General features: G+C 38.0%; 2 long non-coding RNA genes across 2 annotated transcripts; one reads left to right on the top strand and one right to left on the bottom strand.

Annotated features, from left to right (window-relative positions):
* Positions 1–29798: 29798 nt before the first annotated feature.
* Positions 29799–45299, bottom strand: LOC131835357 (uncharacterized). The gene is made up of 3 exons (XR_009355148.1): positions 45228–45299; positions 31866–31913; positions 29799–30317 (listed from the first exon to the last, which is right to left on the bottom strand). It is a non-coding gene; the product is annotated as an uncharacterized LOC131835357 (long non-coding RNA).
* A 1059-nt stretch (positions 45300–46358) lies between these two features.
* Positions 46359–53827, top strand: LOC131836583 (uncharacterized). Its single transcript, XR_009355686.1, has 3 exons — positions 46359–46541; positions 51548–51788; positions 53701–53827. It is a non-coding gene; the product is annotated as an uncharacterized LOC131836583 (long non-coding RNA).
* Positions 53828–72089: the final 18262 nt, after the last annotated feature.

Genomic DNA, 72089 nt, shown 5'->3' with positions numbered 1-72089 from the left:
AGTCACCAGAGAAGGAGTCTTGAAGATGTATAGAAAGTAAAGTATAACTGATGAAAAAGATTCCAGAAGATGCTGAAAGGGGATGAGGCTAAGAACACTGACAGACAATTGTTAGGTGGAAAATAAATGTGAGGAAGCTCAAGTCAGATGTCCTTGATTTTCCTGGTAAAGAAATAGTGAGAGTATAGCAGTCTCTCAGGGGACTTAAGGAAAATTGGAAAGTTTAGAACTGCTACTATGAAGAATATGATATGCCATCAACTGGACATGAATACAATGTTATCCAGTTAACCCTGAACACCCAACTGAGATGCCATAATAGGGATCTGTGGGGAAGCCAAGCACTGCCTCCAATAATAACCCATTTTCCAGAATGGTGAAAGGGCATGTGGAGATGATAGACTTGTGAAGTAAAGATAGAAATGGGTAAGAAGTACAGGTTTTGGAACTGGAGGGTCTACTGAGGACAAGGAGCGGCTTCATGCGCATGAGGTAGATTATCAGAAAGGCATTCAAGGAGTATAAGATCCTAGAGGTGGCAGAGAGAAGAGGGCCAAGAATCAAGCCTTGAAAAATGTGCAAAGGGACCGGAAGAAGGGAAGCTAGTAAAGAAGAGAGAATAGCCAGAGAGAGACAGAAAAACAGAACATAACCATGTTATGGAAATCAAAAAGGAAGAAAATTTCAAATAGAAAGAAGATTTATAACATATACTTATACATAATAACTCTAATGAATATGTAATGCCAGATAATAATGATTATTAAATGCTAGTTATGAGCTAAGCACAGTGCTAACAGTTTTATAGACATTGTCCTACTAAATTTTCTCAGCAACCTAAAGAGGCAAGTATTATTATCATGGACACTTTACAGCTGAGGAAAATGAGACATAGCTGTGCAAAACCACTTATCCAAGGTCATACTACATGAGCTCCTAACTCTGACCCTGACCAGCTTTCTACTTTAATAACCAAACATTATGTCAGAAGCAGTTTCTATATTATTATAATCACTATGCAAATATACTATCATGCACATGGTTGATCTCTAGTACATTTCAGGCAATTAACATAGAATTCAAGAAGGACTGAGACCAAGAAGTTATCATTGGATTTGTGCATTAGGAGATGGCAGAGCAGATAGGTACAATGTGCAGAGCACACTCCTAGGAGAAAGGACTGGGAAGAAAACAAGGAAACACAAAAGGCAGGGTCAGGGTCTTGGGGATTGGAGTTTGGCATAAATGGGTTCAAATCCAGGCTGAGTCACTTCATTGTGTGATATTGGACAAGTTATTCCATATTAACTAAGCTTTATTTTCCTTAAATGGAAAAGGATAATAGTACCTACCTTACAGGGTTGTTCTGAGAATCAAACACAATCTCTATAAAGAGTTTTGTTCAGGTCTTGGCTCATAGTACTCATTCAAAAATGTTTTTATTGCTCAAATTGCATGGTTGATTGTACTGTAATCTGCCAAGTTTCTTTGTAAACTTGTCTTCTACATAGGCATTCATGATGCAGTCGTATTTGGGGGATCCTCTTACTACCGCTCTGCTCTCTGGTTTCTTGAATTAATGTCGTCTATTTCAGAACACATTTGTATATTCCAGTTCTTTTTCTCAGACAAGAATTTGTGAGACTGTACAACAAAGTCTGTTATCCACTCTAGGTAGGGAATAATGTGTCCTGAAAAACCAAATAGTTGGCTTTTTAGTGCGCTATTATATGTACCATATGTGGACAATCATTTATATAATTGGCACATAATAATATAAAATAATATAACACATTACCTAAAACTGCCCTCCTCATAATGTAAACACTCTTTAGTGATTAAAAAAGTCAACGTGGGATTTTTATGGTCTTCATTATCTACACACCATCATTATCAGCACTTATTTTCATCTTCGTATAGATAAGCAGAATACCTGTTACCCTCCTTGTAACAGAGCATTTGACCTCTATTAATATAAATATGTATAATCAACACTTAATGTGCATTGTATTTAAAAAGACCAAGTTCCAAGAACACCAAAATTATGACAGGGAGATCAACTAATGCACATTCAGGATCAATATTTGGGATTAAGGAAACACCCAGAGTCACCAAAAACTTTTGGAGTTCAGCATCAACCTTCTAGGTTGTTCCTCCAGATCAGAGAAGTATGAATTCAGCTAGGCATGATGAAAACAAAGGACAGCCTAAAAATTAAGCACATCTGTTATGCTCATTGATATATCAGAATTTCACTTTGAGAACTAGAGGCTGTTTTAGATAAACTCCATTGGAAAACAGTGTGGAGATTCCTTAAGAAATTAAAAATAGAGCTTCTCTATGACCCTGCAATTGCGCTCCTGGGTATTTACTCCAAAGATACAGATGTAGTGAGAAGAAGGGCCATCGGTACCCCGATGTTCATAGCAGCAATGGCCATAGTTGCCAAACTGTGGAAAGAGCTGAGATGCCCTTCAAAGGACAAATGGATAAAAGAAGATATGGTCCATATATACAATGGAGTATTATGCCTCCATCAGAAAGGATGAATACCCAACTTTTGTATCAATGTGGATGGTACTGGAGGAGATTATGCTGAGTAAAATAAGTCAAGCAGAGAGAGTCAATTATCATATGGTTTCACTTACTTGTGGAGCATAACAAGTAACATGGAGGACATTGGGAGATGGAGAGAAGTGAGTTGGGGAAAATTGGAGGGGGAGACAAACCATGAGAGACTGTGGACTCTGAGAAACAAACTGAGGGTTTTAGAGGCGGGTGTGGGAGGTTGGGTGAGCCTGGTGGTGGGTATTAAGGAGGGCACATATTGCATGGAGCACTGGGTATGGTGCATGAACAATGAATTCTGGAACACTGAAAAGAAATAAAATAAAATAAAATAAAATAAAATAAAATTTTTTTAAAAAGAAAAACAATCTTATTTAAGGACCTCTAAACAGACCACCAAATTCTGTCCTCAGATTCTTAAGCAAAACTGGGTCTGAAATCAATATAGGCACTGTTAGAAAGGATTTGAGGATTGAATCAGAGAATAGGATTTGGCTCCTAGGACACAAACCATGCTACTAATCCCGGAGAAAGGATTTGCCTGTTTAAAGGATTATAAATTTTTGAAAAGCAGATTCTGTTGATAATACTTTTCATTTCCTGCAAATCAAATTACTGAAAGATATTTTTATTGTGCATAGAATTGGACAATGTTTTCATTGTTTTTGTTTTAATTTCTTTTGTATAAAAGGGTACAAAATTTCAAAATAATTAGATATGAAATTTCATAGCCCCAAATGGTGACACATTTGAAGACCCAAACAAATAAATTTTAAATAAAACTTACCAGGAAACTAGAAGACCATCACATCTAAAAGAAAGTCCCTTGATTTCTAGCACTGACATTTATGAGAGTATGGAAATATCTATAGTTCTACATGATGATAGCACAGTGAGATCTGGACAAGGACGGACAAACCCAGCAGGCTTATTTGGTGTCCTATCTCCCATCCTGCCCTCTTCCCACCCTTTTACTGTAGTGAAACGAAAGGCTGTGAATAACATTGAAAGATAGTGTTTTAGTAAAAAGAAAGCTCACTGGTTCTTGAACTTCCTTAACAGAACTGGCCCTCCAGAAACTATTCGTTAGACTCAAAAGAGAAAGCAAGCAAGCAAGCAAAACATCTGAGGTCATATAACACTTTGGTCTCCAATATTCTCAGTGCCTCCCTCTGTGCACAGACCTCGCTTTGACGTTACTACAGCCATAGGCCTAGAAAATCCACTCACTGGAGACCATGTCTAATTCTTTGTTCTAAAAGGCACCCGGATGGTTTTCTTCAGAGATATTCTCAAGAGCAACAGCATATTTTATTTATACCAGTTCAGCATAGGACCATCCCTATAATATAGCAGTAAAAATATGGTCCTGTGGGATTTTTCTTATTCTGAATTTCCTGCTATCGTTCAGACAAAGGGTCCACCATTTCTGAGAAAGTAAAGGCGCGATGGGTGTGGGGAAGGAGACTGCCTGAAGTCACAGCATAATGCTATTAGCCTGAGTTCTCCCATGACGGAGCCTTCACTGGGAAAGACAATTGCATGCCAAAGGATGATAACCTCATGAGGCAGTAACTTTCTGAGAACTCCTTAGTATTACTATGCCCAGGTTATTAATTTGATTGCTTTTCAGAAAAGTAGCCACACTTCAGGGGTCCTCTCAGAACTTAGTCAACCCTTCCAAAGTTTGCCCATCTTTAACAAGCTGGGCCTTTTCAACAATTATCTAACCACATGATTTCCTTAATTCTTAGCCAGTTGCACAATGACAAAGATAAATGAGGCTTTTTCCAGTTGCTTCTAAAATAAGTTTAAGGCTAAATTAAAATGAATGGAAATACTTTTTGCCTGGGTTAAGGGTAGAGGGAAGAAACTTTATGTGTTGGATTTGCTGACACCTGCTAATATGTATGTACACTGTGTATCCCATGTTGAGGACATACAAGTGACAGAGATGGAATAATGAACTCTGGAACCCAAAACTCCTAAAGTGGTGAAATGCCACCAAATTCATTCAGTTTCAGCAGGAGCTAGAAAACTCCAAATTCCAAAGATAGACTTAGTTATAAAAGAAATCTTTGGGGATTCTAATACCATCACTTGTTCAATGAAATATGACAACTATGTTATTTCTAAAAACAAGGGTTGAAATAATGTTGGAATATCTCCAATCTATTAATTTATGTGCTCCTCCAGCTCTCATTTGTAGTAGAAATAAAATGGGTGATGGGAGAGCTTGAGAGTCTGAGAACAGCAAAGATTTAATGACTGCAGAGGAAAAACATCTTACTCAAAATTACACAAAAAGTGGGATCTTCATATCGTAAAAATTGGTACCTAACAGAAAAAGACAGTTCTCTCCTTGTTAAACTAATATCTCACCATGTATCATTAAATCTTATTTGAGATAACTTATAGTTACTAGATACTGTTTGATGAAATGATACTAGGCATTAAAGACAAAGAAACAAAAAACTTGACTTCTTATTCTGTCCCAGGGCCTCATAATCTAGTGGAGGGAAATAGCTCACACAGATCTAAGAACACGCAAGCTCTCAGAGATGACCATTCTGAATAAAATCACACAACAGAGGGACAAAGTCCCTGAAGGCAAGTGAAAATCAATAAGAACAACTAAGGTCAGTCAGGGATAACTTTTCAAAGGAAATTTGAGGTTTGGATAACCAAATTTGAGAGGATAACATGGCTGGATGGATAGGAGAAGGAAAGATATTTCAGCAAAAATGAATACCTTGAAGCACAATCCATTTTATTGTTCTTTTTCTTCAAACTTATGCAGCCCAATCTTCTCCTCCCTAACATAAAAGAAAAGTAGATATCACTTCTATGGTTAAGTTAATTAAGGGCTGATTCAAAAACTACTGAACAACCAAAGACAGAGAGAATGGCAAGAGAACAGTAAGAGAGATGGAGACATAGTAACAAAGACAGTGCCTCCCCTCACACTCCCCTCTTTCCACACCCTGGAAAGAGAAGTAAGGAGGGATAGTACTGAGGGGCCAGGAACAGATCCCTCTGTCCTTGTGCACAGAAAAACAAAAACAAACAAACAAACAAACAGAAAACCTTATAATTTAAAAGAGCAACTAGCATATAAAAGAGACAACCCTAAAACACTGCTAAGTAGCAGAGGAGCTGTAGGAAAGTTCTCCAGGTCAGAGGGACTGGAGAACAACAAGGTTAATATTCCCACCCACCCTTGGAAGCCTGGACAGGAGTGCAGGTCAGTACCGTTTTCTGGGTGGGCTTGTAACTTTAGCAAGCCCAGAGTCCACAGGTCCACACCAGCCCTAGATACAGTGGGACACAGAGAAAAGCTGTGGTTTAGAGGGGCTGAGGAACTGTGGGAATGCTCTCACTCCCTCCACTTCAAGGGTTCCAAGCAGGACAGAGTTCATGGTGAGCTTGGGACCTCAGCAAGTGCAAAGTCCACAAGCCCACACCAGCCACCCCGTGGTGCTGAGGAACAGAAAACAATTGTGAGGTTTTTTTCGCCTTTTATATTCTTTAATTGGTACTGTTTTATTTTACTTTTTAAAAAACTTTTTAGAACTTGCCTTTTTTAAAATTTTTTGTTCTGTTCTTTCCTTCTTTTTTAAAATTCTTTTTTCTCTTCTCTCTTTTCTTCTTTTATATTGTTTTTCTTTTTTATTTTACTATCTTTTTTTTCTTTATTCTATCTGTAAAAAGCCACAGTTCCCAAAAGAGTAACTAGCATACACTGTCACTGTCCATCCAGCCAGCTACAAAAGTCACCAACCACACAGTCTACATAGAGGCCACTATACGCAAGTCCACTCCTTCAACTTTAGAAGTACTAGTTTCTTCTGATCCATAGAAACAAACACAGAAAGTCAAGCAAAATATTAAGATAGAGGAATATGTTCCAAAAGGAAGAACAAGACAAGACCTCACTAAAAGAAGTAAATGAAACAGAGATAAGCAATGTGCCTGACAAAGAATTTAAAGTAGTGATTGTAAAGATAATCTGGACTAGAGAAAAGAATGGAAGAACTCAGTGATACCTTCAATAACAAGATAGAAAACATTAAAAAGAACCAATCAGAGTTGAGGAATACAAAACTGAAATAAAAAACCCACTAGAGGAAATCAACAGTAGATTAGAGGATGCAGAAGAACATATCAGTGACCTGGAAAACAGGGTAATGGAAAGGAAACAGCTGAACACCAAAAAGAGAAAGAATTTTTAAAAATTAGGGCAAATTAAAAGATCTTTTGGACAACATCAAACAAACAAAGACACATTAAAGGGGATCCCAAAAGAAGAGAAAGAAAAAAGTGTAGAAAACTTATTTGAAGAAATAATAACTAAAAACTTCCCTAACCTAAGGAAATAGACAGCCATGTCCAAGAAGCACAAAGTTCCAAACAAAATGAACCCAAGGAGTTCCATACCACAACATGTAATAATTAAAATGTCAAAGAGTAAAGATAAAGAGAGACTCCTAAAAACAGCAAGAAACAAAAAGTTATCTATAAGGGAAAAATATGTAAGATGATCAGCTGGTTTTTCAGCAGAAAATTTGCAGTCCAGAAGTGGCATGATATATTCAAAATGCTGAAAGGAAAAAAATCTACAACCAAGAACACTAACTGGTAAGATTTCCATTCAGATTTGAAAGAGAGATAAAGAGCTTCCAAAACAGAAAAGAAAGGAATTTATCACCACTAAACCAGCCTTAAGAATAATGTTAAAGAGACCTCTTCAAGTAGAAAAGAAATGGAAATTAATAATAATTAGACATAGGAAAAATATTAATAAAAAGATGTAAAATATGACAACATATACATAAAATGTGGAGAAAGAGTAAAAAAAGAAGAGAAAAAGAAAAAGAAAAAGAAAAAAAAAGATTTTTCTTTTTCCTTTTTTTAGAAAGGTTTTTTTTTTTTAAGATTTTATTTATTTATTTGACAGAGATCACAAGTAGGCAGAGAGGCAGGCAGATAGAGAGGGGGAAGCAGGCTCCCCGCTGAGCAGAGAGCCCAATGCAGGGCTCAATCCCAGGACCTTGAGATCATGACCTGAGCCAAAGGCAGAGATTTTAACCCACTGAGCCACCCAGGTGCCCCAATTTATCTTTTTCTTTTTTTTAAAGAATGTATTTGAAACTAAATGACCAACAAATTAAAACAGATTGCTATCTACTTGAGATGTTGTATATGAATCTCATGGTAACCACAAACCCAAAACTGAGATAGATACACAAAAAATAGAGAAAGAAAGCCAAACAAAACACTATATACACTCATTAATTACAAAGAAAGAGAGCAAGAGAAGAAGAAGGGAACAAAAAAATGACAAAAAAGGCCAGAAGGCATTTTTTTAATGGCAATAAGTGTGTACTTATCAATAATTATTTTATGTGAAAATGGCCTAAATGCTTCAATCAGAAGACATAGAATGGTGGAATAGATTAAACAAACAAAAAACAAAAAACAAGACCCATCTATATGCTCCCTATAAGAGACTAACTTCAGACCTAAAGATCATATGAAATGCAAGTGAAATAATGGAAAAATATTCACTATACAAATGGTACAACTGGGAGTGGGGAAAAAAGTCAGGGTAGAAATATTTATATCAGACAAAATAGACCTCAAAACAAAAACTGTAAAAGAGACAAAAAAGAGCATTGCATAATGATAAAGGAATCAATACAACAAGAGGCCAGAACAATAATAAATATCTATGTACCAACACAACCAACACTGGAGCACCAAAATATACAAAGCAGATATTAACAGACATAAAGAGAGAAACTGATGGTAATGCAATAATAGGAGGGCACACTCCACTTACATCAACTGATAGATCATCTGGATAGAAAAACAATAGTCAAACAGTGGCTTTGAATGGCACATTGGACCTGATGGACATAACAGATATACAAAACATTCCATCCAAAAACAACATAATACACATTCTTTTCAAGTGCACATGGAACATTCTCCAGAATATATCACATATTAGACCATAAAACAAGCCTCATTAAATTTAGGAAGATTGAAATCAAATCATGCATCTTTTCTGACCACAATAGTATGAAACTAGAAATGGATCACAAGAAAAAAATCTAGAAAACCCACAAACATCTGGAGACTAAACAACATGATACTAAAAAACCAAAGGGTCAATGAAGCAATCAAAGAAGAAATTAAAAAATACATGGAGACAAATGAAAATGAAAGCACAATTGTCCAAAATCTCTGGAACACAGTGAAAGCAGTTCTAAGAGGGAAGTTTATAGCAATACAGGCCTACCTCAAGAAACAAGAAAAAACTCTAACAACTTAACCATATACTTAAAGGAACTATAAAAAGGAGAACAAACAAAACCTAAGATGAAAAGAAGAAAGGAAATAATAAAGTTTGGAGCAGAAATAAATGACAAGAAAGAAAGAGAGAAAGAGAGGGAGGTATTAGGGGGGAGGGAGAGATAGAGGAAGGAAGGAAGGAAGGAAAGGAAAGGAAAAAAAAAATCAATGAAACCAAGAGTTGGTTCTTTTAAAAGATAAACAAAATTGACAAACCCCTAGCCAGACTCATCCAGAAAAAATGAGAAAGGATCCAAATAAATAAAATCAGAAATGAGAGAGAAGAAGTAAAAATTGACACTACAGAAATGCAAAAGACACAAGAGAATATCATGAAAAATTATATGGCAACAAACTGAACAACCTAGAAGAAATGGATAAGTTCCTAAAAATATACAGTATTCCAAAACTGAACCAGAAAGAAATGGAAAATCTGAATTGGCTGATTGCAAGTAATGAAACTGAACTCAGTAATCAAAAACTACCAAGAAGTAAAAGTCCAGGACTAGATGGATTCACAAGTAAATTCTACTAGACATTTAACAAAGAGTTAATATCTATGCTTCTCAAAATATTCTAAAAAATGGAAGAAAAAGAAGAAGAAAAACTTCCAAATACATTCTACAAGGTTAGCATTACCCTAATACCAAAACCACACAAAGACACCACATAAAAAGAAAACTATAGGTCAATATCCTTGCAAAATCCTCAATGAAATATTAACAAACTACATACAACAATACATTAAAAAGACCATTTACCATGATCATGTGGGATTCACTTCTAGGATGCAAGTGTAGTTCAATATTTGCAAATCAATCAACATTGTACAGCACATCAACAAAACAAAGGATAAAAATCATATGATCATCTCAACAGATACAGAAAAAGAATTGACAAGATTCAACATCCCTTCATGACAAAAATTCTCAACAAAGTGGGGTTAGAAGGAACATAACACAATAAACCCCACATATTTAAAAAAAAAAAAAAAAAAAAAAAAAAAAAAAAAACCTCAGAGCTAACATTATCCTCAAATGGTGAAAAACTGAGAATTTTCTCTAAGATCAAGAACAAGACAAGGATGTCTATCCTTGCCACTTTTATTCAACATATTACTAGAAGTCCACAGCAATCAAACAACAAAAAGAAATAAGAGGCATCCATATTGGGAAAAAAGAAGTTAAACTGTCAATATTTGTAGATAACATGGTACCACACATAGAAAATTGTAAAGATTCCACAAAAAAACCTCCTAGAAGTAATAAATGAATTCAGTAAAATGGCAGGATACAAAATTAAATCAAGAGCTTTTCTATGCACTAACAGTGCACTAATAGTAAGTTGCAGAAAAAGAAATTAAAAAAACAACACTTTATAATTGCACCAAAAAGAATAAAATACCTGGGAATAACCAAAAAGCAAAAGACCTGTACTCTGAAAACCATAACACACTGATGAATGAAATTGAAGATGATACAAATGGGAAGATTTTCCATGTTCATGAATTGGAAGGATTAATACTGTCAAAATATCCATATTATCCAAATCAATCTACATATTCAATGCAATTTCTATCAAAATACCAACATTTTTCACAAAACTAGAATAAACAATCCTAAAACTTGTATGGAACCCACAGAAGATCCTGAATAGCAAAGGCGTCCTAAGAAAGAAGAATGAAGCTGGAGGTCTCAGAATTCCAGATTTCAAGGTATACTACAAAGCTGTAAAAATCAAAATAGTATTGTACTGGCATAAAAATAGACCCACAGATTAAGAGAACAGGATAGAGACCTCAGAAGTAAACCCATATGTACATGGTCAGCTAATCTATGACAAAGGAGACAAGAATACACAATGGGGAAAAGATAATATTTTCAATAAATGGTGCTGGGAAAACTGGACAGCTACCTATAAAAGAATGAATCTGGACTGCTTTCTAACACCATACACAGAAATAAATCAAAATAGTTACAGACCTAAATGTGAGACCCAAAACCATAAAAATCCTAGAAGAATACATAGGCAGTAATTTCTCGGACAGCAGTCATAGCAACATTTATCAAGATATGTCTTCTAAAGCAAGGAAACAAAAGCAAAAATAAACTATTGGCATTGACTACATCAAAATAAAAAGCTTTTGAACAGGGATGCCTGGTTTGCTCACTTGATAGAGCATATGATTCTTGATCTTGGGGTCATGAGTTCAAGCCCCACATTGGGCATAGAGCTCACACACACACACACAGAGCTTTTGCATAATAAGGAAATTAACAACAAAAGAAAAAGACAACCTACTGATTAGAAGATATTTGCAAATGAATACCCAATAAAGGGTAAGTATCAAAATATTTAAAGAACTTATACACCTCAATACCAAAAAAAAACAATCTGATTAAGAAATGGGCAGAGGACCTGAATAGATATTTTTCCAAAGAAGACATACAGTTAGCCAACAGAAACATGAAGAGATACTCAACATCACTAATCATCAGGGAAATGCAAATCAAAACCACAATGAGATGCCTATTAGAATGGCTAAAATCAAGGAGAAACAATAAGAGTTAGCAAAAGGAACCCTTATGCACAATTAGTGGGAATGTAAATTGGTACAGCCCTGTGGAAAACAATATGGAGGTTCCTGGAAAAATTAAAAGTAGAAATGTCATATGATCCAATAATTCTACCATTAGATATTTACCCAGGGAAAACAAAAACACCAACTGGAGAAGATATATGCACCCCTATGTTTAGTGCAACATCATTTACAATAACAAAGACATGGAAGCAACATAAGTATCCATCAATAGATAAATGGATAAGGACACTGTGCTATAGAAACACAATGGAATATTACACAGTCAAAAAAAAGGAATAGACTGTTCCCTTTGGGACAACATAGATGGACCTAGAGGGTGTTATACTAAGTGAAATAAGTCAGACTGAGAAAGACAAATACCATAAGATTCTACTCATAAATGGACTTTAAAAATAAACAAAAAGCAGAATCAGAACCAAAAATACAGAAAACTAATGGTTACCAGAGGGGAGGCAGTGGGGTTGGGCCAAATGGGTGAATGAGAGAGGGAGATAGAGACCTCCAGTTATGGAATGAGTAAATCATGGAAATAAAAAGGAGAGTATAATGGATATAGTCAATTATATTGTAATACGATATAATGGGACAGATGATAGCTATACTTGTGGTGAACATAACACGATGTATAAACACCAAACCTCTTAAGATTTACACTTGAAACTAATGTAATATTGTGTGTCAACCATACTCAAATTTTAAAAATAATAATAAAAAATAAAGACCATGTTGTTTGTTAGATACTGCAAAGCATTTTTGTTGTTGTTGCTAGCAACAAGCAAATCAAATCAGGTCAAACTCTCCAAACTCAATTCACACTCTTTTATAATGGTAAGAAGATAGACATGGGTTTCGGAGTGGTGGGGAGGTAATCATTCTCTTTTTTTATTATCTCATCTTTCTTTGATCTCTAGAAAGTGCTTTAAATACTCATCATGATGATTTTTTCAATAAACTCTTTATACATCAAAACACCCCACAAGTCAAAAAATCTTCAGATTGCTGATCCACCTTCAATTAAGACTAATCCCTCTGGCTTTCTTCTTAACCAATTGCTTAAAATTCAATCAGTTACTTCCATAAATGCTCATATTCAATTTGATGTTCCTTTAAAATCTTTTTTTTAAAATTTTTAAAATTATTTTATTTGACAGATCACAAGCAGGCAGAGAGAGAGGAGAAAGCAGACTCCCCGCCGAGCAGAGAACCCGATGTGGGGCTCGATCCCAGGACCCTGGGATCATGACCCAAGCCGAAGGCAGAGGCTTCAACCCACTGAGCCACTCCGAGACTACAGATTAATAATGAATACCATGTATTGAGCACTTTACACTCTCCGGGCCCTGGCCTAAGCACCTTACATTCGTTAATTCATTTAATCCTTTATAGCAACACTAAACAGTCTTTCCAAATTCCCAATAGATATTAATCTTTAGGAAACAAGAAATCAGAATTCCCAGAAATTTTTGTGAATTCCTGATGTCATTAATTATTCTATATTTTAATGGTATTTACCAAGAAAAAGTTTTTAGTAGTGGTTTCTGTTTTATTTTTCTTTGTCTTAGTAGTTTTGACAAACTTATAAAGAACTATGTACCCTATAGTGAATATTCAGAAACCAGAAAATGCCAGCAAAAATTACTGGGTGATGATGGAAAAACCTAACATTCAGATCTTCTAGCAAAATTAATAGCACTACACAGAAACGTATGTGAAAAAAGCTGATTTAAGAACTTATTTTGCTTCCAAATGTATTCTTTCCTAAAATACTTGGGATTTGTATGAAGTATACAAATTTGTTGATAATTATTTTATTCACAAGAATGACTGTTAGTCACAAAGAAGGCCACAAACAAGCTCTTATAACATGCTTCATTAGATTTCTATTCCTGTGTAACAAATCACCACAAATTTAACAGTTTAAAACAACACAAATTTCTATTTATCTCATAGTATCTGTAGGTTAGGTCCCTGAGGCTCAAATAGAAAGACACAGTTCTCATCAGGGGACTCAATGTCCTCTCGAAGTTCACTGGTTGTTGAAAGAATTTATTTCCTTGTGGTTTTAGGACTGATGTCCCCATTTTCGTGCTGGCTGTCAGCTAGAGACCACTCTCAGCTACTAGAGACCACCTACCATTCCTTGCCTGTGGCCCCAGGGGCAATTTGAAACCCGGATGTTTTTCTTTCTCCCAGTCCAGCTGGAGTGCTATCTCTGCTTTCTTCTTCTGTGACCAGCCAGAGAAAACGCTCTGCTTTTAAAGCATTCACGTGATTAGGTGATCCAAGTGGATAATCTCCCTATCTAAAGTCAACACATTTAAGGCCTTACTTACATCTCTAAAATCCCCTCACAATAGCACTTAGATTAGTGTCTGAATCACTGGGAGAAGGTGTATATATACCAGAGACCTGGAAACTTGGGAGCTATATAAGAATTTTGCCCACCACATCTGACCATAGCCACAGGATCTCTATGCTGACCACCTATGTGATTGAATTTTCTAGTAGCCACATTAAAAATGGAAATGAGACCAGGCCAAATTAATGTTAGTAATATGTTTAACCCAATATATTCAAAATATTATCATTTCAGTATGTAATCTAAATAAGAATAAGTGAGATATTTCACATTCTTTTTTCCATATTAAGTCTTTTTAAAATCTGATTTGTATTTTATACTTACAGCATATCTCACTGCAGACTAATCTCAGTTCAAGTACTCAAAAGCCATACATGCTGTACTGGACTGAGCAGAATTCAATTATGGTTGATTTTCTTCTACATGGTTCTGGCCCCGTTCTGGAAATGTCTAACTTGACTTTCACTGTGATAGAAGTTCCTGCTCTTGTTCTCAATGTGATATCACTGACTATTTTAAAGCCTATAGCATTTCTATGTTTTTTATTATTAAGCCTAATTTTCATAAAAGAATTAAAATAGTTTGTATTATTTCCCAATTTCTCAACTGATTTTTCTTGGGTTGTAAGATTCAAGAAAACATATATTCCCTGGGAAATTCTGGGAAGGAATTCCCACATAGAGATACTACTATAAGATATACACTATAGAAAGTAAAACTGAGGCTTGAAGCAGTTAAGTTATTGCCCCAAATCAGTGTAACTGTCTGATCACACTCTTGGCTACAATACAATATTGTTGATTCTTGTGCGACCAGAAGGACAAGCCCTCCTTCCTCTTCAGTCTCCATTCCCACAATGTAAGAGATTAATTCTTGTCTAAGACCTTACTCAGAGACATATTTGAAGGCAGTATATTCACACTTCAGTTAGCTCCTTTAATGTGCAAAGGAACATCCAGAGCTAAATTTAGAGGTGAGGGTTGGAGACTAAATTATTCTGCTCAAGAACATAGAGGTACACCCATACATTTAACAGTCAGGAAGTTTTCTGACAGACATGCCAAGACAATTCAATAGGGAAATCATCGTTTACCCAACAAATGGTGCTGGATGACTGAATATCTACATGCAAAAGAATAGGTAGACCCTTATCTCACGCTATATACAAAAGTTAACTCAAAATGATCAAGGACTTAAATAAAAGAGCTAAAACTATAAAATTCTTAGAAGAAAACATAGGTATAAGTCTTCATAAGCTTGGATTCAGCAATGGTTTCTTAGGAATGACACTAAAATCAAAGCAAACAAAGAAAAACAAAATAAATTGGGCCTTAAGAAAATTAAAAACTTTGGGGCTTCAAAAAAACACTTTGGGGCTTCAAAGGACACTATCAAGGAGGGGAAATGAGAACACATAAAACAGAAAAAAAATTTGTAAATCATATTTCTGATAAAGATCTAATATAAGTAGTACTATTACAACTTGACAGTAAAAAGTACGATTTTTTAAATGGGTGAAAGATTTAAATAGATATTTCGCAAAGAGGACATACAAATTCCAATAAGCACCTGAAAATATACTCTACATTACTAGTCATTAGGCAAATGGAAATCAAAACCTTAATAGGGTATCACTTCACATGTACTAGGATGACTGTAATAGTAAAAGTAACATGTCAAAACAAAATGTGTGTTAATAATGTGGAAAGGTTGAAACTGTCATACCTTGCCAGTGGGAATGTAAAATGGTATGACCACTTTGGAAAACAGTTTAGCACTTTCTCAAAACGTTAACCATAGGATGCCTGAGTGGCTCAGTGAGTTGAGCCTCCGCCTTCAGCTCGGGTCATTATCTTGGAATCCTGGGATCGAGCCTGGGATCGAGCCCAAGTCGGACTCTCTGTTCAGCGGGGAGCCTGCTTCCACCCAACCCCCGCCTACTTGTGATCTCTGTCTGTCAAATAATAAATAAATAAATAGATAGATAAATAAATAAATAAAGTCTTTAAAAAAAAGTTAAACATAGACTTGCCCTTTAACCCAGAAATTCCACTTCTAGGGATATACCCGAGAATTAAAAATATATGTTCATACAAAAACTTTTGCACATATGCTCATAGCAGCATAATTCACAACAGTCAAACATTGAAAACAAACCTAATATTCATCAGCCGGTGAATGGGCAAACCATACAACAGAATATTATCCAATCATAAAAAGGAAAGACCTACAGATGAATACTACAGCATGGAATGAAAACATTGTGCTACATGAAAGAAGCCAGACTATAAGACTATATGTTGTATGATTCCATTTATATGAAATGCCCAGAATAGGTAATCCATAAGGACAAAATAATAGATTAATAATAATCCATAAGGGCCTGGAGGCTAGGGGCAGAGGAATGAGAATTGCTTAACGAATATAGGTGTTCATCTGGGGCTATGAAAATCTTTTAAAACTAAGCAATGATGATTATTGCATGACTTTGTGAATATACTAAAAAAACATGAAATTTTTCACTTTAAAATACTTGATGTACTTGATGGTATGGAATTATATCTCAATGTGAATTATATCTCAATTTTAAAATAACATAGAACATACAAGAACTTGGCTTTTGTTCTGGAGAAGGGGAAAGAAAAGGAAGCAGCAGCAGGAAGAGAAAGAAATAGCCCCTAGGGCAACATGGCTAGAGACTGAGGCTTACTTGCTGATAGGGACAAGCATAATTTTAAAATAAAGGATACCTAGTGTTCAGTGTTTAGATGTTGCAACATTAAATCCTTTCTGTGTTACCACAACCTCAGCAACGTCTGATAAATACATAAAGACTTCATATAAATGTTTATTTGTTTGTTTGCTTGGCTCTTTCCCTGTGTGAAAGAGAATATGAAATCAAGTAAAAGCTTTGAGTTCCATGTGTAGGTCAACACATCATGGAAGGGGAATATAATATGACAGATGATCCCTCTATAAACCAAGCTAACACGGGAGCCTCTGGAATGTGGCGTGGAGGTAGGCATGGGACAGTCAGCCCTTAGAAATTTGTAGAAAACTTGGGGAACATACTTGACTTCCTACAAACATGGAATGGAATTTCTAAATAATACTATGTAAATCTTAAGGGCAAGTATGACTCCAAAGGACATAGGAGTAATCAGTAAAACTCAGTTTAAGGAAGATCAGTATTGCTTCTTTTATAGGAGTTTTAGACCCGGCCTGCCCTCGTGAGGACTGTGTGTATTTTAAATCTCTAGCCTTAGTTTCTCGGTTTCTATAAAATCAGAAATTTGGTGTAGATCCTTTTCCATGCCAAAATTCTTATACCCTGGAAAATTAAAAATAAGCAGCTCAAGTTTTCAATCCAAAGCTTTCCAGGTTAAAAAAAAATTTTTCACTGATGATTGACCCTCAAATCAATAAAACCTCAAATAAGTCATTCAGGAAAATCACAAAGATGCAGGCAAGTACTTGTCAACAGATATATCAAGCAAAACTCTTTTTCAGCGGAACATGTAAAGACAGAGAGAACATCCTCCAGACCTATTCAAGGTCCAAGTCCATATTGTATATTTAGATATGATTTTAAACTTAGAGTAATCTAATTTGCAAAATAGAGAAGAGTAACTTCTCACATCAGGGGTTTTCTTTTCTGCTTTGGCAGAAAAGGGGTTGATACCCCACCAACAGCCTTTTTCCTGCAATACTTTCATGTAATCCAAGATAAATCCAAAATAAATCCAAGATAAATCAAATGATGTCTTTATTATTATACTTAAAAATCTTAAAATCCATGAAGAATGTATATAGTGGTCAAGAATGAGATTCTCAGGGGTGCCTGAGTGGCTCAGTGGGTTAAAGCCTCTGCCTTCAGCTCAGGTCATGATCCCAGAGTCCTGGGATGGAGCCTCACATAGGGCAGGGAGTCTGCTCAGCAGGGAGTCTGCTTCCTTTCTGCTCTCTCTGCCTGCCTCTCTGCCTACTTGTGATCTCTGTCTGTCAGATAAATAAATAAAATCCTAACAAAAAAAAAAAAAAAAAAAAAGAAGAAGAAGAAGAAAAGAAATGAGATTCTGAAACCAGAAAGGTCTTCTTCCATCTAGAATGTAAAGTCTGTGAGGGCAGGAGATATATCTAATTCATAATTACATCCCCAAAACCTGGAATAATGCCTGACACAAATCAATTGTTTAATAGCCATTCAAATAAATGAATGGCTGAAATACCAGCTCTACCAATGTGTTGTAGTTCAGTGAACCTCTGTTTCCTCATCTGCAGAATGGAGATAATTATGTTTCACTTAAGAGAACTTTGAACAATGTGACGTATGCAATGAGCTTAGCATAAGGACTGGCACATAACACTCACTCAATCCTTGGTACCTCTTGTTGTTATTTTTCTATCTGTTTCTGAGGCTTTTCTTGATACACATTATGAAAATATTTTAATAAAGTGAGTGGCTTGTCACATAAATCCAACTACCAGAGCCTCACAAGGATAAAGTAGTCTTAGCTCAACTTAAAGGCCAACCCATATTCAGAAAGAATAGTTTTAACGGGGGAGTCACTGTTTGCTTAAGAGATCTAAGACTGAAGGAACAAAAATGATATTTCTAATTCTGATCTCACATAGGGCCTCATAAAGTACTGCAGGAAGAAAAAGTATTATCTCTGTTTTCACCTCCTACTACTGCCATGGCTCCAAAAGCCCCCACCAGACACTGTTCCCATCTTTACGACTACTTTAGAAACTCCAATGAAAAATCAGAGGTAGTCATGGGAAATCTATGAATGGAGAAGTCTCACTGCCATAGTTTAAACCACAGAATGTCTGATTGTTCAGGTTTGCAAATTAGCAAGTGAACAAATCAGTTTAAAGAAATAAGGACAGTACCACATGAAACATACTCCTCTTATTTATCTCGACAAGGCATGGTTCCATTTTAATGATTTATGTTAATGTTTTATTGTACAGTGGTTATGCCCCAAAGTACATTTTATAAGACAAATGAAGTCTTAGTAATCCCAGACATCTTCTCCAGTATTCTCTTATTATGGCTTTGCTGAGAACTCATGCGGGGGAGACCACCAACCACTGTGTGAGTTAGGAAGTTTGCAAATCAATGAAATAAAAAATCAGTCAAATTCTACAGTAGTGAGGGGTCCACAGGCGGTTCCAGTGGGATTCTGTTTTCACACAAAAATGGTTTATTGGTCTTCATCATAATGAGAGATGAGCAAACTCTGCTGTATTTAGGGTTCATCAAACATCAAACCGTTTTTTTTTTTTTTTTTCAAATGTTTTGGGTTTGCCAAAATCCAAAACACGTTTTGCCCTCAGCATTTTTCCCTTCATTTTCAAACCTCTGTGTATTTTAAGGGAAATTTAATCCTTATGTTTCTGACTCATTTACACTTAACACGTGAACATGTTTCATAAGACTTATTTGACGTCTATGAAGCCTTGTAAGTCTTCTAAAGCCCTTTTTTCATAGCAGCAGGAAACTGTGTGTTGCAAAGACATGTGAACTTGAATCCCCAATGAGTGGAATTCGTTTGGAACTCAAGATTTGTTAAGACACCAGGCTAAATTGAGTTAAACTTGGTAAAAATCCGTTTTCTCTCCTATAATTATTATCCTATACTTTGGTGCATGACTTTTAACAATGAAATTTCTGAGGCCACAAAACTCATTCTTGACATGCCTATGATATATACCATAAGCTGGATTTCCATAAAGGAGGAAGGAGCTGAGGCCATTTATTATCTGTGGCCAGTGGAGTACAGTTTAAATTCTAGACTTTCTAGATCCTAGTCACAACCCTCCATGGAAGCTCTTGTCTCCCAACTGTTCAAACTAAAAGGCTCCTCCACAGTCCTTGTGTTTGTCCTCTTCGACCTCCCCCAGTCTCACAAAGGGCCTGTGTGATGCATGAGGAAGCCCATGCACACTGGAATGCTACCAGACTTGAGTTCAAATCCCAGTACAATCACTTCTTGAAAGGCATGTGAGGTGGTGGGCAAGCGTTGTCTGGACAAAGACCCTTTCTTACCCTAGAGATTCAGAAAATGAAACTAGAATAGCAATCAATGCATAGAGTTTAAGTCTAGATAGTTGGCATTACTGCAAGTGAGGAAATGGAGAGACTTCAGTTCCTTCCCTATTCTTATGTTTGGCCCTTTTGGAAACTCTTCAATCCTAAGCAGCTGCTTCCACAGCAGTGGGACCTAGATGGGTCTAGAAGCTTGGTATAAATGGAGCATTCAGAGCCATTCCTTCTAGATTCAGATTCCTCCTAGAGAAAATATCAACTGTGGGTCTCCTGATGTTTCTTGAGGACAGAAATGATGTGGAGAGATTAGTGGTAAAACACAAGGACTTGAGAGTTAATCAAATTTAGACCTGTATCTTGCCTCTGCTCCTTCTTAGTTGCTTAATGCTTGGCAAGTTAACTAAATCTCTGAGCTCTGTTTTCTAACTTCAAATGGAGACTTAAAGATATACTTACAAAGTGGATGGACAAATGAAATGGGATCAAATATGGTAAGTGTCGGGGACCGCCTCCGGCCGGGAAAATCCCCGCCATTACAAGATGGCGCTTGGCTCACTGCCAGCAAAATATGCTGCAAGTAAACAACAAACTTTCTGGTGAAGCCAGCCTAAAGAAGGACATAGTCATTGGCTGTTTCAAATTTAATCAGCATAGTAACAAGACTCTCATTGGCTCTCCCCATTGCTTGGCCCCTTATTGGTCACCCTGCTGTATATAAGCTAAGGAAGTTGACAAAATAAACGGGAATGAAGCATTAACACCATAACAGGCCTCTTGTCGTCCTTGCGGGTCGAGGACAATAGGTAAGTGCTTAGTGAGCCCATGTTGGAAGCACCATGAATAGCAGTAGTATTTGTTGCTATTACCATTGCTTTTGTCCTTATTTTCAAAGCAGCTCCTATAGGATTTCTAAAATCTACAGTCCCTCTTTCCACTATTTACAACCCCTTTCACCATACTAATATTTGCATAGGACTGAATATCCAGGAAAAGGATTGGTTCTATTTACTTTTTGGTCACTACTGGATCTTTTCAGGGTGTCAATAAGGGTGCCTCCTTCCTCTTTGCTTACATGATCCATCTTGAGGAAAGACATTGGGATAATCGGGGTTTTGTTTGTTTGTTTTCAAGTTTTTTTTTTTTTTAAAGATATTTATTTGTCAGAGAAAGAGAGGGAGAGGGAGCGAGCCCAGGCAGACAGAATGGCAGGCAGAGGCAGAGGGAGAAGCAGGCTCCCTGCTGAGCAAGGAGCCTGATGTGGGACTCGATCCCAGGATGCTGGGATCATGACCTGAGCCGAAGGCAGCTGCTTAACCAACTGAGCCACCCAGGCATCCCAGTTTTCAAGATTTTTTAAAGGTAATCTCTACACTCAACCCGGGGTTCGAACCCACAACCCTAAGATCAAGAGTCACGTGCTGGGGCACCTGGGTGGCTCAGTTGTTTAAGTGACTGCCTTTGGCTCAGGTCATGATTCCAGAGGTCTGGGGATCAAGCCCCGCATCTGGCTCCCTGCTCAGCAAAGAGTCTGCTTTTCCCTCTCCCTCTGCCTGCTGGTCTGCCTACTTGTCCTCTCTCTCTGTCTGTCAAATAAATAAAATCTTTAAATAAATAAATAAATAGTCACCTGCTCCACCAACTGACCCATCCAGGTACCTCCAGTATTTAGATCATCTTTAACCTAACTTCTAAGCAGTGGACTTCTGTACCATCTTTGTAGTCTCAACAGGCTGAATCCAAATATATTTGTCTTTCCTTTGAGGCTGTCTTCCCCTTTTCTTCACTACAACAGATTCCTCCCTTCTATTCACTCTTCTATAAGCAGACACATTCATTGAGGGCCTTCTTTCTGCCTTCATGCCCTTCTATAGTATTTCCTTCTGGTATTTGTGGGGTACTTTCTCATTTCTGATCTCCTGCAAGACATATCTGTGGTTTAACCTGTAAGCTGTCCTCAAAACTAATCCCTCTATCTTCCTCCACAGATTAATAATATGACTCTATCACCTTCCCAGACACTCGTGCCCAAACTCTGGTTTCTTCCTTACCATAGTCCCTTGCATTTAATAACTCTGTTCATTCTACCTCCACAACAAATGTATTTATCCATCCTCTTCTCTCTGTGTGCATCACTAACACTCTGGGTTAATCCACTGTTCCCTGAGGCCTGCACCGACTGTAACACTTTTCATCTTCCTACTCTTCGTCTCCTACAGTCTGTTCGCCAGGGGATGGAACTATCTTCTTAAAATGAACATCTGGAAATACCTGGGTGGCTCAGTCTGGTAAGTGTTTGCCATCAGCTCAGGTCATGATCCCACTGGGATCGAGTCCCACATCAGGCTTCCTGCTCAGTGGGGAGATTTCTTCTCCCTCTACCTGCTGCTCCCCCTGCTTGTGTTCTCTCTTTCCCTCTCTCTCGCTCTGACTAATAAATAAAATCTTTAAGAAAGAAAAAAATGAACATCTGATCATGTCACTTTTTTGCCTGAAGACTTGTCACGGTTTTCTCATGTTGTTAAGGTCCTGAAGGCCCAGATAATCTAGCATATCCTGTTACACTCTCTCTAGCTCATCATGCACCACACATACCCACCTTTCAATTGTTCAGAGCTGTTGTTCTCCTTTCCAATGCGGGTCTTCCATCTGTTGATAACAAGGCTCTCCCCTTCTCCCTCAATTGGATTGATTCTTGTTCTTTCTTCTTGTCAAAGCTAAAACAACACTTCTTCTGAAAAACCTTTCCTAACCTTCCTCCTATGCCCTCATAGCACCCAAAATTCTTTGTGACACTTAGCACAAGCATCACTGAATAATTTGGGGAAGACTATTTGTTCACTAGCTCCTAGTTGTGTCATAAGCCTATACTCTAACAGGGTCTGTGTCTCTTGCTCACTGCTGACTCCTCATTGCTAACAGGAATGCCTCAGTCTGGTTTGCTCTTAATAAAAATGTCTTCAATGGATTAACTGCTCCCACCTCTGTGCACTCCTGCCCCATGTCACTTCCCATGTGAGTTTCTGTTTGCACAGACAAAATTTCTGCTAGACTCAAAGTCCTTTAGTGGTGTAATTAAGGTACTTGATCTGGTTCAGGATTACCTCATAAGCTTTCTGTGGAAAAGCACCACATTTTCTATTGTGTTTTCATCACAAATTTGCCGTTCCTAATATTATAAATCACTGTAAATACTAAATCATACAATATTATAAATACTCTCTGGCTGATAACTCATACTCTTCTTGGACAACTGTATTTATCTTCAGGATTCATCCTTTCTACAATATCCAGTTCTTTCCTTAGCCATGGTAATATATAGTTGATATTCATATATATATACAGTTGTATAGTTACGTATGAATAATATGTATCATTGTTAGATTTTCTCTATCAGTTGAGTGGCAACATGAAATCATTGTTGTTAAAATTCAGTAATTGTTTTAAGTTTTTGTTAATGTTAAGTAACTTCATGCCTTTGATGAATCGTATTAATTCTAAGGTAAGGCCCAATTGCAACTGGTTGGATGAAGGCCACCTACCTTAGGGAAGGCAATCTCTTTTACTCAGTCTTGTGTTAATCCTACGTAGAAACATCCTCACAAACACACCCAGGCCATGTTGACCAACTATGTGGGCATCTCACCATCCCGTCAGGTTGAACATAAAATTAACCACCATACTTTGGGTTTTCTAAATTCTTCTGCCTTTTTTTTTTTTTCTAAGAATTTTTTAAAGTTTAAAAAATTAAAGTCTTCCCTCAATCCCTAGACTAGATTCAATCCCCTTATTCTTCATTCCTCTAGTCCCCTATCCATTTTATCCATAACATTCCTTATCTTTGTAATTCACCACATGTTTAATATGAGTAATTCCCCTCACCTCTGGTTCCATGAGTGCACTGACTATACCACTTTCTTTCTGCCATAGCCCTAGGTCGCAGAACTATGCCTGACCCAGAAGAGACACCTGATAAACATTTGTTGAATTGAACTGATTATGGTCTAGTTCCTCGGTTTTCTGACCTTTAAGCAATTATCTTCTAGGTCTGCATCCATGTTGCACTATATCCCAAGTATAAATGATGGCGGTCCTCTTCCCATCTGCTTTCTGCTGAGAAGGGGCACCATGACTAGAATGTGGGTTTGGGAGAAATCCACACTAAGCTTTGGGTTTAGCAGAAATCCACAGTAAGTCAAACAATCAAAATTCTCTCTCTGTGGTTCATTCTTCCAACATAAAATAGTGGTTTCAGCAGCATACAACCCAGCCTGTCTTCGTCTACCCACACTACCCTCAGAGAGGAAATCCCTCCACCTAAGGAGCAGGCAGATTAGGTGACTCTGGCTACACTTATTTGCCTGTTCAATGTTGCATCTCCTGATAAACTTATTATCAAATGAGATAGAAAAAAACAACAAAGGAAATCCTGACACCATGTTTAGATAAAACAAAACCTGGGATTTTCCTTCCTAAAGTAATCACAAAATAAATGTTCCATATTTAAACTTGAAAGATTATGATTTTTTCCCCCACAGTCTTACTATAGTTAAACCATAGCTACTTGTCCATCTATAGTGAGAGATAAGAATCCTAGCAATACCCTAGTTTACACTCATTTTTAAAAGGAAAAAACTATGACAGCAATTACCAAGAAAATGCTGGCCTAAATTTTAAGGTGTTATACATGCAAATGTAGCCACTCATTATTTTCTCCTTCAGCATTATAATAGAGAAGAAATGAGTCAGCCTAAGACTCAGAATTCCTTCTGATTCTTGATTCACTCTCTTATTAGCAGGTATATTTAGCTATCAACTCATTGATGGGTAAAAATAAGATGATCCTTTCTTCTTCCCTACCTACCACAAACAAAGTTGTATAAATTAAATGAGATATCATATGTAAACATACTTTATAATTATGAGATGCTATGTATGTTAAGCTAATAACAATGCCACATTATACCAGTATTTTTTTTTCCAAGTTTTAAATTCAAGTTAGTTAACAGATAATGTAGTACGGGCTTCAGGAGTAGAATTTAGTGATTCATCGCCTACATAAAATGCCCAGTGCTTATCACAAATGTTCTCCTTAATACCCATCACCCATTTAGCCTATCCCCCCCACCTCCTCTCCAGCAGCCCTCAGTTTGTTCTCTATCATCAAGTCCTTTATGGTTTGCCAGTATACTTAATTTTTAAATAAAGGTCTTCTTAAAATAAAAGAATTTCCCAGTAAGATATGATTTATAAATAGTACTTATAGTTTGTTCAACTTTCATACTGAGCTTTTTTCCAACAACTTCTTTTCCTGACTACATTAGGGTATCATGTACTTTATGGGTAACAAACAAGTAATGTGTTGAGTGAACAAAAAGATTGCTTCATCTTTTCAGGTTTCAGGCAGGTAGTTACTTGGTAAAGCAACACCTTCAGTTAATTTCTTAGCCAATGTACATATAGGCAACTGCAATTTTCAGGAAGAGCTTTAAATCTCAAAGAAATCAATGAATCATATTTAAGTTAAAGATGCTGCTTAAATCATATTTAAGTTAAAGTTAAGTTAAAGATGCTGCAATGTGAACCACCAGTCACAATGTTAAAGAAAAGGCAATGTTGGTACCATGTTCAAACTTCTTAGCGAGGCTCCCATCTTAGAAAAGGATCCCTTCATGGTTTGTTTCCACCAGGGCATTAGAGACAGCAGCCTATTCCCACTATCTGGGTATAATAAATGAAGAATTTGAGTCATAAAAATTTCTACCCAATTTAAGATGCACGGTATTGCTTTTCTCAAACTAACTGCCCCTGGCAGTCCTAGTTAATACTTCCGTTCAAAAAACAAAACAAAACAAAACAAAAAACAAAAAAACAAAAAGCAAGAAACACCAAAACCTTAAAAACCTGTTACAGTGACATTTAAAATAATTGGGAAACAATGTTAAGGTTTAATCTCATTTACATTAAACCTCCTATGAGATATGATTGTGTAAACTTCCCCCAATACTTCCCCACTTATGGCAGACCTGCTGAAAAGCAGTATAGAGGGTAGATAGAAATCAGTCTCTCCCAGGAAAACAAATGATGACACAATGTGCATTTTAGATTTATCTCCTTAGCAGGGTCTAACCAACAACCGCAAATTCAACAAAGAGAACTGGATTCTACTAAGTCATGAGCAAACAGAGTCAAGAGCAAAATGTGATTTTTTAAAAATTGCTATTCCAAAGTTTGAATCTTTGTCAAGCAATGCCCCACAATTTATTTACAGCTCATGGGAAAATATTTTCTCCTTAACTATTTGACTACCACAGACTCTCCAAGATACTGGTGTGAACCAAGAGTAGAAGCCTTAAAGTTCACAAAAATGTATTTTTCCAAAATTAACCACAAATTGTCTTTGATTAACAGATTATTTTGGAAAAGGAGAAGGAGGGAGAGGAGGACAAAAGAAATCAGAATGAGAAAGAAACATCTCTTCTACCTCTCCTTAGTAGAAATTTAATTTCTTATACAGATTTTATTAAGACAAAATTTCAAACTTTCTAAATTTAAAAACATGAACAAAATCATGAATCAATGAAAAATTCTTAAACTGACTTTGTAAGAATGTAAAACTTCCCTATGTCAAAAACAAATAGAAATATGTTGGCCAAATATGACCAAAAGTTACTTTTTCTACTGTACAAAGAGCTCATACATGTAGATAGGAACATCAAAAACATCCCCTCGAAACTGAACAAGGGGTACAGACTATCACAGATGGAGAAATCCAAAGCAGAGAAACGTATGAAGAAAGGTCAACCATGCTAGTAAGCAAATAATTACAAATTTAAGGGGAAATGCTAGGCTTTATCTATTAAGCTGATGAATATTTTAAAGTGATAATTATAGTGAATTTTCAGTGAGATATAAACTCTTCAGCATTGCCAGGGAGACAGTAAATTAGTTAAAGTTTTCTGAAATAATTTTGACTTTAAACATTAAGAGGTTTAAAAACCCAGCCTTTAACCTAATATATTCATTTCTAGGGTTCTAGTCTTTAAAAAAAAAAAAAAAGTCAAAGAACCTCACAAAAACTTATGTAAAAAAAATGCTTGCAGTTTTTATATACTAGTGGCAAATTTTAAATAATCCAAATTATAGCAATAAATAGATTTCTCATGATGGTATATGATGTCACTGGTATTGGGTATTAAGGAGGGCATGTATTGCATGGAGCACTGGGTGTTACACATAAACAATGAATCTAGGAACATTACACCAAAAACTAATGATGGGAGAGCCTGGGTGGCTCAGCAGGTTAAAGCCTCTGTCTTCGGCTCAGGTCATGATCTCAGGGTTCTGGGATCAAGCCCCACATCAGGCTCTCTGCTCAGCAGGGAGCCTGCTTCCCCCCTCTCTCTGCCTACGTCTACGCCTAGTCGTGATCTCTGTCTGTCAAATAAATAAATAAAATCTTAAAAAAAAAAACAAAAAACTAATGACATACTGTATGGTGACTAACATAGCATAATAAAAAAAAAGTTTTTAAAAGTAAGTGACAACAAGGGAAAATGCTATCCAATGGACTTAATGAAAAAGTAGGACACAAAACTACATATGTACTATGACCACATTTTGATTAAAATACATACTTAGAAAAAAAGACAGGAAGGAAATGCAAGAAAATATCAACAGAGCATACTGGAGCACTATATTTTCTTCTCCATACCTGTGCATGTTCTATATGTTTTATAAAAAGATATTATTTCATAATTTTAAAAAATTCTGATTTTGGAATAATAGATGCACTATTGATACATTTTTGTCTGATGGGTCAGTAAGATATGAACTTGGCTTCAGAAGGGAGTCATTAAGTACAGAAAAGAAATATTTCTAATTTTGAAATTCAGAGCTCAAATTCAACCTGATCCATTAAGCCTTCCATGGAAACTCCCTTAAGTATTCTGACTCAAAGAAATCTCTCTCTTCAAAAATTCAAACTTTGTTTACATGCATCTTTTTATTTAATATCTTATAAATATCCCCAGTATTGATACCCTGTCCTAAGACCCTTAGATGTGTTAACTGTTATTATTCTCATTTTATAGCTGAGAATGATGAGGCAGAAAGCAGTTAAATGACTTGCCCAGAATCACACAACTAATAAGCGGTAGAATGAGAATTCAAATCCAGTTAGTGTGACTTCTGTACTATTTTTCTCCACCACATTTTGGCATGTTCTATCTGTTTTAGCACCATTTTATGTGTTTTGAAGTCTCCTCGGTGACAGCACATTTGCTTTAGAGTTGCTTTAGGGACCTTCCTTAAACTTCTCTACCTATCTTCATCAAAATTCAAGATGGTGCTGTGGATTAAGGATGCTGGACATAAGGAAAGCAAACAAGTCCAATATGTTTACATATGCACTGAAATCTTCAGGGGGAGTACTTAAGAGATTAATATTATTGATTTTCAAGGCTTTTTCTAGACATAGATATCTACAAGGCAAACTAGAGCTGACCTATACAATCATATGCTCCAGTTTTAAGTTCTCTGTTACAGCAACATAGAGAGGAATAAAAAAAAATTAAGATTTATTTACTTATTTGAGAAAGAGAGAGAAAGCACACATGCATGTGCAAGTAGGGAGAGAGGCAGAGGGAGGTGGAGAGAGGCAGAGGGAGGTGAAGAGAAGCAGACTCCCAGCTCAGCATGGAACCTAACCTTCAACTCAATCTCAGGACCCTGAGATGATACCTGAGCCCAAATCAAGAGTTGGGCCACCCAGGCACCCCAAGACTAACAAAAATATTTTTGAACTGAAAACATCAAGTTGTTGTTATGAACAACCTTTCACACAAATCCATTTATTACCTGTGGAATTCTTTCGGACAAATGCTACTCAAAGGTAGAAAATGGGGAAGGAAGAAATGAAAGACTCCTTTTGCATTCTTGTCAAATAAACAAGTGGTTTATAAACTTGGCTTCCGAAGGGAGCCAGTGAGTACAAAGCACAGTTATCGTGCTACCTACTGCCTCAGCCAACTTGGTAGTAGAACATGTTTAATAGCATGTAATGTGATGCAAATTTGGGGGGGGGGGAGGCAAAGAGAACAGAAAATGTAATGTGTCATCCAAGTGAAATTACTAGGGAATTCTGGGTTTGTAGGTTACCCAAATTGGATTTTGGCCAAGTGATTGAAGATCTCTAAGTGGGTAGAAAAAGTTGCTGGACTTTTTACTGACCAGGACAGATTAAGACTCCATGTTACAGCTCAGTTGAAAGCCAAACCTTCCAACAGTGGCCCCTGACACTAAAGCCAGCCCAGTCCTGGTTCAGAAGAAAGAGTGCCAACATGTTGAATCATCAAATTATTTCCTATTGCAGATATTTCTTGGATGTCTCCCATGCAGTTTCATCAAGGCAATGTTCCTATTTCATTTATAAGCATACAGCCCAAAGAGATGTCTACATGAATACTGAGAGAAGGCTTCAAAGGAAGACCCAAGAATATTTTTTAAGTTTCATGGTGCTGAAGGCAATAACGGAAAATACTAAGGTTTTAGGGTTGGAGTGCTGAAAACAACATAGCATGTTTCTTATAGATTGCTCTGGCTACATATACCATTTCTAGTGACTGTCGCCATGGTTCTTATACCCCGTATCTCTTTCTTATTTTGAAAGCTGTTGTACTGTGTGCTAATGGAAACTCTGGCAGCACCAGCAATGAGAAAACTTCATAAGTTTTGGTAACTTCTGAAAGTTTACATCTATTAGATCCTATCTGTCTTTCTAATTCCCGAGTGTATAAATAGCATAGAGCCTGAAGGTGGTAGGTACACATGCATGTTGTTAAGTTTCCTAATTCCTTTTATTACAACTTGGACGTGGTGCAGTCAAAAACCCCAAGCCCATTTTATGCAGTCCTTCCCTTCATGAGATGATATCCCTATGGAAGAGGATTTTGGAAGAGCGTCTTCTGCTTCGGGGTTTTACTGTAGCAGCCAAAGATCCAACTCAAATATCTATCTGCAGAAAGAATCTTCCAGTTGTCGAGGAATTTGTTTCTTTCTGTTGAACTATAACTACCTCCTCACAGTTAAGATTCTCAAAATCCTTTGTGTGTGGCTCTCTTCCCATGTCTCAGACTGTTGTATTTCTCCGGGGTGTTTATATCTGCAGGGGACAGTGAACGACTTCCTTATCCATCACAGTGCATTGCCGTCATATTTTAATCGTCTTCAAGGTGTTTAAAGACTCCTGATGAGAATTTGGAAAACCTGGTTTCCAGTACTGAATGAAGGAAAACACATAACCTTTGTCCTTTGTCTCATTTCCGAATAAGTGATAAAGATCTCTCTCCCAAATAGTTCACCGTGGTAAGGACCAGCATCTGTAATATAATTGGAAAGTGTATACAAGCATATGGAATTGTGCACATGAAAATACGTCCAGGCAAATGCTAACAATCTAAAAAATCGTAGTTGAATCTTAGTATGGAGTTAAACTTATGGTCAGCCAAAATTTACCTGCAAATGGCCATGTCATTCATATTCAAATTAAAAGAGCCTTTTAGTGCCACTCAAAACAATTAAGGGTATTGCCCTAAAAAGATAAACACTGTAATAGGTCTTTGAAGTAGGAACTGGTTCAGCTGCCTTTCTCCTCCACTGCAGTGCCTTCAAAATCATCAAAGCAATGTTCTTAAAGTGTGAATGTCTTACAAGTAGCTCCTAATGGATTCACCCTTCACTCTGTTTCTCACTAATCAGAGGTAACCTGACTTTTACATTCGTAATTATGCCTCTTTCAAAGAGCATTAAGGCTAATATTGGTCTTAAATGATCCTAAATGCATCTCTGCTTTTGACCTGGGCTGCTCTGACCACATACATCCTGATATTAGAGCAATCCCAAAGACAGTATGTCCCAAGGGCACTAGTCAGTAGGATTTTTTTTCCCAGGGTCACTTCCCTTCCCTTCACCACCTGCAGGATGTTCTCTAAGTGGTTGATTTCCTTAGACCCCTCCTAGAAGAAGTCAAAGTTTTTCAAAGGCTCACTCTTGTCTGAAAGAGTTATTTTCAAATTTAATGCACTTAAAACAAAAACAAAAACACAAAAACCAAGGCTTTATGGGCTATTGTTGAAAATGAAGACCCCCTAGGCCCCCAAATCCCCGATATTTTAATCCAGTTGGAGTGAGTGTGGGAATGTGCATTTTAAATGAGCAGGCTAACTTGTCCAGGTGTAGTTGATCTGCCTTTTGAAAATTACTGCCCTATAGATTAACATCCATTCTGGGCCCAAATAACTTTCCAGGCTTATCTCCCACATTAATTCCCAAATCCCATCCTTAATGTGTGCGTGCACACACGCACGCACACGCACACGTACACACACAGATACTAGGCCTTAGCAGATGATGTACAGCCTCACCTTTGTGCTCTTCTCCTTTTTCTCTCAGCTTTGACTGTTCGTCTCTATTCCCTGTCACGTGAAGTCTACGGGTTCAAGGTCTTACCCACACACCAGCTCTGAAGCCAGTCCGAATACCTCAATTAGAATTCCCTTCTTAAAGTTTCTGGAGCACCCAGTTTAAATGTCATTTGACCCTTAGCAACATATTCCTTGCATTACATTTATTTTTTAGCCTGTCTGTGTTCATTATTAGACTATAAAATACTTGGTAAATATCATATCTCGTTTATCTTTTTAGTCCTAGCAGAGAGCTGTGAATATAATAGTTGCAGAGTAAATGTTTATAAAAGTAAGCTTACTTTACTTAGGTCTACTAGATGTACTTAAGGTTACTTTGTGAAGATGTTTGCTGTCTTCCCTTGGAACATTAAAGCAGAAATCATCTCTGAGGTAAACATAATACACAACTCAACTAGCCAAAATTACAAGTTTCCATGTCTGCATTTCGAAAGGGCTGCTTACCTTGTTTTGACAACTTTGGGTTCCAGAATCTTACCTATAATAGACAATCTGTAAATACAAAAATATTTAGGATTGTTCTTTAATGAGGAATTGACAAAGATAACAAAATATTGACATAAAAATTAAATGATCCTTGGGGCGCCTGGGTGGCTCAGTTGAGCGTCTGACTCTTGCTCATGATCTCAGAGTTGTGGGATCAAGCCCTGCATCAGGCTCTGCACTCAGTGTGCAGAGTCTGCTTGGGATTCTTTCCCTCAGCCCCTCCCCATACTCACAAGCTCTCTCTAAATAAGTAAATAAAATCTTTTTTAAAAATTGAATGACCCAATAATTAGAAAACTTTTTATACTCATCAAATTGCAAAAAATTAAAAGGAGTAATATTGTGTATTATTTGAGATGGGGAGCTGAGCACCCCCACATATGGTGGGAGCATAATCTAGAATAAGGGTCTTGGAGAACAATGATAGCTTCCATTGAAATGTGAAGTGTAAGAATTCACTGACCCAGTCATTCTACCATTTTGTATCTTCCTCAAAGAAATGCACATACAAATATAGAGAAAAATGCACAAAAATATTCATTGCATCATTGACTGTAATAACAAAAATTCTATCAATAAGGGAAGGTGTAAACAAATATCGACATGGTCATGCTACAGGGCATTATGCAGTAATTAATTATGAGATGCATTATATAGACAGATATGAAGGACCTTTAATATATATTCCTGAGTTTAAAAGCAAAAGTTGCTGTGCCTTATTGTAGGAGACTCTTTCTTTCTTTTTTTAAAGATTTTATTTATTTATTTGACAGAGAGAGAGAGAGAGGGAGAGAGAGAGATCACAAGTAGGCAGAGAGGCAGGCAGAGGGAGAGGGGAAAGCAGGCTCCCTGCGGAGCAGAGAGCCCGATGCGGGGCTCAATCCCAGGACCCTGGGCTCATGACCTGAGCGGAAGGCGGAGGCTTAACCCACTGAGCCGCCCAGGCACCCCGAGACTCTTTCTTTTTTGAAAGCTGATCCCGAAAGTCAGTAAGATGATATGTACATTTAATTGCAGTTGCAAATGCAAATCTTTTAAAAATGTAATTATATCCCTTTATTGTCTTCTTCTTTTATGCCTTTTTTATGTGTAAAAAGACACGGAGGAACATATCGACACACAGGAACATATCGCAAACTGGTGACATGGGTTCCCCCTCCTAGGGTGATGACTGAAATTGGCACAGTAAGTATAGGGAGATGGGGGACAGCCAAGAGACTCTTCCTTTACTTGTATTGTCTGAATGTAATTTAAATGAGCTTGTGTTCATTGCAGAAGTGTTTTACATAAATGACTTGTGCTGTGCAATGGCAATTACATTCTACTACATGTTTTGTATGGTAGAAAACTATATTATATGGTTAGCTTATTATACAGACACTATATGGTTAGCATCAAGCTGTAGTTTCCAAAGGATGTGCAGAGGTTCCAATTCTAACTGCCAATTCCCTTTCACAAAAGACTGACACAGATGCTTAAGTAGCCTGTTGGAAACAGAAATTTGTTTGCCATGGTAGCGCTCAGTTTCTTCCTGTTTCCATGGGTCCTCTTCACAATATCCTGGGGCATGTATGCTACACCTGCTCTGTGTTGTCATTCTCCTATCCCAGGACCAAGGACAAATTACAGAAGTCTTTACTCTCTTCATCTACATGAATATTAAGCAGGGGTCTCCAGAGAATTAAACCAAAAGCCTATATATAGATATATAGAAAGGAGATTTATTATGAGTGATTGGCTTACATGATTCAGAAGTCTGAAAAGGCCACAATTCTGCTAGAAGTCCAGGAAAGCCAATGGTATCATTTCAGTCTAAACCCAAAGGCCTGAGAACCAAAGGAACCCATGGTATTAAGTCCTAGTCTGATCCTGAAGGTCCTGGAACCAGGAGCACCAAGGTCTTAGGGCAGGAGAAGATGTATGTGTCAGCTCAAGCAGAGAATAAATTCTCCCTTCCCCTCTCTTTATTCTACTCAGGGCCTCACGTATTAGATGACACCCCTCTTCATTGGTACACTTCTTTAGTCAGCATACAGACCGAAATGCTGATCAATCTCACCCCGAAACACCCTCATAAACACACTGAGACATAATGTTTGACCAGTTCTGTGGGTTTTCCTTACCCTAGTCAAGCTGACACATATCACAACACAGCATTGCCCACCGCTTTGCCTATTAACCAGGTATGGCTGCAGAGCACCACAATCCTCTGTCTCTCACTAACATGAGCAGAAGGCACAGCTTCTGACTGGTATGTCCTCTGAATCCCAGGAGAGGGGAATAGCTTTAATTCCCTATTCCTATAAAGGTCACTGTGCGTGGGGGCTCATGCCAAAATGGATTTTGGTCTCCCTTTGTTCCTACTCCTCAAAAGAAACAAAGAAATGAAGATATTCCTTATTTTTGTGAGACTGACACTTATCATTTTGGAAAGTCCTCCCTAGGAAAATGAATGAAAGGTTACAAGTAAAAATTGCGAGAGTCCCCCACCCACGGCCAAGATCCTTAGAAGTGACATGTTAAGTGTACAGTCCTCAGCCTTAAGCTTCATTAGCCTCTGGGAAAATCCCCTCTGCTTGAGGCACCATACAAGCACATGTGCGCCTGGGGTGGTGTAAACATGCCACATCTACCATCACGTGACTCACAGAGGACTCTGTCTCATTTAGTAAATGTGAATGACTTGAGATGATGGGGATTAGGAAACTCCCTAAGAACAGTGGTAAATCGGGGTATATGAACACACATCATGCCCTAAATTGCCCATATACACCCTTTAGGTCATGGATCAAGGAAACTAAATCATTTTATGATACTAAAAGAAAAAACAGTGAAACACACAATGCCTCTCAAGGACCCACAAATTTTATGTATACAAATAGTTCCCATTTTCTGATAAAACTGATTCAAACGAAAGAGTTCTATTATTTGTAAGAGTTTATTGATACAAACTTTGTATTTGGTAAGTTACCTGTAGAAAAGGAAATTGTTTCCCTTACAACTATGGTGTGATTACTAGAGTTCGCACCATTGCCAGTGCCTCATGCTTTTGGAGATCACACACCGACATTCCCTGAAAAATGCACAGACTATAGAAATAGTACTTTGGATTTGCCCTTCTAGGCAACCAACTTGAGCCACAGTAACCTGAGCAACATGTGCCCACAGTGACCACTGGCTGAATACAAACAGGTCCTTTAGGTGACACACCTCAAAATATTCATAAGCTCTAGCTTATGAATAAGGTCTAGCTGACCAGTAGGCTAGTTGCAACCCAGCACAGGTACCCAAAAAAAGAGAATTCCATATGTTCCCATACCACCCCACCCCACCCCACCCCACCTCTTGGCAGTGTCTGCTTTGCTGTCATGTCCACTGCTTCCTTGAGGTATATCCAATCAACTACTATCTCCTTTGGCCTGGCTTGAGTGAATCCTTTCACTTCCCCTGCCACCAGCCTCCACCTGATCGAGGCATCCTCCATGACCACATTCAGTGGTGTTTTTCCCTGTTCCTCCATTCTGCCTTCCTCAATGTTAGCTTCCCTAGAAAACTCTAGGATTTCCCCCTTGAGATTTAAAAAATAAAAACAAAAAAATCTTGCTAAGTCCTAGGACTCACATTCTCATCACAGCACACTGAATGATAACATCCACAGAAGTCCTCGGACTCAATCTCTTTGGCCCACATTGTCACATGCCTGACCACATACTATCCCAGTCACAGAGGAGCAGATAAGATAAGGTGACTGGCTTAAGGAATCAGCTTATCCTTTGGGCTCAGGGTAGGATGATAATTCTCATAGATGAGAACAGGGTGGAAATAACTTCCTTAAAAGGAAAATTTTGGTGCCGGTGGCAGGAAAGGAGAAGAAAAGAGGCTGGGCTAGACCAGTATTGGCACCAAAAAATGTCTACTACCCCTGCTAAGTGTTAGTCCTAGATAGGTATGAGAACCTGAAACTTTAATACAGCATCTGTTCATGAGCATTCAGCTAAAAATAACAAACAAAGTTGTTAGTCCCTCATTCTTCTTCCAGTCAGTCCCTGGACGAGAGGAAATTTTTGACCATTATTTGCAATTTAGAAAATCTTACTAAGAAATGTCATATTTAATTGCTATGTATACGGATTTTCTCCTCTATGAGAAGACCATGGAGACCTAATGACCATAGAATCTAAAATCTTCTCACAAAGGAAAGACAATTTATGCAAGAGGAAAATGGACACCAAAACAATGATTGAGATAATAGACCTTAATGTTCTTTCCACTCCTTTATAGAGATTTCTAAGTCAATCTGACTGTTTACACCCATGCCTGCCTTCATAGTATGTATCTTCTGAATTTTCTTATATAAATACTTTTTATCCTTTTATCAAGATTTATTGAATTGCCAAAACCACATTTGGAATTGCTCAGACATTGTAAAGAATTGAAATGTGTTCAGCCTTAACACATCTGAGTTCAAGATTGTTATGTTCTTTGCCAATAACGTACCCCAAATCTGAAACCAAGATAGAATATTGTGTCATGTATCAGGGAACCAGGTATCAGTCTGAATTTTCACCACACTTAACAGCAATGGGAAAAAAAAATTTAAACATGAACTAAAAATAAAAAAGTGAAAGGAATTACTTTTTCATAGGTTCACGAAATTCTTACTTGGAATATTCTTTGTGGTGGTGGTTGGTTTGCCACACGAACTGCTGTTCACCTTGTATTTAAGTGAAAAGGTAAAAATGTGCTGGAATGGGACAGAAAAAAATTGAGTTCTAGTCTAAGCTAGACTCTGTGACTTTGGGCAAGTCACTTTACATCTCTAGGCTGCACAGTGTACAGCTTGGCAGACGTATCTTTAGAGGTTCCCAATCCTGAACTTATTAGAATTTTGTGAAATGAACATACTAAGTAGGGAGCTCAGTTCACCTAAATATCTAAAATGGAACATTACCATCCATTTCCCTCCTAGGAAATTGATATCAGGTAAAAGAGATAGAAGTTTGTAAGACAATTCTGGGTTTCACAAACAAATTTCCACGTACCTCTTTAATTTGCGATTACCTTAAGCAAGCAATTCCCTTTACACTTTTATTCAAACATAACAAGCTGTGTTTGAAAATGCCGGTATACACCATTTATTACGCTCTCCAACTCAAACACGAAAACATTTGTACTTATGTTATGACTTCACCTGGTGGCTTTCATTTTCCCCAACATAAAGACAGGGTGAAGCAAAGTAATAGAAAAATAGAAAACATCTTTGTCGGAAAATGAGATTGCAGCTGTGTAACTGGAGCACACAACCATAAATCAGAATGTCAAATCCAAAACACATGACTGTTTGCAAGTTCTCCATGTGCGCTCTAATGTGATTACAGCCTGGTTGCTATTATGATTTAAAACAAAGTCTTTCATGCTAGAAACAAAATGCGGAATGTGAGCTGCCTGGGGGAGAGAGCTGCAAGGGAACTAGCGAACTAGGGACATACCCCTTGCTGTCAGAGAGGTGGGCTACAGTATTTCAAGTGCTGGTTTGTCAGGTGTGAGAGAGCAAGAGGATACAAGAGGAACCTTGGCAGAGGTCTTAACATGAGGGACAAATTAGCCAGCAGTGTTCAGCTCAGCTTGACAATTTGAAATTAGCTGCTCTCTTCCCCCCTCCCCATCTTTTTTTTTTTTTCTCCTGAGCAGAATCCTGAAGCCAAATACGAAGATTACAGAAGTCATTCTTTCCTGCCTATCACATAAACAAATGGCCCAGCTGTTATTGCTAAGATTCCAGTTTTAAACTTGGACTTTCTTGTATAAACTTCAATGTAATGGTATTTAAAGTGTCATAGGCAATAAGCATCTAATCCTACTCAATAAATTGTAGGCTCATTGCATGAACTCCTAGAGCTGTTAAAGACAGCTGTGCTTTTTTTGTAATTTAAGTCATTTCCAAATTGGGCAAGTCTCCAGGTGTATTTTCAGACAAACAATGTGTACTAGAAAAGTGATGTTCTGAGTCTTTCAGCAATGGAATAAACACAAGAGAGTAAAAGCTGAGATGTAAGACGGTACAAACATTCCCGATCACCCCAGGAGGGCAGGCACCAAGGTAGGGGAGCTGGGAAACTGGTTCTTATTTCCTTGGTCTATTAGAATATGAGCCAGAACCTTTTCCCCCAAGGACCTTCTTAGATCCCAGCTACTTTTGTAACTGCTTGTTGGGCCAGTGCCCTAAATGGGTACCAGGATGGACAATAAGAATTTAGTATTTCTCAAAATAGAATCATCAACTCTCAGAGCAATGATAAAACTCCTCCCATAGCTGATATTTAAAGGTTTCAGGAGAAAACGGTTTCCACCCTGTGATGTCATTGAAATAAATCATCATGAGACCAAAGAATAAGAAGGCATTTTAAGAGGTCATTTCATCCAGAGTACTGTCTCTTAAGAGGACCCACAATAAAGGCATTTAAAGAAGATTAATTGGTAATTATTTTAGATTCAAATCATCATTAAGCATTAAATGAATCCTCTTCTAGGACTTAATAGCTCTGAGTGGGCCGGGCAGGGAGCATGCTTTTCTGTATCTACCCCAAGTTGAATATTCTACAATCAACTGATGAACCTAAGTAGGGGAACGACCAAGTTCTTTACCTTGCTTTAATGATAGAGAGTGGTCCTCAGAGAGGCCATCATCACAATGTCTACCTCCTGGATCTGATTTCAGAGCAGGGGAATATTGTTACTGTTTCACCAGGAGTTGTTATGCACCAATAGGATATTCTTACCTACATTTGTTCTGCTCTCTTGTAAGGTACTGTGCATTATCTTTTGGGCTAAACACATATGATGTCTACGTCACTGTCAGCAATGTAGAGAAAACAGAGAGAAGCTCAGGGAAAACATAAATTACAGATCTAGAGCCCACAATGCAGTTCCCCTGAGTCCTTCTGTGGTGGGTTGAACTTCATCATTGACAAACTAGGTCTGAAATGGATCAACACCTCTTTCAGTTACTGGAAAATAACACAAGCTCACAGGTGGAGAGAATTTCAGGCAATGACTCGGGATTACTTTTGGCCTAGGTAGACAGCTAGACAGGTACAACTAGTCCCCAAACTCTTAGAAATGATCTTCTGGATCCCTGCCCCAGCACAACCCCCAAAATGACAGTTCTACGTGCAAAGAAAATTCCTACTGAAGCTTGTAAGTCTAGGCTTAATAATTAGAACTTCCCTTTATGCAGGGATCCTGATGGTATTCCTACCGCCCGGCTTTGAGAAAGACATGTCACCTCAGCGGAAAATTTCACCTCAGGCAAAAGCAATGGCCCACCGAGCACAACCTCTTAGGCTTGTTCAGTTTTGAGGGGAAACACAAAGATCTAACCAAAAAATGTATACATTAAAGATTTAACCAAAAAAATGTCTAGAAACAACTAATCTCTCGGTGTCACTTCAAACAAGTATAGCATACCAGACACATGGTATTTATCAAACAATTTAGTCTCTCAGCTAGCCAACCTATTGGGTCCCATTTCTGTCACTTTAAAAGTCTCTAAAAGCCTACAAAAATACTGTCAAAATGACAAAATGATAGTATTCAGAATTGTGTTCCTAAAGCAATTTACCCAATACCACAGGTAGCATTTCTCAATATGTGCATAATTAAAATGCTCTTTAATTTTCATGAAAGCATCTTGAAAGAAAGGACAAGCCCTATAGAATGGAATGGTGGGTAGATTTTTTTAAGCTAAAAGCCAGAGAATGAAATTATTGAAACCATCTTCTGTTCTACTTTAATTTTCACCAGCTTTTTGCTAGTTTACTTTAACAAGTAATGTTTGATTGAATTCAGGCCTGCTTTTGTTTACAAAATGAACCAGAGCCAGCAAGTCGTGGCCTGGTTAATTTGCACATCCACTGCCTTGGTCTCCTCCCCTTTAAACAAAAATCTGGAGTTTGTGATTTATTGTTGATTTGGTTAGTTCAAATCATTTTGATGGCTAAAATCTACCTTCTGCCCCATCCTTGAGATTCTCACCAAAAGTACCCAATCTACAACTCCTATACAAGGCAGAAATGACCCCACCACAAAAAAATGCAAAACACATCTTCTTAACTTCAGATGCCTACAAAAGAAACTGAGAATAAAAATTCACAGATGGAAGAAGGGAGAAAGCAGTATCCATAAATCAGTAGCTTTAGAAACCAAACTGTTCCATTCAGAAGAAAAATATCAGGAGAGCAAAGTAAAGTGGTCATTATTGATGACAGGTCTCTTTGAGTCTTTGAGAGTCATCATTATATGCCAGTAAGGTAAACCAGTGGCTCTCAAATCCAGCAGAACATCAGAATCATCACAAAAGCCCTATTCCTAAGTCTCTTCCTCTAGAAATTCTGAATTTAAAAGTCCATGATAGAATTTATATGCTCAAAAAGTACCTCCAAATGGTTCTGGAAGCTTTGAAACAGGGTATAGTCTTTATGCATGTTTAATTTCGCCCTGCCCAGTCAGTCTCACCTACTCCTCTGCTTGAATTCTCTACTCCAGATCTGAAAGTCTCTTCTTGCTCTAGGCTGTGAAACTGGTGTATTGTTCCTCATATAGTCGGGTGAGAGTAAATATGTAGAGAGAATAATGCCATGCTTCCTTTGTCACTCATGTACAAAATCCACACCCACACACTACTGTTGGGGTGTGCTCCCCAAGATCACTATCTAATGTTAAAAATGATTTCTCACGACTGTGAACTCTGAGAAAAAAACTTAGGGTTTTGGAGATGAGGAGGGTGTGGGGTTGGGTGAGCCTGGTGGTGGGTATTAAGGAGGGCATGTATTGCATGGAGCACTGGGTGTGGTGCATAAACAATGAATCTTGGAACACTGAAAAAACATCAAATTAAATTAAAAAGATGCTTTTTAAGATACTTTTTTTATGTTGAAAATGTAACTTTAATAGATAATTCTTCATATTACATAGGAACACAATAAAATACACCACATTCTGAAGAAACTCCAGAAGTTATGAGAATCAAGAGTGGGGGAAATTCAGATGGGCTACAATATCCATTACCTTAAATTTCAAGAGACAAAGGTTCCAGCCCAGGGGGGAGGAGGGGTCCATCCATAACATTCCATTTCCATTCAAACTTCCATTTTCTTAACAGCAAGGCAAAGCTCATTCCCAATCTCCTTTACCTCCATGGGATATGCTGCCTTTCTTCTAATCCATCTACTTTCCTTCATATTGCTCATTTAAAAGTAATCTCATTTGAAATAAAAAAGGAATTCCCCTAATACTACAAGTATTGAGGGAATGACTATTAGCTCTTAGAGGGAAGGAACCATACCCATTTTGCTTACCTCTGTATCTCCTACACATTGCCTAGCTTTTGGCACATGGCAAATGTTCAGTAAATACCCAATGAAGGGTGCATGGGTTGCTCTGTCAGTTAAGCGTCTGCCTTTGGCTCAGGACATGATCCCAGGGATCTGGGATCAAGTCCCCTATCTGGCTCCTTGCTCTACAGAGAGTCTGCTTCTCCCTCTGGCCCTCCTCCCACTCATTCTCTCAATGTCTCTCTCTCTCAAATAAATAACATCTTGGAAAAAAAAAGTTTTAACTAAATATTTATTGAAAATACAAATGAGGTCCAAGATTAAAGTTTTCCCTAGAGACTACTTAAATAATCTATAATTTTTCAGACAGCACCATCTGGAATATTAAAATCCTAGAGGTGGAAGGGCTGATAAGGATACTGAGTTCATGTGAAGTTATGGTTTTTCTGAGGTCAACAGCACATGCATGGCAACTCTCAGATTAGCAGAGTCCAGTGTTTGTTGTTATTTTCAGGGTTCTGTTTTGTTTTTTAGTACTCATCTATGAAATAATTAACAATGCTTCCCACATCATAGGATAGAAGGTGGTAAAATGTAATGAGAAGATACCTAAAAATGCTTACAAGTGTTCCTGATGCATTGCAAGCACTTAATAAATCTAAGCTTTTGTTATTTTATCATATCATCTTCCCTTTCCAAGTCTAATATCTATGCCTAATATCTAAATCTTCCATAATCTGCCTCAATTTTGTCAATCCAATTGAGTTTCCCATTATTGCTCTTATAATGCAATTCTGACACTAACTAGCCAGAGATAGGTCAAATTTCACAGGTGGAGGGCACAGTCCTCTACAAGACTCCTCCCATTTCAGACTCCAGTCATAAACTCTGGAGTTCTCAGGCTACCTGCACTTCTGACCAACTGGCTACAAGCTTGGGTGTTCCCACTACCCTCTCAGGTTTAATAATTCACTAGTATGACTCATAGAACTTAGGAAAGGACTAGACGTATGATTATGGTTTCACCTATAAGATGCAAATTAGTACCAACCAACTGAAAAGACACATAGGGTGGAGTCTAGGAGGGTCCCAAATGCAAAGCTTCCATTTCCTCAGGACCTGTCACTCTCCCAGCACATCGATGTGTATCACCAACCAGGAAGCTTACTCAAGCCCCAGGTGTCTGTAGCTTTTGTTGGGGTTTCATTGTATAGGTACCACTGACCGAATCATTAGCCATGTGACTGGGTTCAATTTCCAGTACTCCTCCCCTCCCCAAAGGTCAGGCTGATACCACATGTGTCAAGCCTCAGTGCTCTCTATCACATGGTTGGTCCTCCCAGATTAGCTAGCCCCACCCTGAGTCATCTCCTTAGCATAAACTCCGGCATAGAACTGGGTTCCACTACAAATAACAAAGGCACTCATCCCTCAGGAAATTCCAGGGATTTAGAGGTTACCTTCCAGGGACCAAATTCTTTATTAGATGACAGGTCTCTACTCTAATGTGACTGGTTTTTTCATTGTCCTCAGATCATGATCAATTAATTCTAGGTCCTTCTGTTGAACAAATCTTAATTCTTTGTTTTTGTTACTCTCATCATATTCATAATTACTTTTCTTTGTCTTCCTCATTAGACTGTAAGATCTGTAAGGGCAACCATCATGTCTGTCTTACTCATTACACTTGGCCAATTCCTTACATTTTTCCAAGGACATAGTTAATATACTTAAATTTTGGTTGGCTGGTGAACTCCATCTTCATGTCTTTATTCACAAGTATGGAAAGAACATTTGCAAACCTGAAGTTAGCACCAGGGCCACTGAGGCTGCAATAAGAGCAGATACAAATTGCAAAATAGGATAAACAAGGAAATCTACCAGCCATTGAAAAAAACATTCAAAGGAGATTTGAAACATACACCACTTCATATTCTATTGTGGCAACAAGAGAAGCTATGAAAAATATGAGAGAAAACGCACAGAAATAAGGGAATTTCTTTATTTTTAACCCTGAAGGTTCTGGTGACGGTTATAGCGGAGGAGAGATGTTAATTGATTTTCTTCTTTACTCAACTTCTCATTGTATTTCATTCATCTTTAGTAAGCAATTATCCTCTAAATAAGCAAAATGTTTCAAGCTTACTTTCCCCTGAAAGAGTAATGTGGTAATGGTATCTGCAGGCAGAATTCTATCGCAATTGCCATACAAAGATCCTTTTCCCTAGCCATGCCATCACCAAAAAAGATCTTTTTTTTTTTTTAATACTTTTTTTATTTTTTATAAACATATATTTTTATCCCCAGGGGTACAGGTCTGTGAATCACCAGGTTTACACACTTCACAGCACTCACCAAATCACATGCCCTCCCCAATGTCCATAATCCCAACCCCTTCTCCCAAACCCCCTCCCCTCGGCAACCCTCAGTTTGTTTTGTGAGATTAAGAGTCACTTATGGTTTGTCTCCCTCCCAATCCCATCTTGTTTCATTTATTCTTCTTCTACCCACTTAAGCCTCCATGTTGCATCACCACTTCCTCATATCAGGGAGATCATATGATAGTTGTCTAAAAAAAGATCTTTTTAAAGTGGAATTTGCAGTTTTAATTTGTAGTGGAAAGTACAACCATCCTACTAGTTCAGTCAATAAAAGTAAGACTGAAAGTGAGCCTCAGAATATTTTAATCCACCCTATTATAATAAACATTAGTAGAATTGAAGTGAATTGAAATCTGTTCCCTCAGTTTCATTGGTCTAAGTCTTGCTTCTCAACTCAATGGTAGGAAGTATCTCTTATGGAATGGAAGGCTTATGGAATATCATAGCTGGAAGCAATCTGTATGAGCAGAAAGCAGACAGCCACTGAGGATAAGTAACTTGCTCAATTTTCCATACCAAGTCAACAGCAGAGATCTCCCATCTCCTGACTCCCTACTCTATATTTCTTCTCTATCATACTATACTAATATTTCTTTTCTATGCTTCAGAGTTTATGACAATGCTCAGCACACAATAAATGCTTAGCAAACTATGCTGATTTTGATTTCTTAAAGAATAACACATTTGTGTAACACATTCTCAGGCATGATTCTCATTAATTACATACTTTCCTCTCGTATATTTAGTCCTACTTTTGTACCCACACAGATTACACATGGCCATTCACACAGAGCCAACCTGCTGAAAACCTGGTATGTCTGTATTTCATCTGTCATCCTTCTTCAATCTCTTCCCTATGTATGCACTTAAAGGTAAAAGTACAGCTCCACACAGCATATCTTTTATGGCTTATCACTACCCCATCTCAGAAGGTAGACTTGTTCTGCTTCCAGTTTTCAAGGCAATCAATAGTGTTGTAAATGGTTTGGAAACTTGACTTGTGGGGGTTGGGGGAAGCTCACATTACTCAAGGACATTCAAATTTTTTCCTTGGTCTCACTAGTCTCCAAAAGATTATATCTAGCAATTACTCTGTTCATTTGCCTTTTAAACCAGAATGACTGACATACCTTGGTCCCTAAAATGTGCATTAAATAAATGTAAATAAGACATGTGATTTGAATTTTTCACATTAAATTATAATGCAATGTGTTTTAAAATTCAAATTCCACATTTGAAGTAACTTTGAATAGTGTTTAAATTTAGGTGGCTAATGAATGAATATTGGAATTCACTCAGGAGTCAGTAGACACATTTGGAAAAGACAAATCATATCAGATCTTTCCTGCTTGAAGTCCTTCATTGGTTTCCCACTGTAATTAGAATAAATCAAACTCACTTAACAGTAGACTTCATGTGCCATATGACCTTGTTCTACTTTTTCCTCCAGCCTCATTCCTCTTGAAACTTCTTTTCATTCATCATTAGCCAGTGACCTTCATTTAGTTTCCTCGGATTTTAGCTTTTTCAGAGCCTTTGCATATGCTGTCCCTTCTGCTTAAAATAGTCATAGTCCTCCCACGACTCTCCCCTCCCATAAATCATACCTCCTCGTGTCCATGCCCTTTTGGAATTAGACTTTGCTGCTCCTCCCATCGAGTGGTGGAGGCCATTTTTTTCTCCTCTAAATCTGGACTAGACTGTACTAATACAATGCAATGGACCCAACATTCTGGAACTTCTGAAACCAGGTCTTAAGTGGTGTCATAGCCTCCAATTTTGTTTTTAGAATCATGTTGCTATGTAAAGAGGTTCAAGTTTCTTGCTGAAGAAAGAAGACACCTGCAGAGAGAGATCTCCTGAGAATATGTAGGAAGAGATGCCCTATAAAGAAAAACCAAGATATCTTCGTTGACAGCCAGCATCAAGACTCAGACTGTCTTGGGTTCTTCAGCCCCATGCCTGGCACTGTATAGAGCAAAAGGATCATCCTAGCTGAACCCCGCCAAATTCCTGACTTACAAAATTGGAAGCTATAAGTGGTTATTGCCATTTCAAATTTATCTGATTTTAAAAGTTTTACTCGCAGTAAAATTTTTTGTTTGTTTGTTTAAAATTCTATGGACCTCAGTACATACATAGATTCTTGAAACCAGCATACAAATGAACTCAGCATAATTCTAACATCCTGAATTATATCCTAGTACTGTCCCTCAGTAGTCCTAATTCCATGCCTACCAAACCCTAGCAATTACTGATCTGGTCTCTGAACCTATAGTTTTGCTTTCATCGGAGTATCACATAGATGAAATCATAAAGTATTCAATATAGTATTCAACACTGGTTTCGTTCAATTAGCTTAACACATTTAAGATTCATTTATGTTGTATGTATCAGTAGGATATTACTTATTGTTGCCGAGTAGTACCCCACTGCATGAATTTAGCACACATTCAAGTATTTTGAGATTGTTTCCCATTTGGGGTGATTTTGAATAATGATATTTGAGGCATTTGTGTGGAAGTTTCTGTTTGAAAATAAATTTTTAATTTCTTTGGGATAAATAGCTAGCAATGGGATTGCTAAGTGATGTTTAACTTGTAAGAAATTGCCAGAATGACCATACCATCTTGCATTCCCACCAGCAATACACGAGACTTTCACTTGCTCAAACTCCTTGTCAGCACTTGCTATTTTCAGTATTTTTAAAGTATTTTATTTATTTATTTCACAGATAGCACAGGCAGAGGGAGCAGCAGCCAGAAGGGGAGGAAAAACAGGCTTCCCACTGAGCAGGAAGCCCAAAGCTGGACACAATTGCAAGACCCTGGCATCACCACCTGAGCTGAAGGCAGATGCTTAACTGACTGAGGCACCCAGGAGCCCTACTTTCAGTATTTTTATTTTGATCGTTCTAACAGGTATGTAACAGAAACTCTTTGTTATTTTATTTTGCATTTCCCTAATGACTAATAATGTTAAGCCTATTTCATGTACTTTTGTGATATCTGCATATCTGCAAATTAGCTCAATCCATTTGCCTCCACTTTTATTGAATTATTTTTTATTGTCGAGTTTTGCAAACTCATCACATTTTTTGTATACTTGTATGCAAAGGGCTGAATAATACATACTGGCAAGCAATTTAAAAGGCAATTTAAAAACTAACAAAATTTTTCTCACTTGCTGAGTGTTGCTGGGGAAAGGGAATATGTGGAGAAGATGCTGGGTAATGGACACTGGGGAGGGATGTGATATGGTGAGTGCTGTGAAGTGTGTAAGCCTGACGATTCGCAAAACTGTACACCTGGGGCAAATAATACATTATATGTTAATAAAAATAATTAATAAGAAAAATTTTTTTTCTCACTTGAAGTTAAGTTACTTTCTCTCCTGTTTGATCACTAGTGGAAGTAAGTATTGGACAGTGGCTAGCATACAGATAGATATAGATATATATAATATAAAATCTTAATATATTTTAAAGCATATTTAAAATATATTGGGGCGCCTGGGTGGCTCAGTGGGTTAAGCCGCTGCCTTCGGCTCAGGTCATGATCTCAGGGTCCTGGGATCGAGCCCTGCATCGAGCCCTGCATCGAGCCCTGCATCGGGCTCTCTGCTCAGCGGGGAGCCTGCTTCCCTCTCTCTCTCTGCCTGCCTCTCCATCTACTTGTGATTTCTCTCTGTAAAATAAATAAATAAAATCTTTAAAAAATAAATAAATAAAATATATATAAAATATATATGTATATATGAGCTATATACATGAGCTAGATAGATATTTATCATTGTGCTGCCTGACTTCCAGATATTTCCGCACATTCTTTCTAAATATTTCCACACATTCTTTGCCAATTCTTCAAATTCTTTTATTTTCTTAAATTCATGAGATTTTAATGTCCTTGCTTAAAGAATTGAGCCCCCCATTGTTCCTTCTTCATCTTTATGCTTGATCCTGGCTACCCTAGAAAAGTCTTCTACCTTCTAAACTCCATTGTTCCTGGGAATCCTTCTGGTCCCTGCTCTCAGACCCTGTTTAACTTCATTTTGCCTGCAGTTCTCTGATGTGATTCATGGCTTTAAATCTAGTTTTTGTTTTTTCATTCATTACCCCTGGACTAGATGTTTTGGAACTTCCCTTACATCCTGGGCCCACCCCAGCGCTCATCTCAGACTTTGATTCTAATTCCCCTTTAATTAGAGCCCTTAAAGTGCAGAAAAACCACACCCACTCCAATACCAGTCCCTGCTCGTAGAATTTCAACTAGGGCCCAGTCCCTGCTTGCCTGTGAAGAAAGGTCTCACACCTCACTTGTTCGAAACATAACATGAAACTCAACAGTGTGGGACTATCATGGAATAATTCATGTAATCATTACATTACAATTTAATCCATCGTGGAAAAGATCTCTGATTTTATCTATTATTGGAATGAAATTTTTCTGCTTTCCTAAAGGAGTATATGAAATATCATTTTTTTTCTGGAATCATTTTAACATCAATTATCCACTGAGCTCTTATATAATGAGAACTCTAGATCTTAGTAAATGGGGAAAGACCATTTCTCTCCTAAAGAGGCCAAGATTGCTGTAGTTTTTCTGTTTTATTGGTGGGGGTAGTATTTGTTTGAATTCTTTTTTCCTACTTATTGTAGTTTTGCTATTTTCTCCTTTTCTAATGCAGCTTTTCCTTTTCTCTTGAAGGAAGTATCTTTTTTGGATATTGCTTCTAGTTTTCTCTAAACATTATTTAGGAAGAAAAACACCTGTGATTCACTTAACACCTCTTATTCTTTCTTTTGACTTCTCACACATATCTATGGATTTCATTCTTGCAATGATTATGAAATTAGTTTTACACATTATAAATTAATTAAAATAAAAAATTTATACAAATTTAAAATAGTACTTATGTCGTGAAAGAGTTGTGAATATTAAACACATGAAACATGTTGGAGCATGCTTCACACCTAGGAAGAGCTCAGGAAATATTAGCTGTTGTGGCTTTTGTTTTATGGCTGGTGCCAGAGATGGTATGATGCGCATTTGCAGCTGCTGTTAGACATCTCTTCTTGGATATTCTACTGGTGCCTCAAATTGCAGACTTGAATTCACTGTTTTCTCTACCTCCCCCCAAACTTATTATTCTTCCTGTGTTTTTAAATTCTGCCCATAACACCATTTCACTATCACATTTTTTAAAGATTTTATTTATTTATTTGCCAAAGAGAGATTGAGAGAGAGCACAAGCAGGGGGAGAAGCAGGCTCCCCACAGAGCAAGAAGCCCCATGCGGGATTCGATCCCAGGACCTTGGGATCATGACCTGAGCCAAATGCAGATGCTTAGCTGACTGAGCCACTCAGGTGTTCCACAGACTTGAATTTTTAAAAACACCTTTGATTTTTCTCTCTTCTTGTCTCCCAACCTGAACAATTCCTAAGTCCTTTTTACTATTTCATGAAATTTCTTAAGACTTTACTTTTCTCTCTGTACCCTTGTTCAGAATCTTATTACTGCTCATCTGGACTAAGGCCATAATCTCTGGACTAAAGCAATAGTCCAATAACTGCCTTTGATTTCCAGCCTCTGCAATACATTCCTACACTTAGATTAATTTTCCTAAAGAACATGTCCAATAATGTCTCTCTCCTAGTCTGAACTTTTATTGACTCCCCAGTGTGTTCTGGTTTAAGCCTTTCCACTCCCTGGCCCCAGTCAACCACTGCAATCTGCCTCAGCAATCTCTTCATGCTTTGTACCCTCCAGGCAAATTATTTAAATTATACTAAAATAAAAATAGTAGTATTCTAATTGAAGGTCTATGACTTTTTTCTTTCTATATTTAAATCAAGAGATGTATGAGTGGGCTTTGATCACCTCTATCTGGACTTCTAAGTGGTCTCCTTTGTTGACTTTTAACAGATTCTTGGCTTTATTCTGGATGGATGAGATTGTCAAATAGCTAAGTTCATTATAGGTGAAGTTTCCTGCCATTAAAAAAAAGTATCACGTACACACACACATACACTTGCACACACCACAAACACATAATAAGGAACACTTTGGTATTTTAACAACATTAATTCTTTACCTCAAATGCAGTAGATACCAGAGAAATACTTTTCCATTTCCCTTTACATTGGACATATTTGCAACTTGAGAACAAGAGCCAGTGTTGGTTTTCAGACAGAATCCATTTAATTAATCATACTATTTGAACAGCTGGGGAAGCCATGTATTTATGTAAGAGCTTAACATTCTTTCAAAAATTGTCAAGTATGAATCAAAATAATATTATTTCACTTTTTAATGATACACTATTTATCTTTAGATTTTATTCACACTTAACTTTATAAATCAATAGTTCCAGTCTCTAAGACACATTGTTACCTATGTTTAAAGGCTTTTTAAAAGCACTATCATATGCATAGGGCTAAGCTTCTATTTACCACAGGGACTCCTTTTGGAAGTGTGAGACTTTCAAAGTTTTGTTTCCAAATTTGACAGGCACTGGGTAGAGTAGAGAAGAAATAGCTTGATAATATTGTGTTTTCCCCTTGGTAGTCACCAACAGAAAGGTAAACTTTTCTTATTAAAAAAAGGTAGCTTTTCTCATTCGAATCAACAATATGAACTCTACATGCACAAACGTGGGTAGAAGACATAATAAAATTGGACTGTTGCTTTAAATCTCTCAAGAACACAATTTTATTAAAAAAAAATTTTTTTTAAGTTTTATATATTTATTGTAGAGATGAGGGTGATTGCAGAGAGAGAAGGAGAGAATCCTACCCAGACTCCATGCTGTGCACAGAGCCCTAGGTGGGGCTTGATCTCACTGCCCTGAGATCATGACCTGAGCCAAAACCAAGAGTCAGATGCTTAACCAGCTCCCCAAGAACGCAATTTTGAAGAAAAATATTAATTAAAATGTGAAATAGTAGCAAAAGTATGTAGGAAAACTTCATAAAACTAGTTTTAATACTGGATTCTAGCTTCTGTTCTTAAAGGTAAAGCTAATTTGAAAGAGAAACTTTGGATTCTGGCCGAGATAATCTGATAGAAAACTTTAGGGATATGCGCAATTATTTAAAGGCAAGTCACTTATTGCTAGCAGTCCTTCAGGGCCAGCCAGAGTGGTCGGGGTCCCTGAGAGTCACTCTGAGGGCCTTGGAACTGTGTTTTAATTAAAAAATTTGTAAAGGGACAAAAGCTCCCTAAGACTAAATGAGAGGATAAAGAGAATGATAGGCAACTGGAACACAGCATGGTCAATTTTAATTTTCCATTTTGAGTTCTGTCATTACAGGACAGAATTGTTTATGGTTAGCAATTTGCATAGCTAATGGCATAGGATTTTGACAGTTGGGATTCCAGTGGAGCCTAGGCATATCTCCCCAAGGCATAAAATAGGAAAGTGGCTGCTGCAGGCTGGTGCTCAGAGAAACTCTAGACTTTTTTACACACTAAATCAGCCTTGAAAGTCTGATGAGGCATTAACTAAGGTCCACATACCCACATACCTCCCCACATACCTTTCAGTCTGCCTTTGTCTTTTTATGCTGTCTGTACTTCTTCTCCCCTTTAATTTGAATGCCCTTCTCTGTGCAGGAAAAGAGCAGAGTGTGTGTTATTGTGTTCTCTGTTCTAAAACATCATACGGTGGTCCTGGGTCCTACCACTGTCTGAGACTGTACTGAGGACTGGACCAAAGAAACTTATCTCAGAAGACTAAAAGTCAGTCTTCACCCTCTAGAAATTTAATAATACAAGAGAGGAGATGCAAATACACCCAAACGTAAGGACTTCAGGAAAAAACATTGAATTTATATATGAAATTGTCAGAGGCAGCTCAGCGAACCTTAATGTTATTCATTCATTTTTTCACTTTTTCGTTCATTCCTTCTTTCATTCATTCTACAGACATTTATTGGATATTGCTACATGTTCCTAGGCACTGGAGACAGAAAAGCGAACAAGACTCAACCCTGCCTCTGCCCTTGTGGAGCTCTCAAAATAGTGGAGTAGAAAGACAATTAAATAAGACATAAGTACAAAATTGATACCGGACTGTGAAGAGCATGATAATATGAGGACCCACCATAATAGACATGACACAGTCATGCAGGGAAGACTTTCATGAGGAGACAGACACTGAGCAGAAGTAAGTTGTGTGATGGTCAGGGAATGCTTTTCCATGTAGGAGGAGAGAGCATGGTAAGAGGCACTGAGAAAAAGCCAGTGTGTCAGGCATGGAGAAAGTATGGGGAGATATGCTGGGAACTGAGCCGTGATGGGGAGAACTCAGACTCTGCACAACTGCAGGCCTCATTGATGAGTTTTGTTTTGAGTAGAAAGAAAGAGTAGCAAATACTTTGAAATGATTACCCAGAAGCACCATTTCCACTCCGGACGGAAGCAAGATAGACCTGCATAGTCTAGAATCCAATATGGTTGGGTATTGCAGAGTCACACCCACTCTCTCAGTGTACATTAATTGCTAGGGACAGCAATATTAAGAGATGGCTTCTTGAAAAGGGGCCAAACCACCACTTGGTTAAAACAGGGAAGTTTTGACTAGCTCCACTAATAAATAATGAACCCAATATCCTTTGCCTGGCCTTCACTCTTTCACATAAATTCAATATGTTAATGCATCTGTAACAAATTAAGTGTCTCTTAAAAGTCCCTTAAAAGTCTCCAAATCTTTTAAAATTTAGAGTGCCTATGGAAAACAAATAAGCAAAATCCTTGACCTTTTCTCTATTCATAAGTAAGATCAATGGACGATGCCAAGAACCGAGAAACCTTTTTATTCCCAGATTTTTTAAAGAACTTACTTTTATGAACCCAAAGTGAAATTGGAAATCTCTTTCAAAAGACTAGCTTGCTTGGTTAGCTTTTGATAATGAAGTCAAGAGAGTACTAATATATACCAGTCGCATTGCAGAATAACCTAATCTCCAAAACGCACACTGACATTTGACATATGTAGCCTAGACAGCCCTGGGAATCGAAGAGGAGCAATTTAAAGTTGTTTATTCTTACATAATGGAAAAGGAGGGAGGGGAAGAATTTCTATTTCCCATTAGTCCGTGTCACATGTCCTTCCTCTATTGCTGGTGAGTATTTTCTATAATAACCCATTAACCCGATCTGTAGCAAGCAGTAAAATACCTGAGAGCATGCCTAGAAATCCAAACAGAATCTTGGAATAGAGAGATAACGAGAAGAGAGTCTTTTGTAAGCATGTTTAAAATAACATTTCATTTCATTTATTTTATTTTATTTTACTTTGGGGGAAAAAAGGGGAAGAATGGGGAAGGAAATGCTATTACAGGGCTACCACAAGGACTCAGCAATTTCTGAGTTTTTCAATTAAGTTGCCAATTTTCAGGCTATTACACTGCTCCCTGAATCAAAAGGATTAACAATTTTCCTCTTAGCAATTAGAAAGGTAGAATTTTACCATGGAAGCACATGGGGGAAGACCGTACAAGAAGTTAGAATTAACTAAATCTCTACCGAGGACCACCCAAGAGGAGCTAAATGAGGGGTTACTTTCAAGTGGGGCTGGGATCAAAGATTGAGGGAGATTAGAACCAATAGGAGGTTAAAGAAAAACATCTGGTCCTTTGCAGTAATCACCAATAGCGAGGTGGATCTTCCTCAGGGGGCGGGGGTGGGGGGGAGAGCAGCAGATCTGACCACCAACCCAACAATGGGCCACAGAGTGCTGATTCCATGGGGGCGGATATTTCTGTTGTTCTGCGTGAAAGACTCCCAAACCAGAAAAACTGACAGGGACCGTTCTTCATCAGGAGAAATGCAAATGTACAATTCAGCCCCGGGGGGGGGGGCCTTAAAAGATGCTCCCCCGCCCAACATCGGGCAACATAGGCATGCTACATATTGAGTATAACCCCTTGGCAGCCTTCCTCTAATGAAGCCCATCTCTCTGAGTGCTACAGGTGGACACTGACCTCTTCAGAAAACAGCTGAGAACTGAGGCTATCGGGAAAAGAGGGGATGCACATTCACACTGATTTTAATAACCTTGTCACCTTGTCTTACAGAGTAAACGTCCATTTCTGCTGAGGCAAGAGATGTTAAAGTCCTGGGCAGAAAATGGAAATATTCCGAAGAAATCAGGAAGAGGGGATGTTTCAATATTTTCCTAATAAAAGAAGTCTTTGACAAGAAGAGTACTTCATTTTAGAATGTTCTTGCTTTTTGTAGTTTGAGCCTTTTAAAAGAAGAGCCTGCTCTCACATGGTTCCTATACAGAGTGTAATTCTACCTTATTCCCTATTCTTCAGACGATCCTGAAGAATTAATCACCTAAAGGGATGATTAATAGAAAACAGCCCCTGAAGTGGCAACTTTAAACATGCCAGTTTTATCTGTTATCTCTGCATATCACATTTCCTTAGAAGAATTCCAAGGAAGAATTTTTTTAAAGGATCAGAGCAAACGTGTTTGCCTGACTCCTCTATCTAACAGGAAGGCGGCTGGGACGAGATCCCGTGTGCACTTGGCCACTGGGTCGTGGAGGGCAGCAGGCTGTTTCCTTAGTCAGGCCACAAAGAAGAGAGGGCACACACTTTCTGGGCACTGTCTCTCTACATGCTTTCATCAGCGATGAGTTTGTACAAGGGAGAATCATAAACCATCGTGACTTCAGAGCAAAGATCTGAGATGAGACCAATTCACTTTTCCAGGGAAGAAACCAAGGTCTGAAAGAGTCCTAGGCTGCTGTGGAGCCTCTTTCTGCTCTTTTCATGGAGAGTCCTGGTTGCCGCTCATAATCAGTTTTCCAATGGGCACTCAGCCTTGCCAGTGGCTTTCACCTGTCCTCCCTCTATCTCAGACAGCTAGAACATAGGGCAGCAAGAACCAGGTAACCTCAACCCAAGTTAGTGCTGGGGACCAAAAGAAGGGAGAACCTAGAGCCAAGGGTCACTGCCTTCAAGTCTTCCCGCAACTTAGAAGTGGGCTTCCCTCCTAACCTATCTGTCACCCCCTCCTACTTGACTTATTTTCTTCTTTGGACCTTGGTTTGTACAAGATTGAGAATTATCATGTTTTTCAGTTTGAGGCTCACTAGCATCTGTTTGTGCAAAACCCTCTCTCTCTTTTTATAAGTTTTATTATCTTCCCCCTTTATCTTTCATCCCCACTTTGTTGTCCTTCCTTCCATTGGCAGGCCCTCTAATGTGTTTATTATGTGTCCTTGGATATCCACATGTCCTTGAATAATTTAGCATTGTTTTCTGCAGTACCTGTTTCTAATTTACAAAAGCAATATTGCATGAAGCTCTTCTTCTGTTACTTTTTCACTCAACATTCTTTTATTAAGATGCATTAATGCTTCTGTATGTAAATCTAGTTTATTTCTTAAATACTTCAAACTGCTGCATATTGTAGAAGGCATCCTAACACTTTTCTTATCCATTACTTCCAGGAATGGATACCTATGTTGCCACCAGTCCCAACTACCATAAATGATGTTGCTTTGAACATTCTCATATATACCTCCTTAGACAATGAAAACATTTCTTTGAGTTAGACTACTAGGTCAGGAGGAAGATGTATACTTATTTTCACTTCACATTTGCTCGCTACTCTCCAGAATGTCTGTACCACCTGCAGTACAGAAGAATTCTCCCATCCTCATTAGCATGCAGTGTTACATGACTTTTTAACTGTGGCCAATTAGGCTTCTCTCTTCATTAATAACAAGACTTTTGGGGCACCTGGGTGGCTCCGTTGGTTAAGCGACTGCCTTCAGCTCAGGTTGTGATACAGGAGTTCCAGGATTGAATCCCACACTGGGCTCCCAGCTCCACGGGGAGTCTGCTTCTCCCTCTGACCTTCTCCCCTCTCATGTTCTCTCTCATTCTCTCTCTCTCAAATAAATAAATAAAATCTTTTTTAAAAAATAAAAAGACTTTTGATTTGGCAATTGCAATTATAATTTTTACAATACATTTTTCTATTTCATGAAATTATATCAAATGCATATACCAAATGCAAGAAAATTTCTCGTGCAGTTTGAACATGTATTGGGGAATAACCTAATGTCCTGATTAATGGAGTGCTATGGGTAGGGCATACCCAGGTTACCATCTTCAAAGAAAGTGAACAACCTGTAATTGCAAAACCTCCCCTGTGACCATAGTTAGTCTGTGAGAATTCCGAAGTCACTTTAGGATTAAGCATGATCTGTAGATCATTATCATGAAAACTAGCCGTGGTTGTATTTTCCCTGTAAATATATCAGCTAAAAAATTACTTTGTTTTATAATAAGGAACAATGGGGGCGCCTGGGTGGCTCAGTGGGTTAAAGCCTCTGCCTTCAGCTCAAGTCATGATCCCAGGGTCCTGGGATCAAACCCCGCGTCATCAGAGCTCTCTGCTAGGCAGGGAGCTTGCTTCCTCCTCTCTCTGCCTGCCTCTCTGCCTACTTGTAATCTCTTTCTGTCAAATAAATAAAATCTTTAATAAATAAATACATAATATGATATAATAAAATAAGGAACAATGTTAGAAAATGTAGCAGACATATTTATGATTTCCATGCTCCTTCATCCCACCCCCACTCACTCCTACACACTCTTTTGGAGATTGATCTCCACTCACTGAAAGAGTGGTCCTAAGTCCATGTTACTACCACATGATCCTGCTCTCTGGCCACATTTTACAGGATGAGAGAAATTCATTGATCTTACATCAAACTCATCTATAATTTTGGATGAACCAGGAGGAGACTTATAACCTTGAATTAACTGAGATGAAGTCAGTTAGACATAGTGAGTGCCAGAGGCAGCACTTGAGCAAGACAGAGCTGATGTCATGAGAAGACATATACTAGAAAATTGCAGAGGATTCTGATTTGCAGAGAGGAGCAGAGATTATAATTCAGCTGTAAGTGCACGAATCAGACAGGCAGGAGCATTACTGGGAAGAACCTTTATATAAATCCTTCACCTAACTGCACTCCCACTCTATAGGAAATAAAGCCTATTGGACATTCTTCTTCAAAGACATGCTGCATCAACCCCAGGCAAGGGACTGACTTTCAGGACTCTGTTCTCTCCGGTTCTCCAGAACTTCTTCCAACTAAGCACCATCCACCATGTTTGAAGGAAAATGGAACATCTGAGTCTCCACTGCACCATGCCTGTTAGAAGTAAACTTTAGTAATTTACTCTCAAAGAGACGGATTAGGGAAAGGAGAGACAAAAAAGAGCTATGTGTCATCTTTACCAGGGAGTAATTTCAGCATCTAAAGACTCAACTAGAGTATGGATGATTCAAATACATCCTGAACAAGGGTGCCTGGCTGTCTTAGTCAATGAAGCATGCACCTCTTGATCTCAAGGTTGTAGGTTTTAACTCTTTGTTAAGTGTAGAGATTGCTTAGGAATAAAATCTTAAAAAAAAAAAAAAAAATTCCTGAACCTACTGGAATACCAAAGCTAGAAGGGAGCTAAACATAATATAATTCATATATATAATAATATGTTTTTTTTTTTAAAGATTTTATTTATTTATTTGACAGAGAGAGATCACAAGTAGGCAGAGAGGCAGGCAGAGAGAGAGAGAGAGAGGAGGAAGCAGGCTCCCCACTGAGCAGAGAGCCCGATGCGGGACTCGATCCCAGGACCCTGAGATCATGACCCGAGCCGAAGGCAGCGGCCCAACCCACTGAGCCACCCAGGCGCCCTATAATAATATGTTTTTAAACAACCAAATAGTATTGTGTTCTTGTTTTACTACAATGGAGATGCTCTAAATACTGTTTTTGAATAGAATCAGTTGATTTGGTGGAAGTCATCAAGCTGGGGAGAAGGATGTAGGAGGAAATAAAAAATGAAAGACCTGTAGTTATAGGGAATTACTTTCTTAGTGGCCAAAAGACAACTTCTGGGATGACCTTAGAGGAAAAGGTCTTCCCTGCAACATTTTGACAAGTGAACCAGTAACTCTCCATTTGCACTACGAATTAGATGCTACCAAACCACTGGCTCTATAAATTAAAAGCTAAGTAGAGTAGGCAGTCATGTTTTCCATTGTCCCTAAACTTCTCTTCAGGTGGTGGCAGAATGAGGTGGTTAAAGGAATGAACTGTAAATTGGGCTATTGACATTTTAATCCTGGGTCTATCTCCTCAGCCACTATATTGAACAAGTTACTCAACTTCTCTACACTTCAATTTACTCATGTATAAAGTAGAGATAATAGTGCTTCCATTACAGGTTGTTATGATGATTGCCTTTAGAAGAGTGCCTGGGAAATAAGGGCTCAATGTGTTGGCCATTACAATTATTATTTTGGTAACAGCACCACAATTTTCCTTCAGGAAACCACCATTTCTTTCATTCTCAGTCCAGTTAACTGAATGGACTGACCCCCCTACTTTAGCTCCTTAGATATTGCAAGATATCTAAGAGATATCTTCTTTGAGAGTCAAGGTCAGGACTTTTGATTGGAGCAGGCACTTTTTTATTTGCTGGCATTTGTTAAGCTAATGACAGTAAGCCTGAAGCCCCTGAAAATTTTCAAATTGAAGGTCCTGCCTGAGGATTAAGCCAAAAGGGTGAAAAAATCAGAGGTGAATGAGGCAAGAGACCAAATCTTTATGACATTATTTAAGTTACTGGATCTAGCTGTACCTGAAACTAGTACCTGGGCTCCTTGGAATTCCCAATTGTGTGAACCAATAAATTCTCTTCTTTGCTTATCTAATATATATTGGGATTCTGTTATTTATAATTGAAGGAGTTCTAAAAAATATAGTAAGTTATAGCTAAAAAAATTGGGGGCTAAATAATTCATTTCTTAATTAATTTATTAAAAACACTTTCACTGAGTACCCATTTTGTGCCATAAACTATACTGGGTACTGTGTACAGTATCGAACAAAATAATATTTTTATTCCAGTGAAGGAAGTCAGTCAAGAAGCAGAACTCTAAGATTGAACTACATGAAATTGTAGGTCATTTTTGTAGGTCAAATGCAGTGAAATGTTGACAATTGCACATGGTTCACCCCAAAGCCTAAATGTCATACTATAGGTACTGTCCATTGTAAGAGGTTATATGCACTGAAGTGAGCCATATTGTTAGTTTCTAAGTAAATCGCCATGAGAGGTTTTTAGTTTTACCTCTTCATTCCAAAGATCTCCACTCCTCCTGCCCATCATTTCCTCTATGATGAATTAACTCTACATACTACTATAAACTCTGTTGTATCATGACAGAGAGATACAACCACCTTAGAAATCATTTTCCTGTCACTTAAGTCCCTTATACCTCTAAAACCACATTGCTAAACAAACCTGGGGCCGTATTTTCCTTCACAGGTTGTCACTAACAGCCTGGCTCACTATCTACTTCTTCTAACCTATTTACCTACTTGACCCCAACATGGCTCATTTATTTATTTTTTCAAGTTTTTATTTAAATTCTAGTTAGCTAACATATAGTTTCAGAAGTAGAATTTAGTGATTCATCACTTACGTTTCACTTACATATAATACTCAGTGCTCATCACAAGTGACTTCCTTAATGTCCATCACCCATTTAGCACATCTCCCCACCCACCTCCTCTCCAGCAACCTTAAGTTTCTACTCTATAGTTAAGAGTATGGTTTATGATTTGCCTCTCTTTCTTTTTTTCCCTATGTTCATCTGTTTTGTTACTTAAATTCTACATATGAGTGAAATCATATGGTATTTGTCTTTCTTTGACTGACTTATTTCACTTAGTGTAATATACTGTAGTTTCATCTTCATTGTTGCAAATGGCAAAATTTTCATTCTTTTTTAGGGCTGAGTAATATACCATTGAAGATAGATACCACAATGTCTTTATCCATTCATCAGTCAGTGGACATTTGGACTCTTTCTACAATTTGGATATTGTTGATAATGCTGCTGTAAACATCAGGGGGTGTGTGTCCCTCTGAATCAGGATTTTTGTATCCTTTTGGGTAAATACCTAGTAGTGTAATTGCTGGATCATAGGATAGTTTTATTTTTTTTTCATAATTTTATATTTATTTATTTATTTTTTATATTTTTATAAACATATATTTTTATCCCCTCATGCTTAGCGAAATAAGTCAAGCGGAGAAAGACAACTATCATAGGATAGTTTTATTTTTAACTTTTTGAGGAAACTCCATACTGTTTTCCAGAGTGGCTGGACCAGTTTGTATTCCTACTAGCAGTATAAGAGGGTTCCTCTTTCTCTGCATCCTCACACATCTGTTGTTTCTTGTGTTGTTAATTTTAGCCATTCTGACAGCTGTGAGGTGATATCTCATTGTAGTTTTGATTTGTATTTCCCTGATGATGAGTGATGTTGAACTATGTGTCTGTTAGCCATCTGTATGCCTTCTTTGGAAAAATGTCTATCCATGGCTTCTCAAATATGACTCCCTTATCACTGATATCACTTGGTACCTCTCTACCAGCTCCTAGTCTGAATTCCTCATTCCTGTTCAGTTGCTCATTCCTTCCCTTCTAACTTAGAACACCTGGCCATCCCCCATCATTTGTAGTCTGGGGAAAGGCTATATCTTGCCTGGCTGGTGGGGATTTAGCAGGACCAAATCTGGTAGGAAAACTATTTATATTGGGAGTGACAGTAAAATCAGAGTAGTCATGAAGTGGGGCAGAGAGACAAGATGGGTGGCCCAAGGAAGTGGACTCTCAGATAGAGAAAGGCTATAGGAGAGTATTGGGCTCTTGAGAACAGCATCTATAGAAAGGAAGGGAAGAGAAGGAAAGGAAGTAGAACTAAGTAGAGGGAGAGGTTGAACTACAATGTAGTTCCAATGGAAGCTTCAAGAAGCCTACAGAGAGTTCTAAAGATGGGATGACACTTAAGACTTGTTCTGAATTGGGGTGAAAGAGGAAGGCCATAATATTCAGAGCGTGGTACCCAAGAGACCTGCTATCTTGGTGCTCATATGTTATTAGCAATATTCAACGGTGTTTAAAGTATGTTTTATCATCTTAGTTTTAACTACAGTCTTTCCCTACTTATTACCAAGCCCTTTTGGCCCCTAACTATGTGTTGTCCTTAAAAGCCAATCAGAGGCTTATTGAAAACATGAATTAAAAAATGAGTAATTTGGGGCACCTGGGTGGCTCAGTGGGTTAAGCCTCTGCCTTCAGCCCAGGTCATGATCAGGGGGTCCTGGAATTGAGCCCCAGAGCCCCACGTCAGGCTCTCTGCTCAGCGGAGAGCCTGCTTCCCCTACCCCCTCTCTGCCTGCCTCTCTGCCTGCTTGTAATCTCTCTCTCTCTCTGTCAAATAAATAAATAATATCTTTAAAAATAATAATAATAAAAATTTTTTTTAAAAATGAGTAATTTGTGATTCAAGGGAATGAAACAAATCTATAATTCATAATTTCTGCAGGACCGTTTATGTTTAAAGGAGGAATTTGATCATTTTGTTGTCAATATTTAAGATAATTTTAATCTCTTAACAAATGTTGGGTAAGCAGTTTGTACTAAATATTATAGGCATACAAATGAGAAATGATCCTTAGTGTCAAGAAAGTCATTCTACTTGTAAGTCATACAAGCAAATAATTCTGATGCTATTCAGGATGTGTTACTACCAGCAGAATCACCCAATATGCCCCAAGAATTGAGACACTTGAGTCTCTACTAGATAAGGGACAGGGTAGAATGTTTTGGGGAGGGAGTGCACTTAATCCAAGCATGCAGGATAAATTGGGTGGATGAAGTAGATGAAGTTAGTGAGATGTTGCAAGCTGAAAGAATGTCATGGACAGAGGAAGAGAAAGTGAATTAGGCACATGATGGTGTGAATTTGTGTAGTGGCAAGAGATAACACTGGAATATAGGTTTATCATCAGGCTCTGGAAACATCCAAGAAAGTCTTTTAACTACCAGACACCTGAGTCTTAAGAGAAAAACGCTCTAGTACTCTATCTTGTGATGACTGCAACTGAAAATGGGTTTAATTACAAAGGTGATGGGAATAATTTGAGACTTGGAATAAAACTTAGGAAAACAAGAATAAACAATATATTTACTGATATATTTTAATTACTATCAGCTTGTCCTTCACAAGTAAAGCCAACCATGGCTGAACCTCATCTCTAAGGGTCAGAAAGTTCTAATTCATTGTTACCATAACTTTAGTTTTCAGCTAGATCCATTCTAGGTTATCTGCTGGCATTTTTTTTTTTTTTTTTGATAGTCTTGTGGCTCACACTGGGCAGGAAGGTGGACCTGCTGAATTAGAGCAAGACAGCCCCAGGTTTCTTTTGAAGAAATCCATGATTAATGTGTTCTCACATCTCCCTCAGCAGGTTGCACATTGGAAAGGTCTTTCTAAAGGCTTAAAAAAAAAAAAAAAAATTGCAGGGCTGGGCAGATTCATGAATGTCTTCTAGCTCCAGGAAAGCCATCCAGACTGGAGATTTGCCAAAGGGCATACTTTGGCTTCCTGCCAGTATTTTGTAGTGGGGAAACATTATGTGGAGGGACTTCCTTTGCTCTAGTGAAAGCTTACTAAAGGTCAGAAAATTATCCATTTTACCCACACACGGAGTCTGACATTCACAGATTTATTGTGGCTCAGGAATTCATGACATATCCTCAGAGTTTACTCTGGATGACAAAGAAAGTAGAAATACGATAATGAAATCATTAGACACAAACGTTAGTCTTTTCTGCACATTTTCCTCACACTGTCCTCCTCCCCAAAAAAGTATAAGTAATAATTTGATTTGTTTCATTTTATAATTATTTAAATAACTTCTAAAAATATTTTCCCAACAGAAACAATACCATCTGGTTCATAATACCTAAACCTGATGTATCAAAGCTCATATACAACAATTTTTCTTTAAAGTTTTAATTAGGTTATTGTATTTATAGTTTCTTTTAAACAAAACACTTGATATCAAGGAAAAGAAATACCACAATGTCAGATTGGTTACTTCTAAACCTTTACACTCCATCCTATTTCTCTTTTACTTTACATGCTGAAATTAAAGAAAATAATGTCTTATTGTTGTTCTTTCTGAAATAAACAGGAAAAATTGTGCACACTATCAAATTTAACAAAGCAAAGCAATTCTTTCCACAGTTAAAATTTGCCTCATCTTTTTCATTCAATACCAAGCTTAAGACCACCAACCTAGAAACAACTTCTCATTTTAATAGCTCCCATTAATATCTATGAAAACACAGTAAATGCATAATTTTCACATCAGGATATGGAACCACAAGAAGTGAATTATTTATATGGACTGCATAAAAGTAATCTAGCAATACCAATGCTTGCCAAACAAAAGTATCCTTTATAATTTTCATTCGTTCGACAAAGATTCATTTTAAGTCCTACCAAGTGCTTTGTATCAAGGCACAAGATTTAAGGGACATGAGATATATAACATGCAACTCCTGCCTTAGAGAAACCAGACTCCAGTTGGGAAAACACACAATTATGTGTACATACATGCTTACATGTACACAAAATACCCAGCCATGTGTGATTAAGGGTGCAATAGCAGTCACAATACACAAAGGGCACAGTGGCTCAGAGGAAATAGTGATCACCATTATTTCTAATGGTCTAAAAAGTTGTCATGGAAATTGTGGGCATTTTCCCAAAGGATAAACCAATGTCCAAGGACCTCACTCTTCACAGATGTATATATCTAATTGAAAAGAAAATTCTGTTGATGCTCCGTTACCCTGGATAAATATTTTTATACCTTAACATCCCTCTTCTTTCTTTCTTTCTCCTCCCTCACCCCACACCCATCAGCTGCTTGTGCTTATAGCGCCTGTTGCTATGATTCCTATGTGTTCTGCCAGAAATCCTTAACCAAAGTGAGTCTTAATCTCTGAGCACCAGAGAAAATGGTGTTACATTAATGACACATTCTTATGTACAAATGAAACAGCCTTCTCAGAGTTGAGAAAGAGGCATATATATAAATGCATAGATTTTCTGAGGAAATTTTACTCGGAGTTAGTTATAAGCCTTCTTTTGTATTTTCTTTCGTAGACCCAAATCAGCTTACCTGAGAATGATTTATCTTTGTGAATAGAGGACTGAATTAGGTGGAAACAAAGTATTCATACTTTGTGGTTACGTTTTGAAAATATTTCTGAAACTACACACTTAATCTATTCTTTTCTGAGCTTTATTATTTTAATTATTAATTAGATCCAGCACTAGAAGAATGTATTCTATCATTAAGAACTTTACTTATACATAAAAGGTGAGGAAATCAAAATCAGATTGAAACTGCAAGAGTTTCATAACAGAGTGGACATTGCCTTTGTTTTTAACCTTCTGGGGTTGGAGAACCTCACCCAGTGAGGTACCATCACGAAATAATGCTTCATCATCTGAGATGGGTGGGTCAGCGTAGATGCTCAAGTTACCATGACCCAGAAGCTCTTCCAAATGTAGAAAGAGTTCTATTTTCTTTCAAAACCCTTTTTTGCTTTGTTTTCCTCAGACCTCGACTAAAATTAGGATGTTTCACACATGTGTTAAGTCTTATTTGGAAAAGTCAAACCATGTATCTTTTCTTAACAAATTGCTTGCTTTCTGCACCAGCACAATGGATGTCCTTTCCAAGTATCAAGCCAAAAAAGAAATCAATTTACAGCCTGTTATTCAAATTAGGCCAGCTGTGAATTCTTCTCTGTGCAGGGAGGTTTTATGGTCATTCATTCTTGAAAAGGTTGACAGTTGTTCAAGAAATATGTGTTAATTTTACCAATTGAAATTGTATTTGTGAAGAAGCTTCATGTATTCAGAAAGATATAGGACTTGGATAGGCTAGCTTTTTTGAAATGAGCAGTCCAGATTTGGGGGGGCTATAAGAACCAACTTTCCAGACAAGATGCCCCTTCCACTAATGAAACAGCGAATTTATTTCACCACTGGGGTTAGTGATAGCCTAGATCTTATTCTGAGCCATGACTCTATGACCTACCAAAAATCTGGAAGACTTTGTAACATTTCTGAGGCAAAGCAAAAGTGCCTATGGTTCAAAAAGATGTATAGCCATGAAGCACGAAGGTAAAACAGGAGAGATTAGGGGAGGACTACAAGAATCTTCTTCTCAATTTTGCTCATCTTTATGGCTATTTTAGCCAGTGAACTTATCTTCAGTGACTAACTCAGCATCATTAGATGTCATGCAAGTATATTCACTTCTGGATCTATAGGAGCTGGGAAGGTGGTACAAAGAATTCTGAGCTCCTGAAGAAAAAGTCTATGGAAACATAAAAGGTTTTTAATAACTTTTCCTCTAAGAACATGCTTTTATATTTCCCTTTCTCTCCTCTTATTATCCCCCCACCCTCTCCCCCATCACTCATTCTTTTCTCTGGTCAGTTGGGTTACCACCCAAACCCACAGTGACACCTGCTGGCCAAGCAGGAATGGCAGAATAGAGTCCTTGCAAAGGCCCAGTGAGCCCTGTGGTATAAGCAAATGAATCTACTGAAACTAACCTTAAATACTACAAAATTATTTTAGAAACTTAGTGAGAAAAAATTAAGCGAGCATTGTACTCCTCTGAGCATCTTGGGAGGGGGAAGATTTTCAGGGAAATAAGGCTGTATCATTATAAATATAAATTTTAAGGATTGTATGTGTTTTGACCTCATAAAAATGAGCCTGAAATACATCCTGTACCTAGAACCAATTATTAAGCATTAAGAACATTGTTGTGCTAATAGCTCTTGGAAAGTCACTTTTTACATAGGTTTTTATCAGCTATACTCATGGTCCAAAATGTTTTATGTTACATTAACTTCAAAAATTCCCCAAAAGAATACATAAAAAATGTGTTACATGCACATTTGTTTCCCTCAGAAATATTTATTAGACCTCCAACACAAAGGGTTAAAATTTTAGGTTGAAGACATTCTTTCCTTCCACTTCCCAAGAACTTCCAATTCTTGGTTGAGTTTCTTTACTGAGGAATATTCATATTTTGTTAATCCTAGGAATTTATACATTGGTTATTTTGGCTGGGTACATTTTTAAGGATGTTTGCTTTGTTTTAAGAAAATCCGTTTCTGACTTGAAAGTACAAATTCTAGTAAAAACAAAGACAACAGGAATATTTTTTAACATTCATACATTTTCTTAAAATATTTACACTTTTCATTTGAAAGTTAAATCCTAGGAAAAATTCTCCATACACATGTTCATATTTGAACCAGAAGGTTGTCCCTGAGGACTTGTAGCAGCAAATGTGTGTTGGACAAAAATGTTGGCCTTTTTCATCCTTACTTTGTGTTCTAAAAGCCAAAACTTCAGTTTAGCATGACCTTAGAAGAATAGTGATACTTTTAGCATTTCCTGGTATTTGGTGGAAAGAATGTTTTTATTTGACTGTGGATGTCACTTGGTTTACAGGAAAGATTTGGTAACATGTTCATGCCAATACTGCACTTACCCCAAATTTCTTGCTATGTAGGAAGAACACATGTCAAAGCTCACTGTTTGTTAAATGGAAAAGATTCAGTACACCAGAAGCTTCTATTATAAACATTGTGACTTTGTGCAATTTACAAAATGTTCTATCTCCATTAAACAATAAACCCTTGACCCCAGAGCTCAGTTTCGGGATTCTGCGATTTGAGAAGGTAGACATAATGGATGGCAATAATAAATGAAAAGTTCAAGAGGTTAAGAAAAACTGTTTAATTATTTCTCTAGAGTGTGGGCTGCAGAAGCCTTGCATGTCTGCCTTCTTGTGGAAATGCTGCATGGAAGGGGTCCACCAGTGTAGCCCAGACAGGGCATAAAAGCAGGTTGCTGGCCCTCAGCTGTGTTTATGAACAAATGTTCTCTAGATACCCTTGCATCTCTAAACCTCGCAGTTCCTGCCAGGGGAGGTCCAGTGCCAGTCCCAGAGCTCAACATCTGTTTTCCAAAGAGCTTGGATTTGTTAGCATGAGAAATTCATTGCTCATAGTTGCTTCCCAGCTGTGGCACTAGTGAGTGTAGCCTTTTTGCCTTATTTATTTGTAGAAAACCATGTTCTGTCCTCTCTTGGAGGCTTTCTTACATAATCACTCCTGGACACTGGCTGCTGTGCTCTCAATCCCAGATCCATTAAATTGCCTTGTTAAGCTAAAGAACTCCTTCTGTAATGCCTCCTCATTTGAACTTCACAAGTTTGGGGGTAGGGGTGAGGGGACAGTGTCCCATGTGAGGGTGGACCCAAAGCACCACATTTTTGAAATCAGATGCCCAAGAAATAGGGCAAGTCTATAGACTGGGGGTGTGGTTGGAGAAATCGTCAAGGGAATGCACTTAATGGCATTTTGGAGGCCAGGTGCAAAACCTTTGAGAAGAGAATGACCAGAGCAGATCCCCTGGGGATTCCTCACAGAGTCTGTAGAGTGCTCAGAGCAGAAGCCAGTAAAGAATACATAATAGGTCTAGACCCAGGATTTTAAGATAAGCACACAGGTGTTCTTGCTGCCAGATGAATGTGAATTTTTTAAAGTTTCCTATCCCTCAGCTTATTCACAAAACATTTACAGTAAATTGCTTTATGTCTGATTCCATCTAGACTTGCAGAAACCGGGTCAGGAACACCCGCTTGCATGAACCTGGGCTCTGGAACTCCAGAAGAAAAGTGTCATAAGGCTTGCAACATGGCAAAGGAAAAGGATTTCAGCATTTAGATGCTGAAAAATTTTTTTTTTATGGTCTGAAAAAGAAAAATCGAAACAGAAACTGTAATAAAAGAATTGTAGCATTTTACTCATTTGTGTCTTAGTATGAAAGACATTGCTATTAGCCTGCCCATAAAAGAGGGGAAACTGGCTTTTCTCCTATGTGGAGAGGAGCTGTGTGGAATGAACGTAAGAACTGGAGTTTTGAGTTAGGAAGTTCTGGATCCTACTGTTACCTATTTGGGTACTCTTGGGAGGTTTTATTTAACGTCTCTAACCCTCAGTTTTCTAATCTGTAGGCTAGAATAATAGTCCCAACCCCAGACTGTTGTAGGGTTTAAATGACACGTGTGCTTAAGAAGATGCTGAACACAGGGTCTGGCACAGCTCACTCATTGCTGGCGATAACAATTACCATTAAGCCCATCAACCGTGACAATAAAGACCTTGAATTAAAAGCCGGCCTTGACAACAACATTCTGTTTGAACTCAAATTTCTTCCCTTTTCTTTGGCTCAAGATCAGTCCTTAGGTATCACTGGGATGACAACAGAGTGAATGAAATATTTCTTGTTTCTAACTGGGACAAGATTAAAATGAAATCATCATCTTGAGGGGAAAAGATGGCATCCTAGGAGCAAGTGTCTTTATTCCATGCTTACTCTGCACTCTGCCGATAAGGTCCTGACAAGAGGAAAATGACAAGCCCCATGGCCTGAGCAGTAACTCAAACCGACAGGAGAAGGGGGCACATGATTGGCACTGGACACAGGCCGCTGGGTCCCCAGGAAGAGAAAGCCCAGCTAAACCAAAAGTCAAGAGTGGGCTAGAGTGGAACTTCTCAGCCGATGTGCCCCACCCCACGTAGTGACCTGGGGGACCTCCACTGGATTAGAAGCCCAGAGGCCCCCTTCAAGAGTAACTGAACCCCTCCCCAAGTTCTCCACATCACCATCAAACCCTCCAGGTAAGACTTATTGTCCCAATGCCATGCACACGTTTGATGGGAGCCACAGAGTGAAGAGGACAAGGAAGCCCCAGGAGCAAGGCGAGAGGGGGACAAGGGTGAGGCAACTGAGGTACATGTCTTAGGCACAAAATATAAGAAGGTGCCAAAAACCTTAGTCATCAAAGTAAATAATATTTCAATGCAATGTCTTAAAAACAAAAATTAATGTGTAAAACTCCATGATGAACAAAATATAATTTTAAATAAAGATGGGATTGGGAGGTTCAGAAGCACCAGACACAGGAGTTGCTGGGACAAACTTAGGGCAATGGCTGTACCAGGAGAGACCTAATGCTGCCACACCCAAAGGGGTGCCGAGAGGTCCCAGTGAAAAAGCCCATAAATGGACAAGTTCCGTTTTTGAGGACCTTGCCCCTGGAATAGCATTGTCCCCATCATTGCTTTATTCCAGACACATATAAAACTCCCCACCCACTGGCTGGGAGATAATTTGAGAAGTAAGCTCCAACTGCTCTGGGTTCAGGGTTCATTCAAAGCTGGCAAAATTTTACTTTTATGGTCCAAGGAAAAAACTGCTTATCAGAGAGCTTAAGAGATGTCTCAGTCCCGATCTAGTATTTACTTTGCAATGTTTTGATGAATGCCGGTGAAATGATTCCAAAATACACAGATTAAATTTCCCTAGAACATACATGGTTTGGGGAAAATGAAAGGGAAATGGTGCTTTGAGCAAAATATACCTGTTTGGTTCTGCCATGCCCCCAGATATTTAAAGAATACTACAAAGCTTGCCAAACCCCAAGTGCTTCTAGACCCATATAGTCTCTCTCTGTACTTGAGAATACCTTTCCACCTTGTTTTCCCCTGGCAGCTCTACTCACAAAAGGAGGTCTATAACTCCATTTTCTCTTCTGTAAATAAAAACATCTCTTAAAGTGTACGTCTGACATGCACACCAGAAGGCAAGAAAGAAAGGCAAATACAATGTTTTAGGGTCTTGTCATCCACCCAGGATCATCACACACTTAGGAATGAGATGTCAGGTGTTAATCTTGGAGGACTTGCTCTGTTTAAACAAACAGCTCTGGTTCTCATGTAATGTCACACTCCATTCTGAGGCTTTGGAAGAATAGCCCCCTTGTCACCAGGCTCATGAGTCCTTACTGAAATCTAAATACACAGATGAACCAATAAATGTCATTCTGTTCAAATTCAGGTATCGGCCCAAAGTGCCTTACCAGGTAAGTATGATCATCTCACCAGATCAACACTATAGCAGTGGGGGGTCTGGGGGACGAGGGAGGTGGGTGGCACAAGGCAAATGAATTGCATTATGATAAGAGCCAAAAAGTTGTGTTTGGGAAAAAAGTCTCATTGTGTATATATCACTATGGCAGGATTAGAAATGGGTAAATGGGTATCAAACAGAAAAATTGTGTTTCTGAGCAAGAAATCAAGGCAGGCAGTGCAGTGAGCCCTGGAGATGCAAGGTTCTCAGGTTGGCAAGTGGGTTAGCAGGGCAAAGGTGAGGTGTTTCCATTCCTGGGTTTGTTTTGTTCACTCCTTGGCGTGAGAAGCCAGGCACATTTCTTCAATCTTGGAAGCGACAAAGGAGTCCTATTCATTGGAGTTTGTGAATCAACAATGAGGAATGGCGTTTAATATTTAAATATGTCTCATGTAGCCATTAAAAATCTTTTATGAGTGTTAAGCCATTATTAAAGCAAGATGGGCTCTAGGTCATGGACCCTTTCATGGCACTCCCACAGAGCTAATGAGACAAATAATATCTCTTCATAAGATGATGGCTGGCTGCCTCCAGCACTGAATTCAGTGTGCCTACTGTAGTTAAAAATGCTAAAGGAAAAAAAAATGACCACTAGAATTATCCTACCCGAGGAAATTTTTTCTTTTCATTGTCTGAGCAAAAACATACTTTCTAACTCAATTAATGTTAGCTTGGGTTCCCCTCCCCCATGTGTGTGTGTGTGTGTGTGTATGTGTGTGTGTGTGGTTAGAGAGGCTGGGTAAAAAACATAGACTAAAGATGATCAAACAGATGGATATTAAGAACACACATGAATGCCTGTTATTCACTGCACCAAAGAGTTATGTCTATAGAAGTTATTTACCCGCTTACATTTATAGATGGCATCATGTTCCACTCCACTCTAAGTCATCCGCTCTTTCCATGACAACTGGGCTGACGGAAGGAAAGAACAATGACAAAAGCATGGAAAGCTAATAAAAGAAGATAAACATACTCCATAAGAGAAATATGTGAGTGAGCACAGATGCTGTAAATTTTATACAGCAACTTGTTTGGAAAGACCTAGGTCAGTGAGTGATATCCTCCACTTGCTAAAATCAAAGTTTTATTATATCCCATTGCCAAACTATATTCACACAAATAAATAGTAGGATATTTAAGATATCTGTATATGTAAATGCTCCCAAATACTCTTCTTTTTCTTTACCCTAAAGAAGATGGAGTTCGACATCCAGCTGTCCCCAGAACATGGCACTCTCCACTAAGAGTAATTGAATGGCAACTATCACACCATGAGAATGAAACATGAATGTGTTATTGTTTTCAGATCATATATTCAGCACAAAACTTTGTCATAGCTTCTTTTAATGTCATATATAACATATAGTTTCATGAAGTGTTCCTTAAACTGAAATAATAAAAAAGTACATAATATGGACCTCTGAGTTCTAATATTCATGGTATATGATTTTTTTAATGAATACTGACAAGAGACAAACAATTTCCAGGAGTTTTCCAACTACTAATGTTAAGGCATTTAGAAAAAAATTCACAGTTGACAGTGGTAGCAGGAGAGCAACAATTACATTCTATACCTTTTGGTTAATTCATCTTGGTTGCTACATTACCATTAATTACAGTGTTACAATATTCAACAAAAATTCAACAAATTTTGCTAGTGTTGTCATGACTCGTTTGGTCATAAGAGGCAAAGATGGCTCAGACAAGGTGCCCCAAAATGAGAAGTGTGGGGGCACTAAATTTGGAAACAAAAAGCAATCAGGAATTGAGGTAGCTTTTGTTGTGTGCCTGTGTATGAACTTGTGTATCAGTCTATCTTTCTCCCTTTCTTTCGGGGACTTCAGGGACCCTCACCCCGACCTTCTCAGTGCATCTCTGCTTTATCGTCCCCATTCTCTTGGTCCTCAACCATATAAATGCTACGCGGGTCTATCTGGTGGGCTCTCAACTCAGTTTCCTGAAGCTAACCTGCTCAGGCTCTGAATTTCCTCAATTCTAAATTCCAACAAGAGAGTAGAGAGAGGATGTCTTCTCTTTTTCACCCAGACATCCCGCTGGAAGTCATCAATAATGCTCTGGACAGACCATCCTTTGATCCCATGTGCTTCACCAATTGAATCTGATCTTGTTTAATCAACCCATGGAGTCACTGATTCAGCAGGTTAGAATAGTATGGGAGACACCCAAGCCTAGCTCACCACACTGAGGACATGATTATGGCAGAATATTATAGCAGTGAGCACTTGCTGTCAGAGAGGACACCCAAGAGAAGACGTGGATCATGTGCCGGCCGCTGTGTCTCAGATTAATGAGGAACTCTTCATTTCAACCTGCAAACAATTTGAAGATAAGACTTCTCCTCTGTATTTTTTGGTAAAAATAAATAAATAAATAATCTCAGCTTATATGAGTGCACAGAAATAAGGAAGGTATTCCCTGCTGCTAAGTAATTAGAGGCAAGCATTTCTTCAGACTACAGTGGGT

The sequence above is a fragment of the Mustela lutreola genome, chromosome 7, assembly GCF_030435805.1.
Source record: "Mustela lutreola isolate mMusLut2 chromosome 7, mMusLut2.pri, whole genome shotgun sequence".
NCBI lineage: Eukaryota > Metazoa > Chordata > Mammalia > Carnivora > Mustelidae > Mustela > Mustela lutreola.
The sequence above is the reverse complement of the archived record's forward strand: the minus strand, read 5'-3'. Positions and strand labels throughout refer to the sequence as shown.